This window comes from Protopterus annectens, chromosome 6.part0 (assembly GCF_019279795.1).
Source record: "Protopterus annectens isolate FY-2018-M chromosome 6.part0, PAN1.0, whole genome shotgun sequence".
NCBI lineage: Eukaryota > Metazoa > Chordata > Ceratodontiformes > Protopteridae > Protopterus > Protopterus annectens.
The window spans coordinates 569,025,963-569,098,051 of record NC_056737.1 but is presented as its reverse complement, the minus strand read 5'-3'; positions in this window follow the sequence as shown (position 1 = coordinate 569,098,051).

Here is a 72,089-nt window from a genome sequence, read left to right as displayed (position 1 = left end):
CTCTTACAATATACATGCCCCCCCTGCACTCCAGAGTTGCTGTACTGCAGTACAAAAGCAGCGAATATGTCAGCGGACACTTGTTAGTGTTTGTGGAGCTTACCTCTCAACTATTTTTAAAATGTGTACAGATAGTTGACTCATATATTTTGGTGTGTTCCTCCTAAAATGTGTACCTATCTGACTCCATGGGACCAAAACATTAAGCTAATGTAAGAGCAATACACAGATAATGGTGCAGAAAGCAATGTGCAACCCCCTACAGTAAATAAAAATAAATCATATATGTATTTTTTTCTTTTTCTGTCTGCAATAAAGTTTAAGCGTATGGTGATGGACAGGTTGACAGACAAGATCAGACAGGAGTCCCCGTGGACTATGATGTTTGCAGATGACATTGTGATTTGTAGTGAGAGTAGGGAACAGGTGGAGGAGACCCTGGAGAGATGGAGATATGCTCTAGAGAGAAGAGGAATGAAGGTCAGCAGGACTAAGACAGAATATATGTGTGTGAATGAGAGGGAGGATAGAGGAATGGTTAGGATGCAAAGAGTAGAGGTGGTGAAGGTGGATGAGTTTAAATACTTGGGGTCAATAGTTCAGAGTAACGGTGAGTGTGGAAGAGAGGTGAAGAAGAGAGTACAGGCAGGATGGAGTGAGTGGAGAAGAGTGTCAGGAGTGATTTGTGACAGACGAGTACCTGTAAGAGTGAAATGGATGGTCTACAAGAGGGTAGTGAGACCAGCTATGTTATATGGGTTGGAAACAGTGGCATTGACAAAAAGGCAGGAGTTTGAGCTGGATGCAGCAGAATTAAAGATGTTAAGATTTGCACTGGGTGTGACGAGGGTGGACAGGATTAGGAATAAGTATATTAAAGGGTCAGCCCAGGTTGGAAGGTTTGGAGACAAAAGCCAGAGAGGCACGATTACATTGGTTTGGACATGTGCTGAGGAGGGATGCTGAGTATATTGGGAAAAAGATGCTAAGGATGAAGCTACCAGGTTACAGGAAAAGAGGAAGGCCTAAGATAAGGTTTATGGATGTGGTGAGAGAGGACATGCAGGTGGTTGGTGTGACAGAGCAAGATGCAGAGGACAGGAAGAAATGGAAACAGGTGATCTGCTGTGGTGACCCCTAACGGGAACAGCCGAAAGAAGATGATGATGATGATGATGACGATGAATAAAGTTTAAGCGTAGCTGAGTGGGAGCGCATGTCACGCAGCTATGCTCAGCCTAGCTCACACATCCCAATGAGCTAAATACAAATATACAGCCAAAAACAGTGTAAAGGGAAATAGTGTAGTCATTAGAGCTTTCACTTGGCATGCAGACATTTGTGTTTTGAGTTCCCATTCAATCCATTCCTTTTTATTTGTTAAAAAAGCACGAAAATATATTTTATCAGTAGGTAGTTCATAGGTTCATAGGTAGATACTAGGCTATCTGCCCTAGGGCATTTATAAGCCTAGCCAGAGTGTATTTGGCTTCCGCCTCCCTATTAGATTAACCTACTGTGCCTCTGTAAAGTAGGTCACAGAAAGTACCCTTTTAAGATTAGTTTACTGTGCCTCTGTCTAGCAGGGACACAGGAGAGATCCCAGGGGTGAATTTGCGATTTCCCATCCACGCTTGAAGAGGGTCAGCGAGGGGCGATGTCTAACATGAATTGGGATTCTATTCCAGAGTGAGGGGAGCCTCTGGGAAATTAAGTGAATAATATATATATTTGTTAACCAAGGTAGTGTAGGAGGTACAAATGTGAGGTGTCAGTGTAGTACAGATGTAAAACACCAATATAAACACAAGTGTCCCATACAGATAGCTACAAAAGAATATATTGTAATGAAAGCACATCGGAGGATGTTATGGAAGGTAAAAATACATATCATAATATGTCATTTATGAGGAATCAACTCCACAATGCTGATAGTCTGTAAAAGGAAAGCTGAACAATGCTAACTTGTGGTCAGCTATGCTTAGCCAGTATAAGCATTGCTAAAATGTAAATTCTTAGTAAGAATTAGTGTAGCTAAGTGGATTTGCGCACTGGTCAGCAGTGCTTAGCATCTACCCCTTTAAGCAATGCATATACCAGCTAAGCAGGTTTGCCCGATGCTTAGCTTAGCATATTCAAAACCATCCAAACACAGCAAAGGGTAGGGAATCGGCCATATTTAAACCTCACAGGCAGGAATACAGCTCATAACCAGTTGTAGCTCCCCACTGTAGGCACTATGGCTGGTGTTGGAGAGGGTGTGTGCTTTCGTGCCCAGCGCTAGGGCATACAGGAGTCTAGGGTCATGGTTGGACTCCTTGTAAAAAAACATGATATGGGACTGCTGCAGGACCAGTACCAGGGCTCCCAATGCAAAGCAGAGGCCTGGGAAAGTTTTGCCCCCAATCTCACCAGTGCCACTGGCATCCCTCGGACTGGAGGGCAGGTCCAGCACCACTTTGTCGACTTGAAGCGGAGGAAGAGGGAGCTCTTAGACCAGTGGGTCCAAGATGCATGGCAGAGGGATGTCCCAGGTGTGTCTAAGTATTAATATCAATAACTGTTTACCAAAGTCCAGCCTGTGAATGTGATGGATAGGTATGCATAAATGTTACTCTATCTTCTTTGCAGCTCCAGCTGAGTGGGCTGCGAACCAGGAAGCCCATGCAAGCAGGCTGCTAAGGCTGCGTCGCAAGGCTGGTGAGTAACAATCTAGCTTGTAGTATTCATACCAAATAAATATAAAGGAGTAGAATATCACCTTGCAGTATTAAAAATGGGTATGGTTTGTACTGAATAAACCAGACAATATTACAGTAATAGTCTCATATAGGTTATATATAAATAAAACTGTAATTGCCTGTCAATAAAATTCAAAAGCCTGGACCGGTTGTGTTTACTTTGGTATTGTATGAATTGAAATGTGTGCAGGTTATGCACAGCAAATATAGCTCTAAAAGCATTAAACAATCAAGTCTCGTCTGACAAAGTTAGTGCCTTTGTAAGACAAGAGATTAACTGATATGAAATGTTCCATGCATCAAGATCTGATATCTGAATAGTAATGTGCTTTTCACACAGTGCTATGTCAAAAGGTATGTATAGCAATTTATGTATAAGAAAGTCATAATTACAGGGTCAGATTGTACAACCAAGAGAGCATTAGAAAGAAAACATTTAAGGAAGAGACATCAGCTTCCCAATAGCTTGTTCTGATGAAACCCAAAAACTTTTATTGTATTTTATGCACAAACAGGCACGGTTTGAATCTCGGGAGTGGTAGTAAGCCGTATGCATAATTTCACCTACGATTTTGGGAATATGTGTAGAAAAAGTCAGGTAGTGTTAACAGAAATTTCCTCTACAGGTCTGCCAGGTAAGAAAAGGTATGAAGTAGCTATAAGAAGGCTGTAGTTATACTGTGTCCAACACCCATGGTCCAACCCCAAGGCGGCAAATGACACCAAGATAAGTACATACACCAAGTAGTCTTCCCCAAGAAATGTTCAAGTGCTATGCTGTCACAACTACTGGTCCCTGCTGCCAACAACCAGAGTGACCAATAGAAATCAAGGGAGAGTATGGCAGTATCACACACACACACACACACACACACACACACACACACACACACACACACACACAAAATGAGTGCATATATGTAACCCTGACTATGTGAATATGGGTAGAAACAGTCAGGTAGTGTTAACAGAAATCACATCCACAGGTCTGCCAGGTAAGAAAAGGTATAAAGTAGCTATAAGAAGGCTGTAATTATACACTGTGTACAAACATACTACTGCCCAACCCAAGGCCATAGGTTGTTGTAATAATACGTGTAGAGTAATGACTAGAGCAACGATAATTAAAAATATGATCACTGCAAGAATCTACATTTCTTAATTGACATCTCTTTCTCCCCCACCTTATCTTCACCAATAATCTAAACACATAAATGAATGGGTATGTTTTTCATCAAGCCTACCATTGGGACATGTGTCTTATTGTTCTACAAATATTGAAATATGTTCCAATTAATTTTCCTTGTTCAAATGCTATCATTGGTGGCCTGTTGCTATCATGCCTGTATAATGCCCACTGTGGTTCCATATATGCATGTGTTCTGTTTGCTAAGCAAATTTTCCAAATCTGTTGTTTTGGGTTAATGGGAATACCCATGCATGCTGTTATAACTAATCCTGGAATATGTTTTTCATGACTAACCAACATGTTCTAAAACTGCAACAACATAGCACGTGTGGGAAGGCTGATCCCAGTGGATCCACCTGTCCTGCCTCATCTGGCCATAGCACCAGGTCCCAGCACATCTGGAACCCACCGCAGAACCTCCTCGTCCACTGGTCCTGAACCACCTTTGGGTGGAACCACCTCAGGGGATGGGGTTCATCCCCCTAGGCATGGGCACGGACAGGATCCTGTCACCGAAAACCAGGTCTGGGGTCTGGTGTGTGGGGAGCTCCATAAAGAATTGGAAGATCTGCTACACCAGCTTGAGTGCTGCGTGGTACATTTAGAGGGTCAGCCTGCCCCTTCTGCTCAGCCCCCAGTACAGCCACCTTTGTTACTCTGAAGGTGCAGTGGTGACTGCCCATGGGTCCACTGTATCCATTTGGGGGCTTGTGGGCTTTCGATTACCAAACACCCCTCCCTGTCTAAGGTGTTTACCCCCCACATGTGTCATATAGCACCTCTGTATGCTGTCTTGTCTGTCTTTCTACCCAACCTACTTCCCTAAATATACTTACTATCCTTCCCCAACATCCCACTCTCGCCTTAAGAAAAAAAGGGCAATCTGTTTTCCCCAAAACAATGTTGCCCCATACATAGCTGTCCATTTCACATGTGTCTACTGGACACATGTAATCTGGTCTAATTGGCTTCATAACACGTTATGAATTGTCCTCACCCTTCTCTCAGTGGTTTGAGTGTCCATATTTACCTCCAAATACAGTATATATGCACAGCTCTTGCTGTAGAAAAAATGGACAGCTATGGACCTTCCCTAAACCCATCCAGCACATCCCTAGCTATATTTCATATAGTTTTTCCATCTTTGTGCCCCCTTTTTCACCACTCTCCTATCACCCCTTTTTTCTTTTCTTTTAAAGAAATTAGCATGGAGTAAGCAGGAGTAAGTGGGACTAAGTCTGTTTGCGTAGTGCTAAGTGATACCTACACAGATTAAGCACTTTTAAGACTAACTCTATGTATGCATAGATAATTGGAAATTAGCATTGCTTACTGCCATGCAAACCCATGCAAACCCACTTACACCAGCTTAAAAGTGCCTTAATCACACTGTAGCCAACAACCCTTGTTCTTTCCAGCAAAAAACAATCAGCCCATGCACATCTTGAACCCAGGATCCTGCAACTTGAACCCAGGATCCTGCACACCATAGCCACAGCAATTTATCACTAAACCATTTGAGCTGTAGACACGTCTGATGTTTTTTTCAAACATATCATTCAGTAGAGTCATTCAACAGTAGAGAAAAGGTTTGTTAAAATTAGTCAAGTTTTGTACATATATATATATATAAATGTATATGTGTATGGAGATGCATATATATATATATATATATATATATATATATCTAGATATAGATATGTAAATGCATATATATACATAAATATAGATATATATATAGATATATATATATATATATATAGATATATAGATATATATATTTATGTATATGAATGGGATCACTATGGAATACCGAAATTCCACAATCCCGAGACTCTGATTCCCAAGGACCAGATCTCAAGATTGTGGAATCTCGGAACTGAAAAAAAACAGTAAAGCATACAACAAACTATGCTAAAGTGTATGCACCCCCCACACCCCCTGCAACTTAAATATACCAACTACAAGATTGCACTACAGTGGATTGAATGGCAAAGTTCCCATTCCGCACTGTACAGCAATCCCCATGTACTACTTTTGAGAGTCTGCAATCTCGAGATTCTGGTCCTTGGGATTCAGAATTTTTGGATTGCAGAATTTTGGTATTTCATAGTGATCCCATATAAATATATACATATATATATATATATATATATATATATATATATATATATATATATATATATATATATATATATATATATATATATATATATATATATATATATATATACACACACACACACACACACACACACATATGTAGTGCAGTCGGACATCAGATCCATACTCTCAACCTCTTACTGCAACAAATCTGTCCAAAGGCTGTCAAAACAGGGGTCAATTGGCCCAAACTAGGGAACTCTTTTAAATATTGCCCTTATCCCTCCATTCCCAGCAGCAACTGTTCTGCCTTGCAACAAAATAATAAGTCCTACCAAGTCTTGAAGGATCTATATTATAGTATCAAAGTTTTTAAACTTTGAATGCTATAATATTGACCCGTTTTTGTCAAACTCAAAATAGCAAAGCCAGGGAACTTCAAAATCTTACCTAGGGTAAGATTTCGGTTGCCCGTTCCATGGCTTCGCTATTTACTATACTGTGGTGGGAAGCTTACGGACCGGGGTAAGGTATGTATGTATGCGAACGTTGGTTAAGGTCTGGATTAAGGTAAGTGTGGGAATGGATCGGGGTAAGGTGAGTGTCCGACAGTTAGGGACATTAGGGTTAGGGAGCGGGTAAGGTGAGTGTGTGATAGTTGGGGACTTTAGGGTTAGGTGAGTGTGCGGTAGTTAGGGACTTTAGGGTTAGGGAGCGGGTAAGGTGAGTGTTTGGTAGTTAGGGACTTTATGGTTAGGGTTGGGTTAAGGTGAGTGGATAGGTAGTAGTGTAAGGTTAGAATTATGGTTTTAAGTGTATGGGTATTGTTTATTTATTTTGGTGAGCTTGTGTTGTGTGTTTGTATTTCTGTTGTTAACTCAAGGTTCCCTTAATTTGACTTAATAGCAGCAGCCTGCATTTAAAGTTGAACCTGTGTGTTGAGAGACAGCCTTACAAGACTATCTGCAAATATATAGAGCTGAGTATATTTTTCTGTATTATTCTGTATTATAGAGCTAAATTGTTGCTTAGATATCTGTTGTCTTACTGTTCTGCAAATATACAGAGATTAGTATATAATTTTTTGGTTTTATAATTTGCACTCTGATTCCTCACATCTCTGTTGAACCCCCCCCCCCTTCCCTGTTCTTTGTTGTAGTTTAAATTTGGTGGCTTTTGCAGTGCCCGCCCCACTGTAGATTTGATCTAGGACACTCTCCCAGTCCCATCTCTTTACCGCATTCTACCTAATAAACCCTTTCTGCACTTGCTTTTAGTCCTTTTTTAATTTGATTACATTTTTTCAAACTGTGTGTGGACTAATATTGCCACATACTCAAATGTGCCAGCTTGCACTGCATGTGAATTGTTTTTACTACTGTTTTTGCTACTTTTTTGAAAAAAAAAATTGTAAGCCTGTTTCCGACCTTTCCTGTAATTAGTGTTCCAAATTTGCTGTATCCAGGACTATTTGTAAGCTTCTGAGCCCCCCAAGCCTTTCTGTGTTGGAAGGAAGCCTTCTAGCTAATCAGTGGGAGTGGTAAGCACTAGGCAACCTGTCTACCACATAAGGAGTGGTGCTGGCCCAGAATTTGTAGTTATTGGCCGGTCTTCCATTTCTCTCAACTTTCTGATTTGAAGGCCTGCATTTGCACTTGTTTCTGTCCTGTAACTCCTGGGCCCATCTCATTTGCTCACTCAATTTTTTTTATCTGCTTTTTCTGTATTTGTGTTTCTTCCTACTTTATTTTGCTTCTGCGTTATCTTAAAAGTACTCAGTTGTATTTATTACTGCTTGGTGTAACTCATTCTAAGCCTTTTAGTTTAAGCACTTGGGCTTCAGACCAGTTGTTTTACATTAAGAAGGTTTGTGGTCTGCACTGTAGTGGCAGAACAGGTAGCTTACATCCTTCTAAGTTGGGAACTGCTGATTGAGGGCTCAGTGTCTGTTATTCTAAAAGTGTATTAATTCTGGTTTAATCACTTGGGCTTCAGGCCAGTTATTTTACATTAACAGGGTTCGTGGTCTGCACTCTTGTGGGAGGAGAGGCTGGACTCTGCCCTTCTGAGCTGGGAATTTCTGGTTAAAGGCTTATAGTGCCTGCATATTTGAACTGCTTCTTACTGAAATTGGTACACCTTGTTTGCTGTAGCATAGACTAGATCCAGGCCTGCTGAATCTAGATTTGTTTGTATGCTTGTTTGCTTGTTATTTCCCTGAAACGCTAATTCCACCTAAAACCCGTCTTTTCAGCGCTTCTGTGGATCCCTAGTCATATCTGCATTGCTTACTGTACTTATTTCCTTGATTCACTTGAAAGTTACTGTTTGTCATTTTTGCATTTAAGTGACCTGTAACACATTGCATTTAAGTTACCTGGCACTTGCTCACTAAAGCAATTATATAAGTCAGCACTAAAAAATGAAAAGCACTACACCCTCACAAACTCCCCTTGAGTACCTTGTTCCCCATTGGCCCTTTTTTCAATTATAAAGGAATTCCCAATACTATTCTAGCATGTCCAAAGGTCAGTTGTCAATCTCCTCTCCGGTCCAGCTGGTGAATATGGGAATCTTGAGGCAATGTTACAAAGGCCTCATGTAAACAGACAACCCTCTCCTCCTCCCAAAAAATTCCAACACATGTGAGAGATGCAACCATATAGCCATACTGGAGGCTAAGCTCTCTCAACTCAGGACTGGCAAAACCAGTCAGGAGGAGAAGGAAACCACACTCACTACAATTCCAGTCTCACATAGACCTACCACGACAGCAAACCAAACACATAAACACACAAAAACATACTCGGAGGCTCTAAATAAAAATCTGCCTAAGCAGCAGAGACCTCCAAAGCAGACACCCAAGCAACCGCTACCCCAAAACAAAACACGTGCAACACATAGCTCACAAAGCCAGTGTGCCGAACAGTCACAGCCCTTAAGGCTAAACACCACACCTGATACACTTGTAATAGATGACTCTATCGTCAGGCACACTGACGTCCCGCTCACCAGGCTGAACAAGGAGAAGGTCACGGTGAGCTGCCTGTCGGGTGCTAAGATCCACCACATAACACAAGCACTCAGGTCACTCCAAGGCAAGTACAAATATGACTCGGTCATGGCAAGTACAAATATGACTCGGTCATTGTCCATGCTGGTGTGAATGACCTGAGACATACCTCCCTGGACTACATGAAAAGAGACATAGAGGAGCTCTCTGAGCATGTAGCCCAGGCCGGTATGACCCTGACCTTGAGTAGCATCTTACCCTCACTAAGAATGATGCCACAATATGAAGACAAGATGATCAATTTCAACAATTGGCTTAAGTATTGGTGTCATTCAAAGGGGATCCAATGCCTGTCAGCCTGGGATGACATGCTCGACAAGCCACGATGCTTCACTAGGGATGGCTTACACCCATCACCCCTGGGCTTTCGGATATTGGCAAAGGCACTTGCTACCCCCATAGTGCCTTTTTTAGGCAAGGCTCAAAAGAAAAACCCACCTCCATAGGTATCACAAGGGATAAGAAACTAAGATTAATGCTACTCAACACCAGAAGTCTAAACCTCAAGATGCATGCACTCAAAACTCTCCTTAGCATGGAGAACATCGATATCTGTGCAGTAACAGAAACCTGGTTCAAGGCTCCCGAGAGGACCCCAGCACTACCAGGTTATACCTCATACCATGCTTTTCGGTCTCAAAACTTGGACCGGACCACAAAAGGAGGGGGAGTATCAATATTCATCAAAGATACCCACACTTCCAGGTTGGTGGCACAGCACGAAGCATCAAAGACTATCCATGTGCAACTAACAGTGGGTAAAACTGCCTTCCAGTTTATAGCCTGCTACAGACCACCCTCCCAAACCCAGGAACCCCACTCGGCCTTCCTGAGAACACTGGAAAATATGAAGGTCTCTCCAAACACCATTATATTGGGCGACTTCAACTACCCAAACATAGACTGGGAGCATTACTCTAGCTCCAACATCCTAGCCCAAAGGTTCCTAGAATTTATAAACTCAAATGCTATGGACAAACTTGTTACCACTCCCACAAGAGGGGAAAACATACTGGACCTGATCATCACCAACATGGGGACTCTATGCTCCAGACCAGAAGTGTATCCCTCACTGGTAAGATCAGACCATAAACTAATCTCACTGGATATTCACATCCCGACTCCACCCCCTGCCCTGAAAACCACTGTGAAAAACATCTCTAAATCAAATTTCACACTCCTCAAAACCGAGGTGGAATCCTTCAAAGCCCCCGGGCCTGTGGAAAATATGGCCCTGACCGAAGAATCCTTTATAAATTCATTCAATGAACATCTTCAGGAATGCATGGATCATGCAATCCCAAATAAAACCAAGACCCAATCCTCCAAAGGCAGACATCCTGTCTGGTGGACCCCAGCCATAAACAAACTATACAATAGAAGGAAGAAGCTACTACATGATAGAGCAAAATCCCAAAAAGGGAAGGCATCTCTGATCAGTATTAGCAAAAAACTACGGGCACTCATAAAATCGTCTAAGGCCAGCTTCAAGAGAAAGATTGCACAGGACACTAAGGATAATCACAAGGCTTTCTTTAGTTATGTTAGGAACCTGGGTGGGAATTCCCAGATATGCTCAGAATTAGTCCAAAATGGCAAAAAATACACCAAACCCACAGACATTGCCAACATCCTAGCTGACAGGTTCAGCGCAAACTCCCCCTCCCCACCAAAAGGGCAAATATCTATCCCAGCAGAGTGCTGCCCCCCTGACATCTCAGATGCTCAGGTAAGAGCTGCCCTCTCCAAAGCAAAAAACACAGCATCAATGGAACCAGACGGTGTCCCAGGCTGAGTCCTACATGAACTCCAAGAAGAGCTAAACCCAAACATAAAACTACTGTTCAATCTCAGCCTTACTACAGGATATGTACCCAAAGAGTGGCGTACAGCAACAGTGGTCCCTCTCCACAAAGGTGGTGCCTCAACGGATCCTGGAAACTATCGCCCCATAAGCCTGACTAGCTTGGTCTGCAAAGCTATGGAAAGGATCATCATGGACCTCATAAATAAAGATATTGGGGACCTGCAGACACTGGATCCTACCCAGTTCGGCTTTGTTAAGGGCAGATCCTGCCTCTTAGACCTGGTTGATTTCTTTGAAACAGTCACCAAGGCCATTGACGAGGGGAAGGTGGTCCACACAGCCTACCTGGACCTTGCAAAGCCTTCGATACAATACCCCACTGGCATTATAGATAAGCTCACCAGCTTAAATATAAACCCCTATGTCACTAGATGGGTTGCAAACTGGCTCAAGGACAGAACCCACATGGTTAGAATTGCTGGAGCCATGTCAGACTCCAAACCAGTTACAAGTGGTGTCCCACAAGGCTCAGTCCTGGGACCTCTCTTGTTCGGTATATATTTCTCGGAGGTACAGGCCAACATGGAAGGACTGTGGCTGACCAAGTTCGCAGATGACTGCAAACTGGGTGCCATAATCGACTCTCCAGCCGACACAAGCATCCTCCAAAAGGGCCTCATAGAAACAGACAACTGGTGCCAGAACCATGGCCTCAAGCTAAACGCCAAAAAGTGTATAGTAATCCCTTTTGGCAAAAACAAAGTGCCCACAAATTACCACGTAGGTGGTAATCCATTAAGTACAGAAGAAGTAATCAGGGACCTGGGGACCCAAGTTGATAGCAATCTCTCATTTGACAACCACGTGGCCAAAGTGGTTAGAAAAACATTTTATATAGCCCACCTAATCATGAAGGGATTCACATCTAGATCAGGGGAGGTCAGTGTGCCTCTTTACTCATCCCTCATCAGGCCCATAATTGAGTACAATGCCCCTTTTGGGATGTACCTTACCAGACACCTGCAGCAACTGGAAAGACCCCAAAAGTACCTCACCAAGAGGATCAAAGGGCTCAAACAGATGCCATATGCTGCCCGGTTAAAGAAACTCCAGCTCTACTCAGTGGCATACTGCCTGCTCAGAGGCGATCTGTGCCTGACGTATAAAGCCATGTCCAACCCGGAATTAATGGACATGCTGCACCTCAGAAAATCCAAATCCCATCGAGCTATGCACTCGAGAGACTTGAACCTCAGCACTGAAATAAATAGGACATGTTGGAGGGACAGATTCATAACCCAGAGGCTCCCTTCACTCTGGAATAAAATTGACTCTTTTCAAGAGGAATCTTGATGAGTGGATGGGAGATTGTAGGTTTACCCTGGGTATCACTTCTGTGTCACTGTTAGACAGAGGCACAGTATACTAACCTCAAAAAATGGCATAGCAAAATTAATTTAAAATGGGTGGCGAAAGCCAAACACACTCTGGCTAGGCTTATAAATGCCCTAGGGCAGATAGCCTAGTATGAACCTATGAACAGCAAATTTTTTTCCCTGGGAAAAAAATTAGCTGTTCTGTATGTTCGATATTTTGTGGTTTAGATATTTTAGGTACGATGAAATAGCGTTTGCTATTTAAATCATAAAATAGGGTAATATAAACGCATCTTGAACCAGGGCCCTGTAAACTACAATCAAAACAGTGTACCATTACACCATCTGAGCTCTATAAAATAGTAATGATTTTCCAAACTTATCAGTTAGTACAGTCATTTAACAGTAGGCAAAGGAGACTATAGAATCAGTCAGGTTCTCTATATATACATGCATATATGTATGGAGATGCATATATGTGGACAAATCTATACATAATATATATAAATAGAGATATACATCTAAATTCATATATAAACATATGCATACACACACACACACACACATATATATATATATATATATATATATATATATATATATATATATATAAAGGTGAATAAATATATATATATATATATATATATATATATATATATATATATATATGTATATATATGTATATATATATATATATATATATATATGTATATATATATATATATATATATATATATATATATATATATATATATATATATATATATATATATATATACATATACATATATATATCTATATATATATATATATATATATATATATATAGATATATACACATAAAAATATACCAGCTACAAACACGTGTAATCTGAGGGTCATGCTGCTGCATCCTAAGAGTCTAAATCTGAAAATGCACTCACTGGAAGTATTCCTTAAAATGGGGAACAATGACATCTGTGCTGTAAGACCTGGTTAAAGGCAACAGGAAGCACACCTGTACTTCCAGACTGTAACTCATTCCACACCTTTTGGCTGCAGAACTTGGACTGAATCTCCAAAAGTGGTGATATTTCCATATTCATAAATGATTCACACACCTCCAGAGTGGTAGCCCAACATTATGCAGCACAGATCCTGCAGGTGTAGCTAACATTGGGTAAGACAGTGGTTCAGGTTGTAGCCTACTATAGGTCCCCAAACATGTCCCAAGACTCACACCCCATGTTCCTAAACACCCTGGAGACTATTAATGTCCAACCTAACACTCTCATACTGGTAGACTTCAACTACTCCACCATTAACTGGGAAAGCTACTCATGTACCGATGCACTTGCCCATCACATGGACATGGTCCTTACTAACATGGGCGACTGTTGCTGTACACCAATAGTCGACTCCTCCCTTCTTATATCTGACCACAAAGTCATCACCTTTGGAAATCCACAGCGCTCCCCCCCGCACAGGTAACCACCATGAAAAGCCTTTCCAAACCTAACTTTGGCCTCCTAAAAACAGAGGTGCCCTACCTTCCGATTGCCCGACACCCATTTGCCCAACCCCATTTGACCAAAATTTCATTTGACCGACACTTCATTTGACTGACAAGTATTATTGGCAAGTAAATGGGATATGCCCCCTTCCCCACTGTAGTGCAACCCTGGAGTTAGAATATATAGTTGGGGGTGGGGGGCACAGCCCCCACAATGGGGTTTTTGGGGGGCATATACCCCCACTTTTGTTTTACTAAGCAATATTAAGGCAAAACTAAACAATATAATATGAAATTAAGTGGGAAGCGTTGCCCCCCACACCCCCCATTGTGGGAGGCTGTGCCCCCCCACACCCCCTTAACTATATATTCTAACTCCAGGGTTGCACTACAGTGGGGAAAGGGACATATCCCATTCACTTGCCAATAATACTTGTCGGTCAAATGAAGTGTCATTCAAATGAAATTTAGGTCATTTGGTGTCGGGCAAATGGGTGTCGGGCAATCGGAAGTTAGGACAAATGAATATATATATATATACACACACACACACACATATACATACGTCTCAAAATGCCCATACAAACATATGCTGCTGATAGACCACCCATAACTGGGGCAGCGTGCACAATTGGATACAAAAGGACCCATGACACTTATATCTACCCCCCCACAGTCCAAATACATAAGTGAAGCGCACACTGTTACAAAATCATGATAGGCCATACACAATGGCCAGACATACAACAACCTCTTAGCAAAACAACTAAAATGACCCACATAGCAAAGAGAAATACAACCAGCCAGTAATTCACACATGTTTATTATACTCTGATGTCTTGGCCAAAGTCTTCAAGGAGTAAAACATTACAAGAAATACTTGCCTTAATCACAAGAAGCAATTAACACTTAATTACATAATTAAATACACAGCCTAAAATTACACTCCTCATGTAACCCCTAGGGGATAAAGTATCACACTTAATAATAATACATTGATTCTATACATAACAATTGTTCTTTTATGAATGTTTCATCAGACTGAGGAACAGACTTTTTCCAAAACAGTACCTTGGAACCCACTACTGTCCCCATGGTGAGATTTATTCAAATGTACAGCTAAAGAACTGTCTTCTTTCTTATCAGTAATATGTTCACATGTTCAAACAGCCTAGTTTTAAAACACTTGTTACTCTCACCCACATAAAATATGTTTCCAGGGCATCTAACAGCATTCCCTATACACCAACCTCTTGAGTGTACAGACTTCAACATGTTTTCCAGTCTTTCCCCTCAGCAGGAATGACAGCACTAAATGATGATAGACTATTATACCTATCAGCCTCCTACTGTATGACATCTGGACAAAGATTGACATACTTGATGGACAGAGACCCAAATACATGGCCATACGTGAAATATTGCTGTTATACACTGAGAAAGTTGTTGGTGTTATAGGGTTTGTTGTAACATATATTTTCTGAGTGATATAAAGTCAGAAAAACAAATGGATGTTAGCATTTACTGATTGCAATCACCAGAGTATGCAACTAATTTGCCAAGGACAACACCTGTCTGGGTAACAGACAAAACATAACAGGCTAACCTCTGGCCATTATGTGGATAGCCCTACAGTTGAGAGTTATGCAGAGACAGAACTTTGTCAGACTGAAACCCATGCAGAAGTAGCATGTTCAGACAAACCCTGTTAAACTAGCAGTATTTAAAACATATAACAGCAATACTCACATTCTGCCCCTAAGTCTTGAACCTTCTCCACCATGTATTTGGCTTGTCTTCACAAGTCTTGTTGTAAGAGGTATTAACTCACATACCTCCAGGATGTCTTCCTCACATGTAAGGGAAAGGGCCAACACCCACATGGAGTACTCAATTATAGGAGTGTGTTGCCATGATATTGGCTATTGAAAGAACTACACAGCTGCTCTGTATGCAATTAGCAACTGGGGAACACCAATTGGTACTCAGGCTATCAGCTACTCATGAGCATTACCTACAAAAGGCAAGCTGCTGCCTATGCAACACAGATGTACACCCTACATGTGTGTGGTGAGAGAGAGGGAGAAACTGGGGAAAAGACAACAAATAAGAGCATATAACCATCTATAGCTTGAAAAATACAAAGACAAGTATGTTGAACAATTAAGCATCTCATGGACTGCAGTATAGGGTATGTAAGAATGTGAAAGAGGAGGGATAACATATATGTCTCAACAAAGCTTGGTGTGCTAATATATTGCTCATCAGAAACTATCTGGTATTGTCTGCAGTGAAATAGATCATCAATAAGGCCACAGGAAAGGATGACTCACATATGACTACTACTGGAGTGTGTTCAACAATACTGACTTTAACAATGCTAGGCCAGTTACTGGGATGTTGTACATAGCCATATCTTACTTGTGAATGCAACTAGTATATACTTGTTTGTCTCAGATATGTGAGACACCTATACATGGTATTTGCATAGTAAAGTACTGCTGCAGATGTGTGTTGAACTGCATGTTATATACTGAGCTCATAACATTTAACTGTCCAGTGTTATGCACACTGACCATATGTGTGCCTCATATTTCTAGTCTTTTACCCATAAAGTTGTTTTATGTCTGTCAAATAGTTGGAAAATCTGTGAAGACTGACATTACAACATCCCCCCTTCATTGTCCTCCGGCTTTTCCCATTTGGGATTGCCACAGTGGATCATCTGTCACCATTTCTGCCTGTCCTCTGAATATTTCTGTCTCACACCAACTACCTGCATGCCCTCTCTCACCACATCCATGAACCTTATCTGAGGCCTTCCTCTCTTCCTCTTACCTGGTAGCTACATCATTACCATCCTTTGTCCAATGTACTCAGCAGCCCCCCTCAACACATTTCCAAACTGATGTAATCCTGCCTCTCCAGCTTTGTGTCATATCTCTCCAACATGGCCTGTCCCTCTCATATGCATGTTGCTAAACCTGTACACCCATGTCACACCCAGTGCAAATTGCAACATCTGTATCTTTGCCATGTACAGCGCTGTCTCCTGCGTTTTTTCTCAATGCCACTGTCTCCAACCCATATAACATAGGTGGGCTCACTACCCTCCTGTAGACCTTACATATCACATTTACTGGTACTCATCTGTCACAACTCAATCCTGACACTTTTCTACAACCTCACCATCCTGCCAGTACTCTCTTCTTCACATGTCCGCCACAGTCATCATTACTCTGAAATGTTGATCCCCAACATTTAAGTACATCCACCTTTGCCAAATTTGCCCCATGCATCCTCAACATTCCGCTATCCTCCCTCTCATTCAAACACAGATACTCTGTCGTAGTCCTGCTGACCTGAATTTCTCCACTCTCTACAGCATATTTCCACTTCTGTAGGGTCTCCTAAATCAGTTCCCTACTCTCAATGCAGATCAAACTCAATGTTATTCCTATGTAGTTATCACAGCTTTGCACATCAACCTTATTCTAAAAACCATACCCAAGCACCTTTTCTCCACTCCTCATGCAACCTCACACCACCCAATATATCAGTAAATAGTGTGACTAAACACACCACTCACATTTTCCCTAAACACTTACATGTTTCCACAGGTATGTAATGTGGGCCAACAGCCTTGTCAGTATTCATCCCCTTCATAGCTATCCTTACATCTTCCTTGTTAAGCTGTTGCACTCCTTGATTCACCATACCCACATCATCCAATCTTCTCTGTCTCATTTTCTGCAGTCATCAGCCTCTCAAAGTACTCTGTCCATGTGGTCAACACACTCTCCTAACTTGTAAGTACATTTACCTCATTAACCCTTATCTGCTGCACATCTTTCCTAGCTCAGTACATCTGTCTAGCCAGTTGGTACAACTCCTGTCATCCCTCCTTAGTGTCCAAACTGTCACGCAACTCTTCATATGCCTCATCCTTCACCTTGCCACATATCTCTTTGTCATGCACCTCATCTCTTCACATTCCTGTCTACTGTCCTCATTTCTCTGACATTCTCACTCCTTCTTCCCAATCCACTCTCTCTGTATACTGTCTTGTACCTCCTCAGTCCACCACCAGGTCTCCTTGTACTACTTCTTCCATCCAGATAGCACACCAAGCACCTTTATAGCCATCACCCTTAGAAGCTCTGCTGTACTTAACCAGATATGTGGTAATTGACAATACCACCCAGTGTCTGTCATAACTCTTCCTTGAACTCCACATCACAAGCACCCTTTTCCAATTCATACCATGTGATCCTTGCTGCTTAACTCACATTCCTCCTCTTCTTGATCACTAACATCATCCTGCAGACCAACATTCTATGCTGCCTAAATACACTTTCCCCTTCACCACTTTACAGTCTCCAGTCTCCTTCAAACTGGTCCTCCTACATTGGATATATTCCACCTGTGTGCATCTTACTACAGTCTTGTAACTCACCCTATGCTCCTCCCTTGTGTTATAGTAGTTATTCACCACAGCCATGTCCATCTGTTTTGCAAAATCCACTACCATCTCACCCTCTGCATTCCTTTTAACACCATGCACACCCATCACTTCCGCAGACCCTCTGTTCCCTTCGCCAACATGCCCATTGACATCTGCTGCAATGACCACTCTGTCACCCTTGGGTACAATCATCACCGCATCATACAAATGACTTCACATATCTCTTTGTCATCCATCATACAACCAAGTTGTGTAGCATATGAGCTCCCACCAACCTTGGGGCACACACACCAGTACAACACCAGGGTACAGAGGCCAACATGCTGGAGGTGAGTGGCACCCACACAATGGACAGGGAATGTGCAGGTAAGGGCCCAGTGGGGATTAGTACACTCCTGTATCAGACATATTTGTATCTGTATTGTATCTACAGCCATGTGACAGGTCTGATTGCAGTTGTGGATGGGGTTTTCTAATGCACAGATGTGCACATCTATGGTGAGGACATAAAATTGTGTTTATTGGGGCTTGTAATGCAAATGTGTAGACATGCTGCATTCATCCTGTACCAAGGCCACATATGAGTCTGCTGACAATACCTCTCTGTCACAACTACCTAGGTCCCTCTGGTCTGCATATGGGACAGCAGCCTGAAGCTGGTGAGTATGACATTGTTCTGCTGTGGCCTGGCAATACCCCAGGCATGTGAAGGGCGTGCAATTTGCCATGCACACAACAATCAGTAATAGCTATATTGCTTTATGTGCATGTTCACTTGTGGTGGGGTTAACTGTATTGCATCACAGTGGTCACCACTGGGGCCTATCTGAGATGAATTCAACATTCCTGTAGCATACCTTACAACTTGTCAGTGTAAGACATCTGGATAGAGGCCAGCAAAATAGGCTGGACAAACGGCCTAAGGTAGGGACATGTGTGACATATTACTGGTATACAGTGGATATAAATTGTGTACACACCCCGGTTAAGATGCAGGGTGTTTCTGATATATACAAATTGGGACCACAATATGTCAGTCTACACCTCTTCCAACCTTTAATGTGACCCATAACATGGACAGTTCACTTGTGAAACCAAACATCTGGACTCATGTATTGCACCTACAAGGCTGGCCAAATGAGAGGGTGGCAGACGTCGTATCAGCATGATGTTTCAGTCAGGTGTGATATATATGTGTTAGCACACTCACTGTGGCCTATTTGGCTACAATATCACATACATGGGCATTGTGAAGGCACACAGACCACTTCTGACCACATATAGGTTGCAAACATCTGGATATCCCAGATGCATCTGTACAGAGGACTATACAATGGTTTAACCTGCTGCTTGTGAGGCAGATGCTGTTACCACACTATATAAAGTAATGGCATCAGGAGGTGGTCACCATCCGTGTATGGTACACACAGCAAAATGGTATAAGCCACACAAGATATGATCCTCACACACACACACACACACACACACACACACACACACACACACACAGATGCCAGTAGAATTTCTGCCTATCTACTTATTTCTACTACAGTGCCACAGAGCTTTTATGTTTCCACCTACTCCAAATGTACTTCTAAGGTGGATGACATCAACAGTACTACTAAACTGGAGTGAGGGGGAGTGTAAAGAGTGGTACAGAAGTCAAAAATGGTATAACACACACATTACATGATTCTCACACACACACACACACACACACACACACACATCTGTACAGTTACCAGTAGTGAGATTAGAACTCCTGCCTGTCTAGTTATTTCTGTTATAGTGCTACAGAGTTATCAGACACGCCACAGAGCTTATACATTTCACCTAGTCCAAAGGTACTTCCGAGGTGGATGACATCAACAGGACTACAAAATTGGAGTGAGGGGACGTGTAAAGGGTGGTACAGAAGTCAAAAATGGTATAACCCACACACTACATGAGTTTCACACAAACACACACTCACATCCAAACAGTTGCCAGTAATGAGTTTATAACTCCTGCCTATCTAGTTAGTTCTATTATAGTGTTTTCACCTCCTCCAAAGGTACTTCTAAGGTGGATTACATCAACAGGACTACTAAATTGGAGTAAGGGAAAATAAATTGTATAAAGCCACCAGTATTGGAATTAGAGCTCCTGCTTATCTAGTTATGTCTACTATAGTGTTAAGCAGTTACCACACACACTACAGAGCTCACAGAACTTTCAAATGGCAGTGTTACAGGTGGCAGAAAGTCTGCCTTCAGCATCATGCAAATAGCATTATAGCCTGGCACTGGCACACCTGGGAGGTACTCATTCATCACTGAAGTTAGTTATGTCCATCCCTTCTGGCATGGCTGAAGTGCCACCTAATGTAGACATATGAACTCTCCAGCAAAGACTGAACTAGCAGGTTAAGAGGATAAGATCAGTACCTGCACTACACCATGTGGAACACATAGCTCACCATGACACCCACTTTGACAGCCATGACATACAGTGAAAAGCAACACATCCACCTTCACAGAGGAACTCAATGGACATTTACTGAATTAGCACAGACCAGCAGGACAGGCACCCACTTAGACACCAAGACATGGCACATGCCAAGAGACACATATTTCACCTACACAGTGTGCCCCTCTACCTAAGGCTAACCACCTTGCACAATGCAGTGATCATGAGTAACTCAGTACTGAGGCACACACATATCCCACTCACTAAGTTGAACATGGAACAGATAACAGCCAAATATCTATCACATGCCAGCATCCAACACATGACACAGCCAGTCATGGCACTCCACAACAACTACAAGTATCACTCTGTATCCTTGTGGGTGTGAATGACCTGGGACACACCTCCCTGGGCTACATGACAAGAGACATGGTTGAACTCTCTGATTATGTGGTCCAGGCAGGTGTGACAATAGCCCTGAGCAGTATACTGCCATCGTCCAGAATGATGCTGCAGTACTATCAACAGATGATTGACTGCAACATTGGCTTAAGTGTTTTGTGTCATTCGCAGGGGATCCAGTATCTCTCTGCTTGGAATAACATGATTGACAGACCTCAATGACTTGCCACAGATGTCCTACATCTGTCAGCATTGCGTTTCCAGGTACTGGCTAAGTGTTTTGCCACCCTTATAATGCCTTATTAGGCAGTGTTCCAGATGTAATTACCACCAAAACAGCTAGAAATGTATGCGACCTGAGGTTCATGCTGCTCAACAATAGACATCTAACTGTCAGGATGCAGTCACTCAAAGTACTCCTCGGAGTGGAGGACATTAACATTTCTGCTGTAATGGAAAGGTGGTTCACAATAGCAGACAGCAGCCCTGCAGTAACAGGCTATAATGCATTCCACAGCTGTCAGCCCCCAAACAAGGACCACACCACACCTCCATAGGTGGTGTTGTCTCCATATTCATTATGGATAGGAACACCTCCAGACTAGTATCCCAGCATAATGCATCTGGTACAACTGCCTTGGGTTAACAGTGCAATCCAGACCATAGTCTGTTATGGGTCCACATCTATGTCCCTATACTGTCAATGCACATTCCTCAACACCCTCCCATCTATGAAGGTCCAATGCAACATTGGCGTAGGAGAGACTTCAACTACCCCTCCATCACCTGGGGAAAGTAGCTAAGCACCAATAAAGTGGCTCAACACTTCCTGGAATCTGTTATTTCCAATGACCTGGACTGGCTCATACTGACCCCTGGTAGAGGATGCAACAACCTTGACCTGGGTTGACTACTTACATATGAGACTGTTGCTCATCCACAGTTGCCAATCCCTACCTGGTGAGATTCATACAGGCTGTAATCAACATGGAACTCAACATGTCATCCACACCCCCACAAAGGTAACCACCTTGCAAAACCTCTCCAAAGCTGACTTTGCAGCCATAAAAACATGCATGACTGTTGAATCATACACATATGCACTGTACAAACAGGTACATGAATGCATGGTACTAGCCATAGCCAACAGAACCCAGACACTGTCCTCCAAACACTGGGAGACAATGTGATGGTCCCCTGCCATTACTAAAGTGTACAACAGAAGGAGGACACAGTTGCAGAAAAAGGTTGTGTCCCATGACTGTTGAACCCTTTTATTAGCCTCAAACATAACTTGTGATCCCTCATGGAATCCCCTACAAGCATCTATGAAGGCAGAAATGCATCAGACACTGACAACAATCACAAAAGCCTTAGATAGTTACATCAACAACCTCCACAACATTAAACACAAATGCTGTGAGTTACTGCACAATGCTAACTCCTATCCTTAGACAACAGATATTGGCCACGGTCTTGGCAACACATTCAGTGCCAGCTTTACCAGTCTCTCCCCCCACAAGTGTACAATCACAATGGCAGATGAATGGCAGGCACCCAGCAGTACTGCAGGCCAAGTTATATCTGCATTGTCCACAGGAAAGAATACAGCTTCCATGGGACACCAATATATCCATGGCTGTGTTCTACATGACATACAAAGTACCTTGGACCAAATCTGTGTGCCCTGGTCAGTCCATCCTCACCTCAGGCTTTGTCCCTCAAACATGGCACACTGCAACAGTCATCCCTCACCATAAAGGGGTAGCATCTACAGACTCTGATGATTAATAGCCCCTTAGCCTGACAAGTCTACTATGTAGGGGTATGGACCAACTCACCAGGGACCTGATTGACCAAGATATTAGTGATATCCTAACTCTGGACCCACACAGTTTGGCTTTGTAAATGACAGATTATGCCTGCTCAACGTGGTTGATGTCTTTGACTGAGTCACCAGGGCTGTATATAACAGTAAGGCACTGCATACAGCCTACATCAATTTGTCCAAAGCTTGTGATACCATCCCTCAGTGAGGGATTATTGATAAACCCCACAAACTAGGCATCAACCCATATATCATTGTTTGTTTTGCAAATTGGTGCACAGAACACACAAGTATGACAGTGGCAAACTCCAGGTCAGACTGGCAAGCAGTCAGAAGTGGAGTCCCACAGGGATCCATACTGGGTAGTGCCCTGTCCAGCATCTACTTCTCAGGTGTCCAGCCTAACACAGAGGAACTCTAGCTGACCAGATTCACAGAGGAATGCAAGCTTGGAGCTATCATTGACTCCACAAGTGATGCACACATCCCACAGAATGGCTTCACTGAAACCACTAAGTTATGTGGAAACCATGCCCAGAAGCTTAACACCACAATATTCATCATCATCCCCCTTGGTAAAACACTCAGTTCCCAGCAAGTACCACACCAATGGGAGCCCAATGAACACTGTATGCATTATAATAGATCTGGGGACACAGGTTGGCAGCAACTTCTCTTTCAAGCACCACACTGCCACTGTTGTCAGGAAGTCCTTCTATATGACACATTGCATTACCAAGGGCTTTGCATCCAGGAAGACAGAAGTAATGATCTCTGTTTACTATTCCCTCATTAGAACACTCTTCAAGTATTATGGCCCATTTGCCATGTACCTCACTAGACACCTGCTACAGCTGAGAAAGCCACAGAAGCACCTCACAAATGGGGTTCCAAGGCATTAAACACACATATTACACAGACAGACTCAGCAGGCCCAAGCTATTCTCTGTGTGATATGAACTAATTAGCAGCTATCTGTGCTTGACTTACAAAGCCATGTCTGACCCAACTGGTTTAGAAATGCTACATATAAATCCATCCACACCACACACTGTAGAGACCTCTACCTCAGTACCACAATCAACACAACATGCTGGTGGGATAGGTCCCTCACCAAGAGACTGCACATGCCCTGGAATACACTTCCCATATATGTCATGCAGAGTACCTAGCTGACCCTGTTCCAGAGAAATCTTGATGAGTGGATGGGTAATAGACAGTTCAACCCAAAGATCACTGCAGTGGCTATACATGATACAGACACTGAGATGTAACATCGGGTGGCACAATGGTATGGTCCTTCTATGTGCTAGGCTTGTTAAGGCTCCTGAGCCATTACCTACTACACACTTGTGAACCTATAAAGGGAATGACATCAGCAGGACTGATGAATTAGTTCAGTGGGTGTTTAACCTATCAAAATACTTTTTCCTGCAAACAGATACAGACTTGACAGATGTGAGAGTAGAATGCCTACCTAACTAGTGATTTGCATCATGGTGTTATGCAGTTACCACACGCGCTACAGAGCTAATTGGGTGAAAGTTGGCCAAAGGTGCTGATATGGGGAATGGCATCGGCTGGACTGATAACGTAGGGCAGTGGGTGGGTGGGAAACATATCAGAATACTTTTACTTAGAAACATAAATCCCCACACACACTTTTGCAGGAAGAGTAGAACCCCTGCCAAACTAGTCATTTGTACTATAGTTTTAAACATTTATCACATGCACTACTAAGCTTACAGGGCTGACAATTGGCCAAGGTTGCTGATAAGGGACTAACATCATCTGGACTGATAAGGAGGTGCACTGTGAAGTATTCTGGGTGGGAATGGCATAAAACTGCTTCACCTATAAACAAACACACAACTGTCACACACACACACACACACACACACACACACACACACACACACACACACACACACACACACACACACACACACACTTTTACATTTGCAAGGACTGAGATTAGAACTCCTACCTAACTAGTTATTTGTATTATCTTGTTATGCAGTTATCACACATGCCACAGAGCTTATAGGGCTAAGACCTGATGGAAGGTACTTTTAAGATGACTGATATCTGCAATATTGCTAAAGTGGGGAATGGGGAGGTGTACTGGGTTTGAATGGACCCAAAAGCTTTTAGTTGTGAACACACACACACACACACACACACATACACATACACATACACATACACACACACACACACACACACACACACACACACACACACACACTTTTACATTTGCAAGGACTGAGATTAGAACTCCTAACTAGTTATTTGTATTATCTTGTTATGCAGTTATCACACATGCCACAGAGCTTATGGGGCTAGGCCTAACAAAAGTGACTTCTATTGTGACACATATCTTCAGGACTGCTAAGATAGATCAATTGAAAGTGCAGTGTGTGGGGAAGGCATGTTCATTCCTAGATCCTACTGATGTGCCAGTGTGTCCTTATATAGTACATGTGGGACTCCATTCCAGGGATTGTTGTATTTCAGTCCTGTTTGTTTTCTGCTACAGTCATACCTGTCAACCTGTTGGTGCAGGATATCTGGAGATAGCCTATCAAAATGTGGGGACAATGGGCCATACAATAATTGTGACAATTTATCTCAGTAATGCATGGGTTGCAAGGGTTACAGGGCTGGTTTTAGCAGGCATCTGTCATATATGTAATTTGACACTGTAATGTATTGTTTCACTACCTGGTGACATACCTCTTCAGATCATCATGGTGATTTACCAGAGGAATACAGGATGGATGATGCACACACAAGGTTTATGGGCCAAATGCTACGCATTCTTGCATTATCCAACCTGTTGAGGGGTGTGCCTACAAGCAATTGACTACTGATGCTGTGGAAATGGTCCAGCACATTGGTGATATATTACATTCTGGCCTAGTCTGATTTCCAGTCCACAGTTGGGTAATATAAATCAGACAGGATCAGGGTGACAGGCAGACTCCAGATATACTTGTAGGGGATAAGATATGTGGGGTGTGTGTGTCCTGGGCAGATATGTTTGGTTATAGCTACCAGTGCTTTGCATTGGTCTCTCCTCAATGGTTGACTGCACTTGGAGGGTCTTGTGTGTGTCAGACTGTTTGACCAGCCTAGAGGTGTGTGTTTGTCACACATATATGTATGGCCCACCTCATTTTGCTTGAATGACCACATGTTGAGGTCAGGATGTTGCATAGGATGCGTTATCAGGGAGGGGTGTGTTACTCCCCATGGCTTTGGCCCAGGGTTCTGTGGGTGCAGACATGTCACCATCTTCCAGGGTTAGGCCTGCCTGCGGTGGGTGCATTCCCATGTTTAATCTCCTAGCCCTGCCTGTCGACTATACAGAGTATCACAAAATGTCCACATCCATGACTCATATATCTTGTTGATTACCCAAACAAGTGTGGTTTTCCAGCAAAAGTGTTTTGCAAGTCACTCAGGGTTGAAGTCAGATATTACAGACAGTTAACACTGCAGTTTCAGACTTCGTACCCATCAGACATTCCATGCTACTACAAATCATTCCATCAACTTTATAACATTATTAGAGCAGTATTTCACATGTGTGCTTCTCTTTGGACCTTCCTCACCCCATTATTCATGGCTTTGTCCTGATTTCTGGCTCCCTGAGGCTGGCAGGTTTGCTCCTAGCAGTTGTCAGCATGGCCTTTCTTTGCATTTTGTGGACTGTGTTATGTTGGTGTTGTGGACCCCATGGCACTCCCTAAAGGGCACACTGGGTGAGGCATAGGCATTTTCCAGAGGCCTGTTGGCCAGATGTGACAGATGCAGGCCATTTGTAACAGGGCAGTGCATTCTGATGATCATATATTCCCAGGCTGCCGGCAGGAGACATCCCTGGGATGGCACTAGTAAGTTGACTGTGGGTGTTACTGACAATTGCTTTCTGTTACTATTGTGCCATCAGTCTGAGTGACAGCTAGATGCTGCTTAAGTCTAGAAACATGTTACTGCATTTCTATGGGACTATGGGGGGATGACACGACTGTACACATTACAAATCTGCACAGACTGTGCTGATATTTGCTTAACATGTTGGTCCCAACTAGCATGGTGGTGTGCCCTATCTTCCAGACTACAAGCATAACAATATCAACCACAGGTCAGATTGTTCTGGCATAGGCATTTGTAGTTTCAAACTTCTTACCTTTCAAAGCCATACTGCCACTGCCAAACCTGCTGTGATATCACTGTGTAAAAGTCTGTGGGTGGGGATTTCATGGGTGTCGCCATGTGGGGGCCTTTGCCAGGCATTTCTGTATGGTTGTCTACAGCTGATCTGCTGTGTGGGGTTGGTGGTGGGTATTGGACCCCCACTTTGACATCCATGCATGTGACCTATGACCCCCCCAGTTATTTGGCTATCCACATATACTGCAGATCTATTCGTCAACTAGGGTGGTACTGCATGGTGTGGGTAGGGCAGTACTGGGGATACACATCCTGCTGTCCCACAGAGCTGTCAGTTATCTGCTGCTATCCCATTTAGCTTCTCCATTTCCTTACATGCTTGATCAATACCATAGATATGCTATCAGAAAAGCCTACCCCATTATTTTAATTTGTTACAGAGACTGGCTTACATTGTGCCTGCAGCTGTTGTGACGGTGGTGCTTGAGGGCTTACTATGTCAGATGCACACAATACACTGCCTATACATTGTCAGGTATAGGTGGTGTGATGTTTGGCATCCATTTTACTGTATGTGTAAGTTAGAGAGAGAGAGAGAGATGTGTCAGTGTATGTGCTATGTGTTGCCTCTTTGCCATGGTCAGGGCATACTGGGCATGCCTCTGTCTGCCTACAGGGGTAGGCTCAGGATGTTCCTCCTCCGCATCACTCTGTGCCAATGGAGGCATTAGAAATGGTGGGGGGCTGTGTGGCCCTTCCCCATTTTGTTCCTGCTGCAGCTATTTCTGCAGGATCATATTGTGTAGCATGGCACATACTATGACCATGTGTGCACATGTGGCAGGAGAGTACTGCAAGGCTCCACTGGATATGTCAAGGCAGTGGAACCATGACTTGAGCATCCAAAACACATGCTCTATAATAATCATTGTTTTGTGCTTGTGCCTCATTATGGCTTTCTTGCCTGGGTGTGTGTGCATTTCTAATGGGTGTCATCATCCACGGCTCCAGTGTGTAGCCAGCATCCCCCACTAAATGGCCATATGGGATGTCACCCCCAGCAAACCACTGATACAACTGTCAGGAATGCCAGATGTGGGAGTCGTGATAGCTTTCAAGGCAGCCAGAACACACATTCATGATAATGCCCTGGGCATCACACACAACCTGATAGTTGATGGAGTGTACCCCCTGCGGTTTATGTAGACCATACCCCGGTCACCAGGTGGTGTTTTGATGTGGATGTGCATGCCGTCTGTGGCACCTAGTATGTCCGGGTAGTCTGCTACATGGTGGAAGAGATGCATATTGCCAGTCAACTCCTCACAGGTGCTGGGGAATTTAATGTGCTCCTCGGCATATGGCCACATGGCATCCAGGAACTGGTGGAGTATCCTGGCACAGATGCCTGTGAGACCCCATGACATCCCCAGTTGCTCTTTGGAAAGTACCTGTAGCTAGTATTCTTAGAGCTACACATACCTTGGTATCCACTGGGATGGTTTCCCCTCTGTTTGCTCTGGATGTGAGGCGAGGTCAGCACAGCTCCACAATTCGCTGCTGTATGTCCCTGTCCACCCTGTAGAGCTCTACTATCTCCAGATCATGTAGCCCATGGTAGGTTACTCTGGGCCTGAACAGTCTTCTCCTCCTCCTCATAAGTCTGGGGCAGTTGTCAGCATTGCCCTCCTCACCACCCTCAGCCTCTTGCACATACTGATGTATAGAGCAACAGCAGCCCCTAACAATTTGTTAGTTTTGTCAGGTAAAATTTCCCTGTCTGTGTGCACCAGTGGTGTAGAGTTTGTGGGAAAAACCAGACTAAAAGGTGTTTGCATATTTTATAGTGGTGTGCTGCAGATGGTGCCTGTGTGATTGGCTGAGTATGATACATTCCACCCGCCAGCTCTATTACTTATATTTGTGTGCCTCTAGTCTGCTATTTCCTTTTTGTTCTTGTTCCATTTGCCATTTCCTGTATTTTTTTATTTTTGTGGTTTAAATCCCGGTGCGTGTCACGCACCTCTGTTTAGGCAAGATGAGCAAGGCTATACAGCCTTGGACACACCTCCTTGCTTACATATACACAGTGCTGCCATTTCTTGTATGTTTTTTTTTTTTTTTTTGGTTTGTTTAAGTCCCAGAGCACCACACACACCTGTTTAGCTAAGGTAAACATATTTTAGCAGAAATGTACCTCCCTGTATGCGAACATGCTCTTCATTTCATGGTGCAAGACATTACAGCCTCAGACACACCCGCTTGCTTTGCTGTGCTTAGCTAAGTGCAAACCTGGGCAATACTGCTCCAATGTGCTTACAGCAATCATGACACACCCCCTTTTGATGTAATTTACTTCTCATGCTTATACAGGCTGTATGCGAACATGCTTTTCATTTCATGGTGCAAGACATTACAGCCTCAGACACACCCGCTTGCTTTGCTGTGCTTAGCTAAGTGCAAACCTGGGCAATACTGCTCCAATGTGCTTACAGCAATCATGATACACCCCCTTTTGATGTAATTTACTTCTCATGCTTATACAGCCATATTAGAGCACCTACATGGTTAGGTGCAATCTGACGCTTAGAAGAAATTTGTGAGTCAGTAAGATTACCCTGATTTGCATACCCCACTGCCTTACTCCATAGTTACTGCACTTACATTGAGCCTTTCCCCTTAGCAACCACTGTTCCCTAGTATTGTTTTCATTCTGCATGCCTTGACTGTAATGGCAAAATGCAGATTTCCCTGAAAATTGTTTTTTCACATTTTTTTTGTAGGTTCATAGGTAGGTACTAGGCTATCTGCCTGAAGGCATTTATAAGCCTAGCCAGAATGTGTTGGCTTTCGCCGTCCCCTTAGATTAGTTCCCTGTGCCTCTGTCCAGCAGAGCCACTGAAGTGATCCCTGGGGTAAACTTTCTGTTTCCCATCCACTCGTCAAGGTTTCTCTTGAAGAATGCTAGCGAGAAGCTCTGTCTAATGTAGATTGGAATCTTGTTCCAAAGCATGAAAAGTCTCTGGGACAGGAATCTATCCCTCCAGCGCATCCTATTTATTGTTGTGGTGAGGTTTAGATCCCTAGAGCATGTGGCTCAAGGGGATAAGGTTTTCTTTAGGTGGAGCATGTCCATCAATTCTGGGTTGGACATGGCCTTGTATGACAGGCAGAGATCACCTCTGAGCATGAGTATGCAACTGAGTATAGCTGGAGTTTCTTCAGTCGAGCTGCATAATGTACCTGATTGAGGCCAGTGATCCTCTTGGTGAGGTACTTCTGTGGTCTTTCCAGCTGTTGCAGGTGTCTTGTAAGATACATCCCAAATGGGGCACTGTATTCTATGATGGGTCTGATGAGTGATGCATAGAGGGGCACAATGACCTCTTTTGATCTGGATGCAAACCCTTTTATGATTAGGTGGGCCACATAGAAGGATTTTCTAACCACTATGGCAATGTGATTATCAAAGGAGAGATTACTATCTACTTGGGTCCCCAGATCCCTTATTACATTTTCCGTATTTAGGGGACTACCACCTATGTGGTAGTTTGTAGATACTTTGTTATTTCCAAAGGGAATAACTATGCACTTTTTGGCATTTAGCTTGAGGTCATGATTTTGACACCAGGTATCCATCTCAGTGAGACCCTTTTGGAGGATGTCTGTGTCAGCCGGTGAGTCAATTATAGCCCCTAGTTTGCAGTCGTCTGTGAACTCGGTCAGCCATAGTCCTCCTGTGCTTGTCTGTACCTCTGAGAAGTATATGCTGAACAGGAGGGGTCCTAGGACTGAGTGCTGGGGAATGCCACTTGTAAGAGTCAAACCTAGCTCCTGCAACTCTCACCATATGGGTTCTGTCCATGAGCCAATTGGCAACCCATCTTGTGACATAGGGGTTTATGTTCAGGCTGGTGAGCTTGTCTATAATACCAGAATGGGGAATGGTGTCGAAGGCCTTTGCAAAGTCTAGGTAGGCTGTGTGTACCACCTTTCCCTTGTCTATAGCCTTGGTAACTGTCTCAAAAAAGTCCAGCAGGTTTAGGAGGCATGATCTGCCCTTAACAAAGCTGAACTGGGTAGGGTCCAGTGTTAGGAGGTTCCCAATGTCTCTGTTAATGAGTTCCATGATGATGAGCTCCATAGCCTTGCAGACCAAGCTAGTCAGCCTTATAGGGTGATAGTTCCTGGGGTCTGTTGTGGCTCCACCTTTGTGGAGCAGAACAACCATTGCTGTGCACTACTCTATGGGTATGTAGCCTGTAGACAGGCTGAGTTTGAACAGTGTGTTTAGGTGAGGGGTTAATTTATCTTTGAGCTTGTGTAGGACACAGCCTGGGACACCATCCGGTCCCATTGATGCTGTGTTTTTGGCTTTGGAGAGGGTTATTTTAACCTGAGTGTCTGTGATTTCAGGGGCTCTACATTCTTCTGGTATGGTTATGGTCCTTTTGGGGGTGGGAGGGGGGTGAAATTTGCACTGAACCTGTCTGACAGGATATTGGCAATATCGGTTGGTTCAGTGTATTTTGTGCCATTCTGCACTAATTCCGAGCAGATCTGAGTATTGCCACTTAGATTCTTGACATAGCTAAAGAATGCCTTGTGGTTATCTTTGGAGTCCTTGGCAAGATTTCTTTCAAAGCTCGCCTTGGACGATTTTTTGAGGGATCGTAGTTTCTTGCTGATACTGATCAGGGATGTCTTCCCTTCTTGGGATTTTACTCTTTTCTGAATTAGTTTCCTCCTTCTATTGTATAGCTTGTTTATGGCAGGGGTCCACCAGACTGGTTTCCTTTTCTTGGACGAGTGAGTCTTGGTTTTGCTTGCGACAGCACAATCCATGCATTCTTGTAGGTGCCTGTAGAATGCATTAGTAAAGGATTTTACAGCTTGGATAGCATTACCTTTTAGCATGGGGGTTTTGAACCTTTCCACCTCTGTCATAAGTAATGTGAAGTTTGCTTTTGAAAAGTTTTTCATGGTGGTCTCCTTGCCCAGGGGTGGGGGTGGAATGTGGATATCTAAAGTGATTTGTTTATGGTCAGATCTAACCAGTGAGGGGTTGACCTCCAGTGTGGAACACCGGTTGCCCATGTTGGTGAAGACCAGGTCCAATATGTTGTCACCTCTGGTGGGACTGTTGACCAGTTGGTCCAGGGCATTTGAGTTTATAAATTCTAGGAAATGTTGGGCAGGGGAGTTAGTACTTGAGTAGTTCTTCCAGTTAATGTTTGGGTAGTTGAAATCACTTAATATTAGGGTGTTTAGTAGGACCTTTATGTTACCCAGTGCTTCCAGAAATGCGGAATGGGGGTCCTGGGACATGGTGGGTGATCTGTAGCAAGCTACAATTTGAATTGCAGTTTTGCCCATTGTTAGTTGCACATGGATAATCTCTGAAGCATTGTGCTGTGCCCCTAACCTTGAGGTGTGGGTATCCTTGATGAATATGGATACTCCCCCACCTTTTGTATTTCGGTCTGGGTTCTGTGGCCAAAATGTATGGTATGAGTTGTAGGCTGGTAGTGCTAGGGGCTTTAAACCAGGTTTCTGTTACTGCACATATATAGATTTTCCCCATACTGAGGAGTGCCTCGAGTGAGTGCACATTCCCATTTGCGACCTGCTGCCCTATGCTTAAACAGCCGAGATCGGCCAAAAAAAAAAAATAAAAGTTTTATTTTATAAAAAGTAAATTATTTTTCATGCCAGTGGACATAAAGTTGGCCATTGGCATGCCTACTAACTATAATACTTGCTTTCTTTCCAGCAGTCATGCCTCTGTTTTTTTAATTTGCAGAAATGTATTAAGCTACTAGCCAAATACATTTCTGCTTTGTACACTGTTCCTGGATCGCTAATTCACCTCATTTGCATGGCTTTCACCAGCGAATGCAGTAATTAGCACATAGCAGTGGTGTCTGTGCTGGAATAGTGTAAGAGCACTCTTGCACATCCTTGGAGCTCGATCCTGGATTGCTCGGTGGCCATATTGCATGCAGCAGCTTCTGCACTATTCCAACACTCTGTGTAGGGCTTCTTGAATTTGGCCATATGACTTGTACATATAAACTTACATCCTCTTCAGTTTATGATTGGATAGTCTTTGTTATTGAATTTCTGTATAGGGTATATGGTACTACACATATTCCCTGTAAGAGAAATTGTTTTTGCATTAAATTGCCCAAGTCTCGTTAATAACCATTGATATCTTTTCAGAAACCTTATCTATGTCATATCGGTTTATCAGAAGAGCTAGTGTTTTACAATATGCTTGTAGCTGAAACCTGTTCAGACATAACCACTAATGTGAAAAGCACTCACATGCATATACTCCTGCTAGGTACTAATTTTTAATTTGAGAACATCTTCTCTCACTTTCTGTTGATTTCTAGGAACAAAAGTAAAAGTCATTTTGCATCATCCAGTTGCAATGAATCTACTCCAGCAGTATAACTGCTGTTATCTGCATTAACTGCATGATTTGTAGGTTCATAGGTAAGTACTAGATTATCTGCCTAAGGGCATCTGTAAGCCTAGCCAGAATGTGTTGGCTTTCACCGCCCCCTTATATTAGTTCCCTGTGCCTCTGTCCAGCATAGCCATTAGTTGCCTGTGCCTCTGTCCAGCAGAGCCACTGCAGTGATCCCCATGGTAAATATTCTGTTTCTCATCCACTCGTCAAGGTTTCTCTTGAAGAGTGTTAGTGAGGGGCTCTGCCTAATGTAGATTGGAATCCTGTTCCAAAGCATGGGGAGTCTCTGGGACAGGAATCTATCCCTCCAGCATGTCCTATTTATTGTTGTGGTGAGGTTTAGTTCCCTAGAGCATGTGGCTCTTGGGGATTTGTTTTTTTTAGGTGGAACATGTCCATCAATTCAGGGTTGGACATGGCCTTGTATGTCAGGCAGAGATCACCTCTGAGTAAGCGGTATGCAACAGAGTACAGCTGCAGCTTCTTCAGTCAGGCTGCATAGGGCATCTGTTTGAGGCCGGTAATCCTCTTAGTGAGGTACTTCTGTGGTCTTTCCAGCTGTTGCAGGTGTCTTTTAAGATACATCCCAAATGGGGCATTGTACTTGTTAAATGAAAAATACTGTAATAAAAAGATCAATACACAGGAGGTACAGGTTCAGGTACTTTACTAGTGTATACCAGGAGGCAAAAAACGTACAAGTACAGAATTTTGTCTGAATAAAACAGGAAGTACATAACTTTTATAGTCTTTCTTGTTAGCCATTGCCTACCAGACTGACGTGGTCAGTCACAAGTTATTTTACATCATTTTAGCTTACAATATTCTATTCATCAGAGGTGCTGATACTACATTTTGCTTAAAAAAGAATTTTGGTAAACAACGTGGCCTTGCTAGCCACCTGGTTAGTTATAATGTCCTTTTATGAAAGTTGCCACTCAAGGTTCTAAGTTAATTCGAGCACAATAGCAGATACAATTCTCAATACATTTCTCTAACCAACTCTTTGTTTCATGTATCACTTCTTCCTTGCAGCTGTGCGTTATCTAGGAACATGTACAAGGCCAATTGTTCAAGCAGGATAGAGCAGAAGATTCTCATTATTTTACACTTTCATTTCCTGACCCAGCAGATAATCACTTGTGGAAAGCATCAACATTAACTTTTGCTGTGCTAGCAGCTGCCAGGGTCAGAGGCCAACTTGCAGAAAGCACACTGCAGTTTCATATGAATTCATTTTTCTTGTCATAACATTAATAGAATAAAAATGTATTAATCCCTTCTTTGCTTCTAATAAGCACTAAACATATACATTAATACATATTTTTCTAACATTTTCCCCCCTGTTAATACTTTTTATTCTATTCTCAAAAGCATAAACAGTTTTATTTCTTCTCCTAACCTCTTCCACTTAGGACTTGCAGTTAGGAGAGTCATTCAGTTTAGACTTAGGAAAGAATTTCATTTGGAACCAGTTTTTCAAGTTCAATGTCTTGATACAGGGTTTCAAAGACAGACATATCTATGAAATCTTTACTCTTTCCATGCAGGGAATTCCACAACAAATACATGCTCCCAATAGGAGTAAACCTACACAAATGGCAATCAGAATGTTCATTAGGTTGGTACCCCACTCCCCAAACAAATTCTGGAAAAAGTCCGTCAGTGGCTTTGGGCCTGGTTTGGTCATGGCCGACACTTGCTGAATCACCTCCAGATGGTTATTAATCTCATGCTTATTGTCTGGTATATAAGAACAGCACTCCTCTTTTATCAGCGTGCACGTACCACCTCTCACCGCCAGGGTGAAGTCGAGAGCCATACGATTTTGCAACACAACAGTTCTCATGGCATTTAGTTCGTCAGTCACTAATTAGAGAGCAGAAAAAGTTGCATTACTCATTACTTCAAGAAGTTTTGACAGTTTTCTCAGCTCCCAAATCGATTTTACTGCGCCATATGCTGGGAGTATACCTGCCCAAGATATAACAACATCACTCAAGTCCATATGTGTCAATTTGTCTTTGTCCTTCATGGAGTTATGGTCTTTCCAGCTTGCTTCAATTTGCCCTACTGGATTCGCAGGTTTCTCAACTGGATCTTCAGTTTTCTTGGTAACATCTCTTACATTCCGTATTTTTCCCAGAGGCAATTCTGCAGTGTGTCGTATGGCCGGAACCAGGTAACCCAAAAAACAACTGCTGGACCAATTCTCAGGTAGCCATTTGTATGCCCTTTTCCCACACACAAAATAACAGTTTTCAACTTTAGTGCTAATACGCACTCGCCCTGCATGAAACATTTTCTTATCTATGATTGACAATTGTTTAAACAAAACAGGATTTCTTTGCATTTCATTCAATGTCATTTTCATTGAGTTTAAATATGAATCATAGTTAGTATAGCAAACAGTATTCCCACTACTAGTCTTAATATAACGTTTATAAGATATTGTTATGTTACAGTTACTCCAGCCCACCTGGAGAGTATCGTTTTTATAAAAACACACAGTCCTCTTTTGTGTAATAGGTGAATACAATGCTATTTTATCCTGTGATCTCACAGTTGTAGTGTCAAAAAGCAGACTTTCCCAGGTCTCATTGATCCCTAAAGGAATAGCAGACATTAGCAGTCCCCCATATGCTGTTGGTATAGCTGTACAAATCCAGCAGTTTGAAATGTTTAAAGTCTCAGCATATACACGTTTAATTGCTAGGTACGTGTTAAAGTTTGGATGCCAGTCTATGGGTAATTCATCACGTTTATCCAACTTTACTTGTGTGGTTGAAAAAAGGAAAAACCACAACAAAAAGAAAATTGTCGCTAGTACAGTTAATAAATGTACAATCAATAAGATGATTATGCAACATTTTTGAGGTTGCTCCACATTTCTATTTACTTTATTCTTGGTCATTTTGTTCTTGTTGTGTAACAGTTACAATATTCTTATCAAGTTGAAAGTTCTTTACCGGTTTACAATGTGTCAAATGAATCCAAGAAGTCCTCTCAGCTACTCTGACCGCAGTAGGCATTGCCAATAATACCTGGTACGGTCCTTCCCACTTCAGGCTTGCCCAATTCTTTTTTGTTACCTTCACCCAGACCCCACGTGGATGGGGCTAGAATCGCTTCCAATGGTCTGGTCTGTTCTTTATCTGAAACAGAGTTAAACTGCAAAAGAGATTTATTTGTTAACAGTTTCCTCATCTAACTAGCTAGTGAACTATCAGCCTCCTGTTCTGCAGGCATGAGAGCTTTCCACTGAGGTACATAATATGCCCTCCCAAACACCATTTCAAAAGGAGTTAAACCCTTTGCATTTGGAACTGTTCGCATACTCAGCAGTGCTAGAGGCAGACAGTACACCCAGTTCTTCTGTGTCTCACTAACTAACTTTCTAAGTTTATTTTTAAGGACTCCATTGTGCCTCTCCACCAGTCCTGCAGACTGAGGGTGATAAGCACAATGCTTCTTCAGGGAAATCCCAAAGAAACGTCCCAACTGCTGTATGGTTTGGTTCACAAAATGTGTGCCATTGTCACTATAAATCCTTTCTGGTATGCCGAATATAGGAATAATCTCCTTTATGAGAGCTTTCGCCACTGTTGCTGCATCTGGGTTTCTGGTCGGAAAAGCTTCCACCCATTTAGAAAACATATCTACAATGACAAGGCAGTACTTTTTGTTATCACATTTGTTCAATTCTATAAAATCCATACAAATGGTATGAAACGGATATGGCGGTGTAGGAAAACTCCCTTGTTTAGGTTTTAATGCCCCTTGTGCATGATGTTTATTACAAATATGACATGCCACACAAATTTTTTTGTATAATTTGTAAATCCATGCGTTTGGAATATTCGGTTTACTAACTGTACCATCCCCCCTGTTGAGACATGGCACTGCCCATGGCTCAACAAAGCTGCATATCTAAACAGATTAGACGGCAAAATAGTTTTTTTTTCTTTAGAGATGTACAGTCCGTTTTCAAGGATTGCTCCTCGTCTTTCCCATTTTTGTTTTTCTGCTTTTGTAGTAAGAGTCTGTATTGTTTTTAACATTTCTAGATCTAAAATTTCAGAGAGTTGTAATTCCTCATCTGGAAGAAAAGTTTCTGAGTCTGAAGCTGCTTGCTTTGCAGCTGCATCAGCTCTCGCATTACCTTTTGAAATTCTGTCCTGTTGTTTCGTATGAGCTACACATTTGCAAATAGCTACTTTGGTAGGTAACTGAATGGATTCTAACAAATCTAAAATAAATTGCGTATGATTAATTGGTTTGCCACTAGATGTTATCATCCCTCTATTTTTCCACTGTTGCGCAAAAACATGTACAGTAGAAAAAGCATACTGACTGTCAGTATATATGTTTACACATTTGTCTTTTGCTAAAGTACAAGCTCGTGTCAAGGCAATCAATTCTGCTGCTTGTGCAGATAAGTTGTGTGGTAAGGATTGAGCTTCTAAGGTTTCAGTGTCTGTAACTACTGCATACCCCACTAGATTTTTCCCTGTAGGGCCCCTTCTGCATGAGCCGTCCACGTAATATGTCACCTCGGCATTATCCAAGGGAATATCCAGGAGATCTTGCCTGGGTAATGTTTTCTGCTCAATTTCCTGCAGGCAACTGTGCAGTGTGCCATCCGCAGGGGTTGGGAGCAAAGTTGACGGATTTAATGTCGTGCATCGTTCAATTGTCATATGAGGTTGGCTCAACAGTATAGTCATACAGGAAAGGTGTCTAGCAGGAGAAAGATATGCTGCTTTTTCTTGCAGTAAAATTATCGTGACTGCTTGAGGCACTCTCAATGTGAGAGGGTGGAATAACACTACTGAGGCTGAAGCCTGTACTGCCATTGCAGCTGTGACTACTGCTTGTACACAGTGGGGCAAGGATCGCACCACTGGGTCTAACTGTGATGAATAGTAAGCTATGGGGGGGTTGCTTATCCCCATGTTGTTGTGTTAACACTGATGTCATATATCCCTGCTTACAGTCTACAGTCTGAAAGAAACGTTTATGATAGTTTGGTAGTCCTCAGACTAATGTGTTTCTCCATTTTCCTTGTTTGGTCAGGGGGAAGTTTCTTTACTCACCAGTGAGAGTGGAGAGTACTGAGCTGCCTGTTTGTCCTTAGAGGAGTGGTTTAAGGCAGTAACTTGTAGTCTATTGGCCATTTTGGGTCATTTCCTGTCTTTTCCAGCCCCCTGCTATAAAGCGCATTTTGGCGGGCTTTTCCAGCTATTGAGAACTCAGCACAGCTCCTCGTGGTGGCCAACAGTGTTCCTCTAGCAGCAGAGACCAGAAAAGACTACCTTTCCAGATTTTAAGTATTTTTCTTGGCTTTTTCGACTTTGTGTGCCTTTCGACTACTGTTTCTGCTTGTTTTATCAAAATTTGCACTGTTTTTTCTGTGTTTATAAGCTAAAACTGTTTACTGCACTTGCTAGTTTAAGTTTTGCCTAAAAGTTAAACTACAGGCTAATACACTCAAGTGTACTAGCTTTTGATAGCATTTAGTCGAAAATCATAGCATTTATTGTGTTTTCTGCTTTTCTGTAAAAAAACTTGAAAAAAAAACAAAAAAAATCCTTGTTTTCCATACTTTCCTAACTAGTGTTCCAGAGACCAGATTTTGCTGATCCCTGGACTTTGTCTTGGTTCCTGTGTTTCTCCATTTTCCTTGTTTGGTCAGGGGGAAGTTTCTTTACTCACCAGTGAGAGTGGGGAGTACTGAGCTGCCTGTTTGTCCTTAGAGGAGTGGTTTAAGGCAGTAACTTGTAGTCTATTGGCCATTTTGGGTCATTTCCTGTCTTTTCCAGCCCCCTGCTATAAAGCGCGTTTTGGCGGGCTTTTCCAGCTATTGAGAACTCAACACAGCTCCTCGTGGTGGCCAGCAGTGTTCCTCTAGCAGCAGAGACCAAGAAAGACTACCTTTCCAGATTTTAAGTATTTTTCTTGGCTTTTTCGACTTTGTGTGCCTTTCGACTACTGTTTCTGCTTGTTTTATCAAAGTTTGCACTGTTTTTTCTGTGTTTATAAGCTAAAACTGTTTACTGCACTTGCTAGTTTAAGTTTTGCCTAAAAGTTAAACTACAGGCTAATACACTCAAGTGTACTAGCTTTTGATAGCATTTAGTCGAAAATCATAGCATTTATTGTGTTTTCTGCTTTTCTGTAAAAAAAACTTGAAAAAAACAAAAAAAATATCCTTGTTTTCCATACTTTCCTAACTAGTGTTCCAGAGACCAGATTTTGCTGATCCCTGGACTTTGTCTTAGTTCCTGTGTTTCTCCATTTTCCTTGTTTGGTCAGGGGGAAGTTTCTTTACTCACCAGTGAGAGTGGGGAGTACTGAGCTGCCTGTTTGTCCTTAGAGGAGTGGTTTAAGGCAGTAACTTGTAGTCTATTGGCCATTTTGGGTCATTTCCTGTCTTTTCAGCCCCTGCTATAAAGCGCGTTTTAGCTTTAAGCAATTAGCACGATTTAGCGCGGAGTTGCCACTGTTGCACACTAGGGCAGCGCGGTTAAGCAGGTTTAAACTATTCGACCACCTAAAGTCCACTCTTCAAATTTTCCTTAAAACTACCTTCCTCGAACTATACTACTGATCTAATCTGCGTATCCTATAAATAAAAGATCATCTCTACTTGACTCCAAGTAGACTATTCTCTATCTGTTAAACCTAGCACTTGCTCCTACAGTACTTATTACCTTGATACGGCACTCTTGTCATAGATAGTACCCCAAAAGGCAAACCCCATTTCTCGGTCACCCACATCCCAGTTCTTTTTAAAGTTTTTGTCTATTCCTTCTAGCATGTCGAGGATCAGTTGCTAGTGTCCTCTCCTGCTCAGCTGATGAACCTGGGAATATTGAGGCAATGTTACAATTGCCTCATGTACACTGAACAACCCTCTCCTCCTCCCACAAAACACAAATACATGCGAGAGATGCAACTATACGGCCAAACTGGAGGCTGAGCTCTCTCAACATAGGACTGGCAAGACCAGTCAGGAGGAAAAGGTTACCACACACACTATAGACCCAGTCTCACATAGTACCATCACAACCTCATATCATACACATAAACACACAAAGACATACTCTGAGGCTCTGATCAAAAATCTACCAAAACAGCAGAGGCCACCAAAGCAGACACCCAAACAACCACCACCTCAGAACACAACACCTGCAACACATAGACCTCACAGTCAGAGTGTCAAACAGTCACAGCCCTTAAGGCCAAACACAATGCCAGACACACTAGTCATTGGTGACTCCATAGTCAGACACACTGATGTCCCGCTCACCAGACTGAGTAAGGAGAAGGTCACAGTAAGCTGCCTGTCGGGCGCTAGAATCCGCCACATAACGCAAGCACTCAGGTCTCTCAACAGCAGGTACAAATAAGACTCAGTCATTGTCCACGCTGGTGTAAACGACCTGAGATGTACCTCCTTGGACTACATGAAAAGAGACATTGAGGAGCTCTCTGATTATGTAGCCCAGGCAGGTATGACCCTGACCTTGAGCAGTATCCTACCTTCACCAAGAATGATGCCACAATACAGAGATAAGATGATCAGCTTTAACAATTGGCTTAAACACTGGTGTCATTCAAAGGGGATCCAGTGTCTGTCTGCCTGGGATGACATGCTGGACAAGCCACGCTGCCCATGAGGACGGCTTGCACCTGTCACCCTGGGATTCTGGATATTGGCAAAGGCTCTTGCCACCCCATAGTGCCTTTTTAGGCAAGGCTCAAATTCTAAACCTACCACCCTAGAACACAAAAAGGAAAAAACTAAGGGTAATGCTGCTCAATGCCAGAAGTCTAAATCTCAAAATGCACACTCGAGGCCCTTCTCAGTATGGAGAACATCGATGTCTGTGCTGTGACAGAAACCTGGTTCAAGGCTCCTGAGAGCACCCCAGCACTATCAGGTTTTACCTCATATCATGCGTTCGGCCCCAAAATCCGGACAATACCAAGAAAGGAGGGGTATCCATATTCATCAAGGACACCCACACCTCAAGACTGGTGGCAACGCCGATGCATCGGAGACCATCCAGGTGCAATTAACCATAGGCAAGACTGCTCTGCAAATTGTAGCATGTTACAGGCCACCCTCACAAACTCAGGAACCTCACATGGCCTTCCTGAAAACACTAGAGGGATAAATGTATCACCAAACACCATCATACTAGGTGACTTCAATTACCCTAATATAGACTGGGAACACTACTCAAGCCCAAACACCCTAGCCCAAAAGTTCCTGGAATTCATAAACTCAAATGCCATGGAACAACTAGTCACCATCCCACAAGAGGAGATAACATACTTGATCTCATCATCACGAACATGGGAGCACAATATTCAACACCGAAGTATACCCCTCACTGGTGAGATCAGATCACAAACTAATCTCACTGGAGGTCCTCATCCCACCCCACCTGAAATAAAAAGACCACAGTAAAGAATTTCTCGAAAGCCGACTTCACACTTCTAAAGACTAGTGTGGTCTCCTTTAAGGCCCAGAGCAGCGGAAAACAGTACTCAAGCCGCAGAATCACTTACAAATGCCTTCTACCAGCACCTGCAGGGCTGCATGGATAAGGCAATCCCAAGCAAAACAAAGACTCTTTGTACCAAAGGCAAGCGTCACTCTGGTGGACCCCAGCCATAAACAAACTCTACAACAAAAGGAGGAAGCTACTACAAGATAGAGCAAAATCCTTAAAAGGTAAGACACCCTTGTTCACTATAAGTAAAAAACTAAGAGCTCTCATAAAATCATCCAAAGCAAATTTTGAGAAAAAATAGCTAAAGACTCAAAAGACAATCATAAGGCCTTCTTTAGCTATGTTAGAAACCTGGGAGGAAACTCCCAGATATGCTCAGAACTAGTTCAAAATGATGTGAAGATTACTGATCCTACAGACATTGCCAACATACTGGCTGACAGGTTCAGTGCAAACTTCTCCCCCCCTGCCGGCCAAAAGGAGAGATATCTATACCAAATCATTGCAGCCCCCCAAACATTTCCAACGCCCAAGTGAGAACTGCTCTCTCCAAAGCAAAAAACACAGCATCCATGGGACCCGATGGTGTCCCCGGCTGTGTGCTCCACGAACTCAATGAGGAATTAAACCCACAGCTAGGACAGCTGTTTAATCAAAGTCTTTCCTCTGGATACGTACCCAGGGAGTGGCGCACTGCAACTGTGGTCGCACTTCACAAAGGCGGTGCCTCCACCGACCCTGGAAATTACCGGCCCATTAGCTTGACAAGCCTTATCTGCAAAGCCATGGAGAGGATCATAATGGACCTCATAAATAAAGACATAGGGAATTTGCAGACTTTGGATCCAACCCAGTTTGGCTTTGTCAAAGGCAGATCATGCCTTTTAAACTTGGTTGACTTTTTCAAAACAGTCACCAAAGCCATTGATGAGGGAAAGGCAGTCCATACAGCCTACCTCGATCTGGCGAAGGCCTTGATACAATACCCACTCGGGTATCATTGAAAAACTCATCAGCTTAAATGTTAACCCATACATCACAAGATGGGTTGCAAACTGGCTGAGTGACAGAACCCACAGGGTCAGAGTTGCTGGCGCCATGTCAGACTCAAAGCCTGTCACAAGTGGTGTCCCACAGGGCTCAGTCCTGGGCCCACTGTTGTTTGGCATATACTTTTCAAGTACAAGCAAACACAGGAGGGTTATGGCTGACAAAGTTTGCAGATGACTGCAAACTGGGCCATAGTAGAAAACACATCTGACACAGATATCCTTCAGAAGGGTCTCACAGAAATGGATAACTGGTGCCAGAGCCATGGCCTAAAGTTAAATGCCAAAAATGCATAGTCATACCCTTCGGAAAAACAAAGTTACCCCTAGCTACCAAATAGGTGGCAATCCACTGAGCACAGAAGAAGTTATCAGGGACCTGGGGACCCAGGTTGATAGTAGTCTGTCATTCGACACCCATGTAGCTAAAGTAGTTAGGAAGACCTTCTACATTGCCCACCTTATCATGAAGGGATTCTCATCTAGATCAAGGAGGTCATGGTCTCCCTTTACTCATCACTCATCAGACCAATGATTGAGTACAATGCCCCATTCGGAATGTATCTGACCCGACACTTGCAGCAGCTGGAGAGGCCACAAAAGTTCCTCACCAAAAGGATAAAGGGTCTCAAAAATCTGTCCTATGCTGCCCGACTGAAAGAACTCCAGCTCTATTCAGTCGCCACCGCTTGCTCAGAGGTGACCTTTGCCTAACATACAAGGCCATGTCAAACCCAGATTTGATGAATATGCTTCACCTCAAAAATCTAGATCCATCAGAGCCACAAGGGCGGAGACTTAAACCTCGACACGGCTATTAATAGGACGTGCTGGAGGGATAGATTCATCACCCAAAGACTCCCTATGCTGTGGAACAAAATCCCGGTATATGTGAGGCAGAGCACCTCGCTGGCCTTGTTCAAGAGAAATCTTGACCAATGGATGGGAGATCGCAAATATACCCCAGGGATTACCTCAGTGTCACTGCTCGACAGAGGCACAACAAAATAATGGGTATAGTTCCCCATACTAAAGGGGTGGCGTAAGCCACAAAACGATGGGCTAGGCTTGTAAATGCCCTCGGGCAGATAGCCTAGTATGAACCTATGAAGAAGCTATCAATTGCTTCAACCTGCAGAAAGCTATTTCTGCTTCAGGTGTCCATTGTAACAAATCTTGTGCTGCCATCGGCTTTTTGTATATCAAATCAGTCAGCGGAGCAGATTCCAAAGCATAGTTTGGAATCCAACTCCTGCAAAAGTTGGTTGTTCCCAGGAAGGACAACATTTCCTTCTTGGTTGTTGGTTTGGGTGCTTGTAAAATCGCTGTTTTTCTATCCTCATCTAGTATTCTACCTTCTTTGGATATTACATATCCTAGGTATTTAACCTGCTTTTTCCAAAGCTGTAATTTGTTTTTGTTTACTTTGTGTCCCTGTGTTGCTAAGAATTGTAATAGTGCTATGGTATCCTCCCTGCATTGTTGCTGGGTGGGGGCTGCTAGCAAGATGTCATCTACATAAAGTAGAATCTGACTACCCCCCCTGTGGGGTGAATCCCACCAAATTACTAGCCATTTCTTGTGCGAATATTGTTGGACTCTCACAATATCCCTGTGGTAGTCGAGTATAAGTATGCCTTTTCCCCTGAAATGTAAATACAAACCAATATTGGCTATCAGGATGTATAGGTATTGAAAGGAATGCATTACTGATATCTACCACAGAGAAGTACTTCTGGTGAGGTTTCAAATCATTTAACAAAGTGTGTGGATCTGGCACCGTAGGTGCTCTAGGTATTATCGCATCATTTACAGCTTGTAAATCTTGGACCATACGCCATTCCCCGTTTGCTTTTTTAACAGGAAATAAGGGTGTATTACATGGTGAATCAGGAGATTCCACCAGTACTCCTTCCTTAAGTAATGCTGCTATTATAGGTTTGATTCCTATCTCCGCATCTTTTCTCAAAGGATATTGTCTCTTTTGCGGTCTAAATGCTGACTTTGGCGTAATAATAACTGGTCCTGCTGTTTGAATAAGTCCTACATCTGATTTGCCTGCTGACCAAAGAATCTTTGGTATGCCAAATAAGGCTTTTTCCTCTTCTTCTAATAAGAGTGCTAATCAGCTGTCCTCGCTAGACTGCAAGTGTACAGCTGGGAGTGTCTGTGTTAACCAATTCAGTTTTTGTTTCTGTATTCCCTGTTCTGATAATTCTAAGTCAGTTTGTTTCTCCCATCTTGTGACTTTTTCTCCTAGGTCTGCCCATTTTGTACTTCTGTTTTTAGTTAAACTAACATGTGGTAATCGATTAGATTTGTAAAGTGCAAGGAACTCTTGAGGTAATGAACAGCTAACAACACTGTTCCCCTCATTATCCCAGTACAGATTACGTAATATTAATCTGTTTGCACGATTTTTTAACAATTCTTGCTTATATTCCTTATCAGGTCCTGGTGTGCTACAGTAATACAGAGTGCAATGCAACAAATGTTGTCTGTCAGTGTCAAGGGAGGGGGATTTACTGATGGCTACATTCATCAGTTCCTCAGTCACTGCCCCTGGACCAGTCGTAACAAAGTCCTGGCTGTACCAGTAAAAAGTTTCACCCTCCGGTCGCACCACAAAAGTATCCATTTGTCGCTGTGCCTCCATACCCTGCATAGTTGGAACTACTGCTATGACAAATATCTGCATAAGGTCCCTACCTAATAGGTTCACTGGACATTTTGCAGAAACAACAATTTTACTCTTTTGAGTCATCCCTGAAACAGGGTCAGTTATTGCTATATCATGGGAAAGTGGTTCCCGGTATAGCTGTCCATTTGCAGCTTTCACTAATATATAATCAGGTGATTCTGAATGTTCTGGTAACTTGGAAACTAGGAGGGGTGTATCAGAGTCTGCAATGCTCCTGAGTCACACAGGAATTTAACTTCCTTCCCCTCCACCAGAAGTGTAACTTCCAGTTTTGTGTCTGCTAGGTAAAGCTCAAGGCTCAGTAATGCTAAGTAAAATCTCATTTTCTTCATCTTCTGTGTCTACTTACACTTCCTCTACTCCTATCACATTTACATTTGTTTTTTCTTTATTGTATCTTTTTGATGACTCCTGACCCTCATATGGTGTACCATCATATAGTCAGTCCTCATCTCCCTTATCTTCTGTAGCTTCCTTATTTTGTTTACGATCCCTTGCTAGATGTCCATTTTTCCCACATTTAAAGCATTCACCCTTTTTCTTCCTCTCTTCAAAATCTTCTGACCGTTTGTCAGATTGTTTGTTTCCCTGGGCATTTCTCTTACCCTTCTTACCAGACTGTAATACATAAACCTCAGCTCCATCTTCAGCAGTGAAGACTTGCGCTTTCTTTTTATTTTTGCTATTAAAGTGTCTTTCAGCATGTCTAGCATATTCAAGTAAGGCTTGTAACCTACTTGTTCGATGATCTATCATATGCTTCGTAATGAAGCTACTAATAGGTGCAATGCAACCTTTTAAAAATGCATTTTTCAATTGTTGTTCATATGGGGAGTCATTCGTCTGATTTTCGGGAATTGTCATACCGCTGTGGTTATTGAAACATTCTAATAATCTGGCATAGTACCCATCTACCATTTCATTTTCTTGCTGTATACATTGATTAATACAAGTCCAGTCTGCTCTAGGTTTCCATTTTTCAGAGATTCGGTCTGTAAGGCCCTTCACTCTGTTGTCTAGTTCTGCGTCACTATGTGGGAGTGGCTTAAATTCTGCATTACGAGGATTCCAGGTGCCACAAATCATGTGCCAATCTGGACCTACAATTTGTCTAACTACTTTTTCTACTTCTTCCCCATTTAAGTGGTAACTTAACCTCATGCCTTGTAAATCTTCTAAGAATTTTGCAAAATTAACTTTTGGATGGGGGATTCCCTCAGTAGCCTTCCGGATATCCTCTGGTGTCCATGGTCTATATACCAAGAGAGTCAGGTCCTGTTCGACCTGTCCTGCCTGTGGATTTGGTACTTCTATGAGTGGACATATTTCTTCCTCACTCTCAGCTTGTAAATTTTTCTCTATTTGATATGATTCTATGTCCCCCTGTGTTTTACATGTTCGGGACCTAGTCTCAATGGGATCTCTAAGACATACTCGGAGGCTCTGAGTAAAAATTTACCTAAACAGCAGAGGCCTCCAAAGCAGACACCCAAACAACTGCTACCTGAAGACACCCCACAAGCAACACATAAACCACAAAAGCAGTGTGCAAAGCAGTCACAGCCCTTAAGGCCAAATACAACACCAAACATACTTGTCATAGGTGACTCCATAGTCAGACACACTGACGTCCCACTCACCAGGCTGAACAAGGAGAGGGTCACAGTAAGCTGCCTATCGGGCATTAGAATCCGCCACATAACACAAGCACTCGGGTCACTCCACGGCAAGTACAAATATGACACAGTCATTGTCCATGCTGGTGTGAACGACCTGAGACGCACCTCCCTGGACTACATGAAAAGAGACATAGAGGAGCTCTCTGATTATGTAGCCCAGGCAGGTATGACCCTAACCCTGAGCAGTATCCTTCCTTCACCAAGAATGATGCCACAATATAGAGACAAGATGATCAGCTTTAACAATTGGCTTAATGTCTGGTGTCATTCAAAGGGGATCCAGTGTCTGTCTGCCTGGGATGACATGCTTGACAAGCCACGCTGCTTCATGAGGGACGGCTTGCACCTGTCACCCTGGGATTCCGGATATTGGCTAAGGCTCTTGCCACCCCATAGTGCCTTTTTAGGCAAGGCTCAAATTCTAAACCTACCACCCTAGAAAACAAAAATGGGAAGAAATTGAGGGTAATGCTGCTCAATGCCAGAAGTCTAAATCTCAAAATGCACGACTCGAGGCCCTTCTCAGTATGGAGAACATCGATGTCTGTGCTGTAACTGAAACCTGGTTCAAGGCTCCTGAGAGCACCCGGCACTATTAGGTTTTACCTCATATCATGCGTTCGGCCCCAAAACCCGGACCACTCCACAAAAGGAGGGGTGTATCCATATTCATAAAGGATACTCACACCTCCAGGTTGGTGGCAACGCATGAAGCTCGAAACCATCCAGGTGCAACTAACCATAGGCAAAACTGCTCTACAAATTGTAGCATGCTACAGGCCACCCTCTCAAACTCAGGAACCCCACACAGCCTTCCTGAAGACACTGGAGGGTATAAATGTATCTCCAAACACCATCATATTGGGTGACTTCAACTACCCGAATATAGACTGGGAACATTACTCAAGCCCTAACTTTCTAGCCCAACGGTTCCTGGAGTTCATAAATTCAAATGCCATGGAACAGCTAGTTACTGTTCCACGAGAGGAGAAAATATACTAGATCTCATTGTCACAAACATGGGGACAAAATGCTCCACACGAAGTATATCCCTCATTGGTGAGATCTGATCATAAACTAATCTCACTGGAAATCCACATCCCCCACCCCAAACAAAAGACCATAGTGAAGAACTTCTCTAAAGCAAACTTCACACTACTCAAGACTGGTGTGGTATCCTTCAAGGCCCCTGAGTCAGAGGAAACCACAACCCAAGCTGTGGAAGCCCTTACAAATGCCTTCTATGAACACCTCCAGGACTGCATGGATCAGGCAATCCCAAATAAAACCAAGACTCTTTCCACAAAGGGCAAACGTCCAGTCTGGTGGACCCCAGCCATTAACAAACTTTACAATAAGAGGAGAAAGCTATTACATGATAGAACAAAATCCATAAAAGGGAAGTCACCCTGATCATTATTAGTAAAAAATACGAGCACTCATAAAATCAACTAAGGCCAATTTTGAGAGAAAAATTGCCATGGATTCAAAGGACAATCATAAGGCCTTTTTCAGCTATGTTAGGAACCTGGGTGGAAACTCACAGATATGCTCAGAATTAGTCCAAATTGATACAAAAATCACTGAACCCACAGACATTGCCAACATACTGGCAGACAGGTTCAGTGCAAACTTCACCCCTCTCCCCTAAAGGAGAGATAACTATCCCAGCCGAGTGTAGCCTCCCGGACATCTCAAATGCGCAGGTGAAAGCTGCTCTCTAAAGCTAAAACACAGCATCAATGGGACCGGATGGTGTCCCCGGCTGTGTGCTACGAGCTAAATGAGGAATTAAACCCGCACATAAGGCAGCTGTTTAATCTCAGCCTTACCACAGGATACGTGCCCAAGGAGTGGCGACGGCAACTGTGGTCCCACTCCACAAAGGTGGCCTCACGGACCCTGGTAATTACCACCCCATAAGCTTAACAAGTCTAGTCTGCAAAGCTATGGAGAGGATCATAATGGAGCTCATAAACAAAGATATAGGGGACTTGCAGACATTGGACCCGACCCAGTTTGGCTTTGTCAAGGGAAGATCATGCCTTTTGAACTTGGTCGACTTCTTCGAAATAGTCACCAAGGCCATTGATGAGGGAAAGGCAGTCCATACAGCCTACCTTGACCTTGCAAAGGCTTTCGACACAATACCCCACTCGGGTATTGTAGAAAAACCAGCTTAAATATAAACCCATATGTCACAAGATGGGTTGCAAACTGGCTTAAGGACAGAACCCACAGGGTTAGAGATGCTGGCGCTGTGTCAGACTCCAAGCCGGTCACAAGTGGTGTCCCACAGGGCTCGGTCCTTGGCCCCCTATTGTTTGGCATCTACTTCTCAGAAGTACAGGCCAACATGGGAGGACTTTGGCTGACAAAGTTTGCAGATGACTGCAAACTGGCGCCATAGTGGAAAGTGCATCGGACACGGATATCCTTCAGAAGGGACTCACGGAAACAGATAGCTGGTGCCAGAGCCATGGCCTGAAGTTAAACGCCAAAAATGTATAGTCATACCCTTCGGGAAAAACAAGGTAACCCCAAGCTACCATATAGGTGGAAATCCACTAAGCACAGAAGAGGTTATCAGGGACCTGGGGACCCAGGTTGACAGTGGCCTTTCTTTTGACACTCACATTGCTAAAGTGGTTAGAAAGACCTTCTACATTGCCCACCTGATCATGAAGGGATTCACATCCAGATCTAGTGAGGTCATTGTTCCCCTGTACTCTTCACTTATCAGACCAATGATCGAGTACAATGCCCCATTCGGGATGTATCTCACCCGACATCTGCAGCAATTGGAGAGACCCCAAAGTTCCTCACCAAAAGGATAAAGGGACTCCAAAATCTGTCATATGCTGCCAGATTGAAGAAACTCCAGCTCTATTCAGTCGCATACCGTCTGCTCAGAGGTGACATGTGCCTGACATACAAGGCCATGTCCAACCCGAATTAATGGACATGCTCCACCTCAAAAATCCAAATCCACCAAAACCACTAGAGCAAGCGACTTAAACCTTAGCACGGATATAAATAGGACGTGCTGGAGGGATAGATTTATCACTCAGAGACTCCCTATGCTGTGGAATAAAATCCCGGTCCATGTGAGGCAGAGCACCTCGCTGACTCTGTTCAAGAGAAATCTAGACCTGTGGATGGGAGATCGAGGTTTACCCGAATCATCTCTGGGTCACTGCTGGACAGAGGCACAACAAACTAATGGGCACAGTATTTTTTCATATAAGGGGTGGCGTAAGCCACAATAATTTGGTCTAGGCTTATAAATGCCTTAGGGCAGATAGCCTAGTATAAACCTATGAACCTATGAACCTATAAACGGCTTCGGTTTTGCTGGGATATCAGGATACAGCGGAGGTGGACCAGCTTGTCCACTCGCTTCATATCCTGCTAAGGGAGGTGGAGGGGGTGGAGGAGCCATCACTATTACTATATTATTATCTTCTTTGTCTAAGAACAATGCTTTTGAATTGTTACTCTTTTGTTCCCTACGGTTTGCTTCCTCAATCCACCTGTGTGCCTGAGAAATTCCTAATTGTCGTTGTTTTTTTACCTGACCTTTTGCATCAGTTTTAAGCTGTTTAATAAGTTTAACAAGTGAAGATTTGTCTAATTTACCATCAAATTCATATTTGTTAACCCATTTTGCATAATATCTAACATTATCAACACGTTGTAGTTGCATGTATTTTCCTTCAGTTAGGGGTGGATCTCGCGATGTTTTAGTGCACTGATTTCCCATGTTATTCTGACTGAAAAAATGTTATGTAACCCTTCCTATCATGTGGAACCACAACTTTAGTTTTTCTTCACAGTTTATCTAGAATAACTGCTTATCTTATTCTGTTACCCTGATCTATGACCAAAAAAAACAGTAACTTTTCTGTCCCTGATCTGTATAACAAATCTGACAAAAAACAACATTTACTGTAACCTAGTCCCTGATCTAAAACAGAAAAAAGGCAACATTTCTCCCTACCTGAGCCTCCGTTATTGACCAGCAAGGTTCGAAGTGGAAGTCCGCTCTTCAGTCACAGATCAGAAAGTGGCCAGCCTCTTTGAACGACAATTCAGTCAGAGGTCTTTTCTCTCAAGAAGAACCATTTCGGTGTCTTCTCCTGTATACGGTTTTCGACCACCGCTACGCTCTGATCCATAGCCGATTTGAGGGATTCCAATACTCAAGGACCAATCTGTTAAATTAAAAATACTGTAATAAAAAGATCAATACACAGGAGGTTCAGGTTCAGGTACTTTACTAGTGTACACCAGGAGGCAAAAAACGTACAAGTACAGAATTTTGTCTGAATAAAACAGGAAGTACACAACTTTTATAGTCTTTCTTGTTAGCCATTGCCTACCAGACTGACGTGGTCAGTCACACGTTATTTTACATCATTTTAGCTTACAATATTCTATTCATCAGAGGTGCTGATACTACATTTTGCTTAAAAAAGTATTTTGATAAACAACGTGGCCTTGCTAGCCACCTGGTTAGTTATAATGTTCTTTTATGAAAGTTGCCACTGAAGGTTCTAAGCTAGATGTGTCCAACCTGCGGCCCGCGGGCCGCTTCCAGCCCTCAGAGCTCTGCCATGTGGCCCTCTACCTCTAACTCCAACATCGATGTACACATGCCCCAAAACACTTCTTTGTTGTGTTTTTCACGCCCATGATCTGTAACTCTAACATCAGTGTGCGCATGCACCAAAGCATCCTTCTAGTTTTGATTTTTTTGCGCCAAAGAAGGGTCTGTGTGTTCACGCCAAATAATCAATGTGTGTGTTCTTACTGAAGAGGGACTCGTCTATGGATTTGATGCCATTGCCTTTTAAAGAGACAGCACTTAACCTGTGTCAATAGGTAAGTATGGTGTGAGTGAGTGCATGCATGAAAGCAGAATGTGTGCGTGAAAGTAGAAGTGTATGTGTGTGTGTGTGTGTGTGTGTGTGTGTGTGTGTGTGTGTGTGTGTGTGTGTGTGTGTGTGTGTGTGTGTGTGTGTTTATGTGTTTATGTGTGCATGACAGAGAGACAGAGAGAGATACATGCACAAAAAGACTAACGTACAAACAAGTTATCTCACAAATGCATCCTACATTAAAAGTACACTTTCATTAAATTGCAGCTTTTCTGACAGGGATAGTGTTGTATTGAATATGAAATCATACCTCTCAACTGTATGGATTTTCGAAGAATGTCTGGATTTTTGCCTCATCTTCCAATCTGTGACTTTTGCTTAGGAAATAAAAGTAGTCATCCAAGGTAACGCATTCCCAGGGAGTAAGAATGAGACAGCACCCTTGGGTTAATGGGTCAGTAGTGGATTGACTAATGTGGGACTGTAGCATATAAAGTTTATTGTATTTTTTTTTGACAAACAAAAAAAATCACCCAGTACTGACTTGTCATTGGTGGGTTCTAAGCAGTGGTAAATTGGACAACAGTAACCATATCTTTGGTGGATCATCAATACTGGCAAATCAGGTGGGCACAATGTCATTTTTTAAATGTTGGGGGTTTTAGTGTGTATGTGTGTGTGTGTGTTGGGAGTGCTGCAATAGTAGATGATTATTAAATACAGAGACTTACAAACTGTGGAGAATATGTTTCTTTGTTTCAAAACCTGATACTTGGGTACTAGGAATGCCAAAAATAGATTTTTTAAGACACAGCTTCTTGCCATTTACAGTGGATGGATATTTACATTTAATGGACAATGTTGGCAGTATAAGTGTGGTCCTGTAGGGATCTGGAGGATGCTAAGTCTACCACTGCCAGTGTCTTGTAAAGTGACCAGGAAATGGATATTGGGATGTTACTGAAAAAATACAGCAAGTGAGCTTTGAAATGTAGTTTAATTAAACAAAGTGCACTTGCAATTTACAGGCCATAATTTAATTTATTTCAGGTAGTCTATATCCTGGTAGATTGTATACCATTAGACTTAATTAGGGAGAGGTGTAATTCTGTGTAAATAAGCAGACCTAGTTTCAGTGAAAGCTCTGTGGTTGTTTGCAGGTAGGAAGTTGCAGTATGTAGAGCCATTGTGTTTTATTATTTCTAATGGATTTGTCATTTCAAAGTATGGTTTTCTTTGTTGCAAAAGAAGGCAAGATTGAATGAGCCATATAATGCTTAACTGACAATAATGAGATAGAAACATTATATGTGATGTATAATGTATGCAGCTACACTTGTTTCAATGGTGTCTGTGATGCATAACTATTTTTGGGCTTGTGTCCCAATTTTATTTTTTGCTTTGTCCAGAATTCTTGCTCTAAGGTTGAAAGGTATGGTTCTATGCTAAATCAGAAGGTTGTATTTACCTTGGAAGACTTTTCAGCATAATTATGAGAAACAGAGCATTTTTAATATCTCCACTTATTTCCAGTATAAACTGCCATGTAACCTTGCAAATAACTTTCTTATTACGCTACTTTAATTCTTTTGGAATTGACAGGTATGCTTCATTGGTTCGGACGTAAGCATAGTGTGCTGTGACTGATTTCTTGCAGCAGTCTGTGGTTTACTTATCACAATAACTTTTCTGTGTTTCTGGGTGTGTGATTAATTTAACAGTTTTAAAGATGTTTCCAAAATTAAATAAATACATAATAAATAAAAAAAGTAATCCTTTCTTCACTTTGAGCTATTGACAAAGTGTGGGAATTTGTTTTTTCAAAAGCGATGGTCAGCATTACAGTTTAGTAAACGGTCAGTCTGTGAATAACTTCTGTACAAATTAAAATGTCTGAATGTCAAATGGCTTTAGATTGGAGGGAAGTTATATGTTTACTCCAGTATGTAGTATGATCTTAGAGAGTTTATAGATTTCTTATTGATTTAATTTTTGCTGAGCAGTTGCTTGTTGATTTATTGATGGTCCTTTTGGTGGTGGGAAATTGCATGGATGAATCCATCTCTATTATGATGTTTTTTTCAGTTATTTTGACTTCCAGACAATTTCAATCAGTGAGACTGTGTCATGCGATTACTGAGGTTGCCTATTTTACAAGTAGGGGTTCCTTTCTGTATGTGTGTGTGTGTGTGTGTGTGTGTGTGTGTGTGTGTGTGTGTGTGTGTGTGTGTGTGTATAAGAGAGAGAGATTTAATATGTATACTGAATATATTTTTGCAAATGGAATTCTTAGTTAAATAGGCCCCTCTTCTTAGACAAGTAGACTTGAGTAACCAATATTAGATCTTAGCCATCCAGCTGGGAAAGTTTAGTATGTGTATTTTCCTTCTGGTTTGATGAAGGCTATGCTACTTAAAGGAGTACATTCATGGCTATCCATCCAGTTGTAGTGTTGTTGAACTACATTGTTTGATAATGAGAGGAGCTTTTTACAGAAGTTGAAAGGTTTTGTATCAAGAGCCTGTCCATACAAAGTGGCTTGTTTATGTTGCAGTGAAGGCCGACGTCTTTGTAGTGAGCGTTTTAGATATAACCAGTATTTCTGAGGTGGAAGAGGTCTCTTAAGGCAGGATCTTTCTTGACCTGGAAAGCAAGCCAGTGATGAAATTTATAGGGGCCAGTGAGAGACAGAGGAAAGCAAGAAGCTTTTCTGTCTGTTTGGATAACTAAGTGAACTCAGTCCTTTGACCTTTTTTTGTCAGAAATGGTTGTAGTCTTTCTTTTGGCATGGTGTTTTGCTGAGGCACATGCCAAAAGGGGTGTTGCGCTCAATAATTGCTCTTATAAAGGAAGAATACAGGGATATTATGACCTCCTTGTCCCTGGATGAGATACCCTTACTAATGAGGTGGGCCATGTAAAAAGCTTTCCATACAACAGAGACAACGTGGTGGTCAAAAGTCAGGTTTCTATCAACCTGGGTGCCCAAGCACCTCATGACTGATTGCATGCTTACAACATTGTTATTAATGTGATAATTTGTGGGGATATCACTCTACTCAAAGGGGATGACTGTGCATTTTTTGGCATTTAGCTTGAGGCCATGTTTTTGGCACCAGTTATTTGTTTGGGTGAGACCCTCTTGTAGCTTATTCAGAATTGTTTTATTAAGTCAGTAATGTGAATTCTTTACTTTATTGCAAATTTGTTGGCTTATTTTTGTGGATTATGGTATTGTAGGACTGCTAATGTTGACATTGTATGTAGATGGACTGCTGGAGTGGTTTTCCCAGTGAGAAATGCTAGTGCTGTAGTGAATATCTGTTTATTTGTAAAAAAAAAAATTATATATTAACTAAGATGTTAGAGTTAACTGTTAGATTAGAGAATTAAAATCAGAATGAGAATTAGAATTTTAAGGCAAATATTAGGCATTTATTAATTGTTTGAATGCACCTACAGTACAGCCAGGAGGTCAACTTTGGTCTCTCATGGCAGCGAAAGAGTTAACTATATGATATATTTTATATGCGGCCCCAAGACAATTTCTGTTCACTCAATGCGGCCCCGGCAAACCAAAAGGTTGGACACCCCTGTTCTAAGTTAATTCGAGCACAATAGCAGATACAATTCTCAATACGTTTCTCTAACCAACTCTTTGTTTCATGTATCACTTCTTCCTTGCAGCTGTGCGTTATCTAGGAACATGTACAAGGCCAATTGTTCAAGCAGGATAGAGCAGAAGATTCTCATTATTTTACACTTTCATTTCCTGACCCAGCAGATAATCACTTGTGGAAAGCATAAACATTAACTTTTGCTGTGCTAGCAGCTGCCAGGGTCAAAGGCCAACTTGCAGAAAGCACACTGCAGTTTCATATGAATTAATTTTTCTTGTCATATCATTAATAGAATAACAATGTATTAATCCCTTCTTTGCTTCTAATAAGCACTAAACATATACATTAATACATATTTTTCTAACAGTACTCTATGATGGGTCTGATGAGTGATGAATAGAAGGGCACAATAACCTCTTTTGTTCTAGATGCGAACCCTTTTGTGATTAGGTGGGCCACATAGAAGGATTTTCTAACCACGTTGGCAATATGGTTATCAAAGGAGAGATTACTATCTACTTGGGTCCCCAGATCCCTTATTACATTTTCTGTATTTACAGGACTACCATGTATGTGGTAGTTCACAGGTACTTTGTTTTTTTCCAAAGGGAATGACTATGCACTTTTTGGGATTTAGCTTGAGGCCATGATTTTGACACCAGGTATCTGTCTCAGTGAGACCCTTCTGGAGGATGTCTGTATCAGCTATAGAGTCAATTATAGCCCCCAGTTTGCAGTCGTCTGTGAACTTGGTCAGCAATAGTCCTCCTGTACTTGCCTGTACCTCTGAGAAGTATGTACCAAACAGGAGGGGTCCCAGGGGGACGCCACTTGTAACTGGTTTAGAGTCCTACCTAGAGCCTGCAACTCTCACCATGCGGGTTCTATCCATGAGCCAATTGGCAACCCATCTCATGACGGTAGGGGTTTATGTTCAGGCTGGTGAGTTTACCTATAATACCAGAATGGAGAATGGTGTTGAAAGCCTTTTCAAGGTCTAGGTAGGCTGTGTGGACCTTCTTTCTCTCATCTAAAGCCTTGGTAACTATCTCAAAGAAGTCCACCAGATTTAGAGGCACGATCTGCCCTTAACAATGCCAAACTGGGTAGGGTCCAATGTTTGGAGGTTCCCAATGTCTCTTTTAATGAGTTCCATGATGATGCACTCCATAGCCTTGCAGACCAGGCTAGTCAGGCTTATAGGGAGATAGTTCCTGGGGTCCATTGTGGCTCCACCTTTGTGCAGCGGGATAACTGTTGCTGTGCGCCACTCTATGGGTTCGTAGCCTGTGGAGAGGCTGAGTTTGAACAGTGTGTTTAGGTGAGGGGTTAGTTCATTTTGGAGTTCATGTAAGACACAGCCTGGGACACCATCCAGTCCCATTGAAGCTGTGTTTTTGGCTTTGGATAGGGCTGTTTTAACCTGTGTGGCAGTGATTGCCAGGGCTCTACATTCTTCTGATATGGTTATGGGCCCTTTAGGGGATGAGAGGGAGTGAAGTTTGCATTAAACCTGTCAGCCAGAATGTTGGCAATATCAATCGGTTCAGTGTATTTTGTGCCATTCTGCACTAACTCAGAGCAGATCTGAGAGTTTCCACTTAGGTTCTTGACATAGCTAAAGAACACTTTGTGGTTATCTTTGGAGTCCTTGGAAATTTTTCTTTTGAAGCTAGCCTTGGATGATTTTATGAGGGATCATAGTTTCTTGCTGATACTGATCAGGAATGTCTTTCCTTCTTGGGATTTGTCTCTTTTCTGTACTAGTTTCCTCCTTCTATTGTATAGCTTGTTTATGGCAGGGGTACACCAGACTGGTTTTCTTTTCTTGGAGGAGTGAGTCTTGGTTTTGCTTGGGATAGGACAATCCATGCATTATTGCAGGTGCTCATAGAGTGCCTTTGTAAGGGGTTCAGCAGCTTGGACAGCATTGTCCTTTAGCATGGGGGCTGTGAACTTTTCCACCTTGGTCTTAAGTAATGTGAAGTTTGCTTTTGAAAAGTTTTTCATGGTGGTTTTCTTGATTGGGGGTGGGGGTGGAATGTGGATATCGAGAGTGATTAGTCTATGGTCTGATCTAAACAGTGAGAGGTTGACCTCCAGGGTTGAACACCGGTCGCCCATGTTGGTGATGACCAGGTCCAATATGCTGTCTCCTCTGGTGGGGGTGTTGACCAGTTGATCCAGGGTGTTCGAGTTTATAAATTATAGGAAGCGTTGGGCTATGGAGTTAGTACTTGAGTAGTTCTCCCAGTTAATGTTTGGATAATTTAAATCACCCAATATTAGGGCATCTGGTAGGACCTTCATATTTTCCAGTGTCTCCAGAAACACAGAATGGGGATTCTGGGTCATGGAGGGTGATCTGTAGCAAGCTACAATTTGAATTGCAGTTTTGCCCGTTGTTAGTAGCACATGGATGATCTCTGAGGCATTGTGCTGTGCCACTAACCTGGAGGTGTGGGTATCCTTGATGAATATTGATACACCCCTGCCTTTTCTGTTTCATCCGGGTTTTGTGGCCGAAAAGTATGGTATGAGTTATAGCCTGGTAGTGCTGGGGTGCTCTCTGGAGCCTTAAATCAGGTTTCTGTTACTGCACAGATATCGATGTTCTCCATATTGGGGAGTGCCTCCAGTGCATGCATTTTGAGGTTTAGACTTCTGGCGTTGAGTAGCATTACCCTTAGTTTTTGGTTACTTGTGCTATTTACAGTGGTGGGTTTGTCTTTTGAGCCTTGCCTAAAAAAGGCACTACGTGGGCAGCAAAAGCCTTGGCTAGTATTTGAAAGCCTAAGGGTGACAGGTGCAAGCCATCTCTTGTGAAGCAACGTGGCTTGTCGAGCACGTCATCCCAGGCAGACAAATATTGGATCCCCTTTAAATGACGCCAAAAACTTAGCCAATTGTTGAAACTGATCATTTTTTTCTTTATACTGTGGCATCATTCTTGGTGAGGGCAGGATGCTACTCAGGGTCAGGGTCATACTGGCCTGGGCTACATGATTAGAGAGCTCTTCCATGTCTCTTTTCATGTAGTCCAGGGAGGTACATCTCAGGTCATTCACACCAACATGGACAATGACAGAGTTGTATTTGTACTTGTTCTGGAGCGACCTGAGTGCTTGTGTTATGTGGTGGATCCTGGTGCCCAACAGGCAGCTAACTGTAAACTTCTCCTTGTTCTGCCTAGTTAGTGGGACATCAGTGCGCCTGACTATAGAGTCACTTATTACTAGTGTGTTGGATATGTTATTTTGCCTTAAGGGCTGTGATTGCATGGCACACTATGTGAAGTATGTGTTTCATGATTTGTGATGGGGTGTGGAGGTGGCTTGGGTGTCTGCTTTGGATGTCTCTGTTGCTTTTGCAGATTTTTATTTAGAGCCTCCGAGTATGTTTTCATGTATTTATGTGTGTTATTTGCCGGTGTTGGTTTAGTAGGTCTATTAATAATATTGTAATAGGCAACTAATGACCCAGGCACTAATGCGGACTTAACCATTTGGTAAACCTGTTCTTGGGCATTACCCCTTTTTCATGCTACTGATTTAGCAGTTCTGTTTGAGAATGAAGCATTATTGACAGTCCTAGAAATAACTGGCCCAGACAGTTTACAAGGACAGAAATTTGTCAACAGTTCCACAACTCTTTAATAATTTGTAGCTCTGTCTTCAGCCTCTTATCTTGTGACATTTTACCAGGCCCAAATACTGAAATGCCATGCTTCATGACCATTATTCACTGGAATCTATTGATTTCATAGTGAAGAATTTCAGGAGCTAAAACAATTCCAAAATGTAACTACAGAAAAAGTAAAATTCTTTTTGCCACTTTAATTGCAAAAAAAAAAAAGAATGTTTCTAAAATCCTTCTACCAGTTTATTTTATTTATTTGCTTTTGTTACTGGGAAAGTCTGACTGGGCAAAGTCACTTTTCAGCAGAGGCCCAACACATAATCTAACTTTATCACTTTTCTTTATTACTGATACCATTGGAGCACATCAGTCTGTAGGTTCTGTAACCCTCTCAGTGACCCCTGGGGATTGAATTTGATTAAATTTAACCTCAGTGTTCAAGATAATGGGAAACTCTGCTCTTCATGACATCATGAAGACATAAGGAACTTTGCATGTTTTTAGTCAAATCTTCATGACTTTCATTTGAGGAATCCAATATTAGTAAACACGAGCATTTATTTCTTCACTTTTGGCAAACAAACCCAATTTATATGCAGTGGCTGTGCTCAGCAGATTATTTAATAAGGGCTCAACAAAACACGCACATCCAAAATTCTTGATTGTACCCTTTCTACTCAGTCATAGCTAGGAACTTCCTCCTGTTATATGAACTTTCCACTTGGCGTCTGCAGAGATATTGAGATGCTTATTTATGTATCTTGTAACATTAAATCATGTGCCTAGCTTAAATCTTACTGAAGTACCTTGAATTAGAAGTACACATATTATTCTTTATTTGGGGCTAAGTACTCACAAAGTTTCCTTTTCATTTTTCCTCTGCTTTAGCCTCCTTTGCTAAAAGCTCCATTTTATTACAGTTTTGACCCTTTAGCTTTGCACTAAACAGAGCTCTGACTCCTTCACTAGAAATATTTGTTGATCCCTCACCTACAGAGAGCTGTCTCCTCATTTTTCTGAGAGAACCATGACTTCTAACTTAAACATGTTGATTCTCATCCCAGCTACTTTCCACTTGGCTGCAAACTGCTCTAAAACACTCGAGTCCAGGAGGGAACCCCATCTGCCTATAAAGAACAAGGCTATAATATTTATTAATCCAGATGTGGTATTCTTTGAATCATGACTGCACCTTAATATGTTTTCCATGAAAATCATAACCTGAAACAAAACAAAGGGACACCCCTGACAAAGTGCCATGCCTTCTTAAACTTGACACTAAGAATATGAACACAGCTCATACTTTACAAACACAGGAACTGAATGGAACACGTGCTTATACTATTGCAACACGTCCCACAGGGCTTTTCATACTGCTTGGTCATATGCCTCCACAAAACATATGTAGGCAAGATCATCACATTCCTAGAACCTTCAAATATCCATCAGACGTAAGGGGTAGACCTACCATTTTATGATCAGGACAGGTACTTCATTGCTCCTCCTGAATAAGAGATGCAAACTTTAGGTGTAATTGCCGTTCTAGCACCTTGTTCTAGGCTTCCCTATGGAAGCTAAGGAGTGCGATCCTCTGTAATTGGGATACCATCCTGTTTCCCATTGAGAAAATATGGACCACCACCCCATTTAACAGTCCAGAAGTATTGTACCCATTTCCCAATCACTATGGAAAAGGCACATTAGCCATCAATAGCCAGCCTTACAAATAAGCAAACTAAACAGCTGCATAGGGGACTATTCAGACAGGGGATGATTTCTGCCATTTGATTTTACAGTAAAGAAACATAGCAGCAGTGTTTTTACTTAAACAAACAAATAAACTCAAATAAAGCTCCTGTGTTCACAGCTGTGGCAGATCCCTATGAGTGAGGGACTGCGTATCTTGTCTGTCATTTGGAGCCTTCTTCTCTTTACCATCACATGATCTCCTTGATATGTGGAATGGTAAGAAGTAGAAGGAAAGTAAATATGAAAAGTGGATAGTCACTGCTGTCAGCAACAGTCAGTGAGAGCATGAGATTTTTTGTAATACTGCCAGGCAGAAAAGTATTGGCAATAGACTGACACACAAAGTACCTGTCAATTGTCTCTAGTTTTATAGAATACTACTAAGTCTGTCTCATATTTTTGGCTTGTTCCTCCTAAAAGTTGGATTTCTAGTCAATTGTTGAGGGTTTTAGATGTGTCAGTAAATAATAAAAGACCTTTGAGTTTCAGACTTCATATGTGCAATGCAAAACCTATGTCTATCAGCTCTATCTACATATGAGTAGTATTTAAAATTAGTCCCTGATTTTGTGACTTTGTTCTCAATAAAATGTTGAGAGAGTGATCTTGTTTTTATATATAAGAATAGACATCTGAGATGTACACAGACAAGTTAACTATATTTCCTTGGGCCATCTTAACAGGAAAATTAACAACTGTTGTTGTTTGCTCATTATTCTGGTTTTACATGATTAATTTGATTTGCATAAGCAACTTGGAATACTTTAATGACTGACTATTGTTTATGTGAAATGATGTTAACATGACATGTACATCATTTTTATTATAATCAAACATCTGAAGTGCATGCATAAATGGCTATAATGGCTGGATGGAGTTAGGAGCTTTCTCTGAATGAAAGTAACCAACATTTTGTCTACCCCTGTAAAAAATTTTAAAGAAGAGTGATGTTCAAGATTCACTCTTCTCCTGGAGTTTCTGTCTTCTTTTAGGCTTGTCAGCACTCAGAATTTCAAGTGCTGGCATTTCAGTAGGGAGCTGAATTAAAACAAGAAAAGAAGCAAGGGAAGTAATTTAAATGGCAGTTTTTGTCTGCATTGAAGTTGCCAAACTGATATAGCCATTTAAAGCTGCTCTGTGTATTATCTGGTTCTGTTTATGCATTTTATTTTCTGCTTTAAGTAATCTGCTTGGTCTGCTTTAAGTAATTTACTTGGAAAAGTTGTTCTACAAGAGAAGTAGACAATGTACTATAGGTCAATGCTAACTTTTAGCATATAGGTTTCAGATTTCTCTTGTTATTCTTTGGTTACTTGATTTCCTAGTGTGATACTTAATTACACACTTGGCCTTGTCGTCTGATAAGACCAGAGGCCTGCAACAAATGCAAGGAGTGTTTGACTCTTTGCTGATGATTAAAACTGAGGAGCATTGCTCCAACAGTCTCCTCTTAAACATTGTTGTTGAAAGCTCCTCCCAATCTCATTTATATTCATTCTATTGGATAATGGAAGATCAAAATGAGGAAGGCCCTCCTCATAGACTCTTAAAGCTTGAGTTATCCTTTTTTGAATATCTTTTTACTCACTTCATGCACACTGCAATTTTTAGAGTATTAGTCCATCTTAGTTTAAACTCTGCATTAATTTCAAAGTGTTTGCTGTTATTTTACTGTTGTTATTGTTGAATTCCTGTACTTGGTTTCCTTTTTGTGAGTTTACAGTTAGGAAAATTAGGTTTGCACTCTAGTGGGAGGGAGGAGAGAGTGGCCTTGTCTCTTTTGAGGTTGAAAATCACTCACTAAATCTTAGAGTGTGCTGTTGTGATTGACCAGTAGGCTGTTTTGCTTGTGCATGTATACAGCTTCTGTTGATCTATAAAGCTTTGATCATTTACACAGAGCTTATTAACACTTGGCAACCACATCATTGAGATTTGATGGTACCTGTTGCAATCTAGCTCCATTCAAGCCAAACAAGTACTCCACATTGCTAATTGCCCCTTTTCTTTTTTTCACCAAAATGCTGCTGCTGTTATATTTCTGTATTATTTATAGATTTTCTGCATTTTTCCATACTTTAAATTGTTGTCATTTCATTGTATTAATTGCTGGGTTTCTGCACTTTTGCATTTATTTCAAATTGTTGTTGGTATTTTGCTATTGTAATTGCTTAATTCCTCTACTTTGGGCTCTTTTTTGGTATTTTTACAGTTAGAAAATTTAGGTCTGCACTTTTTTGGGAGTAGAGAATAGCCTAGTCTATTCTGAACTTGAAAATCACTGAGGATACCATAAAGTATGTTACTCTGACTGACCATTGAGCTATTTTGCTTTTTTTTTATTCTATGTTCCTGTATAAAGTTATGCCACAGAGGTTGCCAGTACCCTGTATAGATTCAGGCACTTAGAATCCAACTTTCTCTATTAAAAAAAAAACTCAGATATTTCTTGAGTATGTGGCTACATGGTTGCATGATGGGCACCTGGTTTGTACATAGAGTAGCATTGCTGTGTGAGATTACCCTAAGATTGCACTTTTTAACTAAGTTACACCCAAGAAAACCTGCAGCAAGCCTATATATTACCCCCCTTACCATGGTTTGCCCACAGTGGTCCATTGCTCCAACAGTCTTGCTTTAAATATTGTTGTTTCAATTAAATATGACCCAGGCAGACCTATTCTAGGCCCTACTGGTACAACTCCCATTGTATTCCATAGATTAAACATATGAAACTATGTATAAGCACCTTCCTCCCATCTTCGCAGCCAACCTGGTGGAAAGGGGCATCCTGTGACAAGGTAGCAACTGTCTCGTGTTTGTTAATTCTTAAACAATCAGATACAGTGTATGAGAGATGTAATTATATATTATCACTTGAAGTAAGGCTCTCAAATGCAGCCACTACTATTACCAGCATGCCACAAAAATAGACCACCAGATTCTACTTACCATTTGCACTAAACACCAAACAAACAGACTCATGTCTATGAGGGTCTTAAACGTAATCTACCCAAACCTAAAAGGCTTCCTAGATGCATCTACAACACTAGGGATCCTCAATGATCCCACAAACATTCTGCCAAAGCAACCTCCACCACAACACATATAGTTTCAACTCATGGTGTCTCAACTCATAGGTCCTTAAGCCAACCCATCACACAAACAAATGTTTTAGTCATAGCTGATTCTATCGTGAGAGACACAAATATTCCACTCACGAAGCTGAGCAAATAGAAAGTCATGGTCAGCTGCCTACAGTGGACAGGAACTGCCAGATCATGTGCACACTCAGGTCATTGAACCACATATAACAGTACAATTCTCTCATTGTACTTGTTTGTGTGAATGACCCTCAACTTACCTCTCTGGGGTATATGAAGAGAGGCATGCTGAACCTCTTGGACTGTGTGCCCCAAGTTAGTATAAGCTTAGCGTTGGGCAGAATTTTAGCTTCTCTGAAGATGATGCTAAAATATGAGCAGAGGATAATTGACTTTAACGATTTTGGTGTCAGAATGGCTGCACCATGGCTAGCCACCCTGCAGTAGGAACACTGGGTGTAGACGATTGTCACTGTTGAAGAGACACTCTGACCCTGTGTGCCAAAATGGTAAAAAAGGGTGTGCATAAATAGACGGATGGATGAATTAGTTTCTGATAACATTTAAAGGAGGGTACAGTATGTGTCAATATGACAAGATATGGTTGATAGATCATGCTGTTTCACCAGGGATGGTCTAGACTGTGCCTGTCCCTTTTAGGCTTTGATTATTTGATAAAACTTTATCCACCACCATAGTGGATTTTTAGACAATGCCAATCCTGATATACCTTGCAACATATCAAAACCAACCCAAGATAATCTAAATGGATTAGTGCCCAATGTCAGTAGTCTAAACAAAAAACTCCCCTCCCTGCAAAAAAGTCATCCTGGAGAATGTAGACATTTGTGTGGTTAAGGAGACAATTGGTTAATGTTGTGGAGAGCACCCCAGCAGGAAAAGGCTATAATGCCTTCCACATATTTAGACCCAGTATTGCACTGGAAGGGACACAAGGTGGAGGTGTCTAAATATTGATCAAAAACAGTCACACCTTAAGACTGATTCAGCAGTATAACACACTTGAGCTTCTCCTTGTTCAACTCACCATAGGCAAAGTCCCATACCATATCATTGCAAGCTATAGGAGGTCCCCTTATATGACCCAGGGCACCCATACTGCATACCTAAATGAAATGTCACTCTGCAGTGAACCCAACTCTATACTCCTGGGTGACTTCAACTACCCCACTGCAAACTGGGAAAATGCACAACTTAAAATACACAGGCCCAGAGATTCCTGAACTTTGGCAGCACAAATACTCTGGACCAGCTAGATTGTAGATGCACAAAGGGTGAAAACATCCTCAACTTGATTCTTATGGACATGGAGGAACTTTGCACCCACCTGGGTGTGACATCCTCACTTGTCAGGTCAGACAATAAAGCTGTATCATTTGAAATTAAAGTAAACTCTAACCTTTGAACATTTAGGAATTAGTCCAAAACACATGAACTCTGCTACATATGTGGAATAGTGGAATAATCCTTAGAGACTTTATACCATCATATGAATAGTTACAATGAGGCCACTGTACCCACCCAAATAAGCACAGGACTAACTCATAGGGGAAGAATACCCTGGTGGAACACAACATCAACAAGCTGTAACACAAAAAGAAGAAAACCATGGCCAAAACTAGGAAGTGTGAAGCCCTTCAAGTAAAGAAACCCCTCAACAAGCTAAATAAGCAAGTCCACCAAAGCCAAATTTGAGGTAAAGATAGCCTCACAGGCAAAAGACAACCACAAGATCTTCTTCACCTATGTTCAAAACCTCAAAGGTAATACACAACAGTGTGCTGAACTAACTGTAAATGCAGCCACCCACACAGAGTTGGAGGATTTAGCAAACCTACTAGCTGATAAATTTAGCTCCACTTTTACCCTGCATTTTCCTTGGACAACTCTCATGAAATGCCTCAACCATAATCCTCCCTGCTGGATATTACTAGCAAACATGTTCTCAATTCACTCTCCAAGGCAAAAAATACTGCATCTATGGGACTAGAAAATATCCTAGGATGCATTCTGTAGTTTAAAACATGTCTTTTGAAATGAATGCTCAACCTCAAGCCTCTTAATTTTATTTTTTGCCTACTGAATGGAGAAGTGCAACAGTTATCCCTCTGCTCAAGGGCAGGCAATCTACTGAACCAGCTAACTACAGTCATAAGTCTGGTTCATCTCATATGTAAAACCATGGAAATAACTATTATGGATATTATAAATAAAGACATACAAAACCTTCAGACACTGGATCCAGCATAGTTTGGTTTAATTAAGGGCAGATTGTGTCTACTCAGCTTGGTGGACTTTTTTAAGAAATGCAGCACGATGCCCATCTGACTTGACCAAAGCATCCAACAACATTTCACATTCAGGCATTGTTTGTGAATGGACAAAATTAGAAATAAATCCCTGTGCCATCCATTGGATAACAAACTGACACAGTTAGAACACAAGAAGTCAGAATAGGGGACTCAACCTCCATAAAAAGGTCAGTCACTAATATAGACCCTCAGGGCTTGATGCTGGGGGCTGCTCCTTTTTAGCATCTACTTTTTGGAAGTCAAAGTTAACTTCAAAGGCATCTACTTGCCTAAGTTTGAAGGTAACTACAAGCTCAACACAATCATAGAATCCCCCAAGGACACTAATATCTCCATGAGGGTATGTCACAGACTAAGAATTAGAAAGTCGTCCATCCTGGAGAATTGCCACATATAGAATACACCCATAAGAGCAGATGCAGATGAAGTTTAGTGACTTGGGAACATATGTGGACAGTAGCTTGCCCTTTGACCATCATGTGTCTGCTGTTTTAAGGAAATCATTCTATGTTGTGCAACTTATACAGAAGGTCAGGGCATCTGTGTCCAAGGATTTCATTGTTCTACTGTATTCAGCATTCATTAGTCCAATCATTGAGTACTATGCCCCATTTGGTATACACCTGACCAGGTTTATGCAACAACTGGAATGCCCACAGAGAGGTTCATCACAAAAAAAAAAAAACAAGGCATGGACCACATGGAACACAAAGACTGCCTCAAAGCCAGATCTTTATAATTAGTCTGCTACAGACTACTGAGAGATGATAAGAGCCTGGTTTGCAAAATATCATCTAATCCAGTACTGATGGACTTGCTGCATATGTGCAAGTCTTACAGTATTAGAAATGCCTGACCAAATAGACCATGCTGAAGGGACAGGTATGTGTCTCAGAAACCATCTCTACTCTGGAACAGGTGAAGCAGAGTTTGTTACTGACCCTATTCAAATGCAATCTGGACCAAGGGATGGGGAAATGGAAGTTTGCCCCTTCACTACCACCTATGTCCTCGTTAAGTTAATCAAGATGGGAGAAGCCTAAATTAGTGAAGGGATGAGAAGGGACTGAGCAGAGTAGTACTTTTTCTGGCATTATCTGTAAGGTATGGTTTGAGTGCAAGTAGCTTTTGATGGATATTTTTTATTGCTTGTTTTATGTGATGAACAAATTTTACCCTTTCGTCAATAGTGACTCCTAGAAGCTTAGTTTGACTGATTAGTTCTGTATTGGTGGTGTTAGATGGAGTGATTTTGAAATTAGTTTTAGAGTCAGTTGAATGTTTGGAGGTAACAGGATCAAGCTTTTTATTTTTAGAGTTGAGGAGCAGCTGTGTTTCAGACAGTTAGGTCTCTATGGTGGAAAAAGCCTCTTGGGTAAGTTGTTTTAATTTATCTATGTTTTCAGCAGAATAGATTATTGCTGAGTCATCTGTGTACTGTATAATAGTAGCTTGTGTAGAAGCTAGGTGGAGATCATTAGTGAGTATACTGAATAACAGGGGATCTAAAATGGATTTTTGAGGTGCACCCACTATAATGGGAAGTGAAGGAGAGATGTATTTTTGCTATTTTACTACCTGTTGCTTATTTGAGAGATTGATAGAAAACCAAAATAGTGACGTTTTGTGTATTCCTAGGCAAGCTAGTTTTTGAAGCAATTTCTTGTGAGATACAATGTTGAAAGCTTTGAGTAAATCTAGTAAAAGTTCTGAGACTAAGTTTTGATATTGGTTAACAGATGTCATAAAACTAAGGAGACCTGCACATCTACTATGAAAAGAATGGAATCAATGCTGTGTAGGGGAAAAGAGCAGTTGTTAGTGAGAAAGTTGAGACTGGATATACTTTTCCAGAATTTTTGAAAGTGGAGACAGTGTGGCTATAGGCCTGAAGTTTGAGAGCTCATTTAAGTTTCCTTGTTTATGGAGAGGAGGAATGTACCACCTTTTCCATGGGACTGGGACACAGCTTTCATTGATGGAGCAGTTGATTAGGATAGAGATATGCCAGGCAAGTGCATCAGCAGCAATTTTTAAGTACTTAGATGGTACTTTATCAGGGTCAAGGGGTGATAGGTTTTAAGGTTTGAAATGGTGATTTGATTGTAGAAAATGATACTGGTTTGATTGCAAGCGTCTTGGGGAGTAACAGTGGAGGACAGGAACCTGTGTCTGCCTGAGCTGAGGATTTAGTATAAAAGGTTACTGTCCGGATGAAGTGGGAATTTAATTCACTGGCTATGCTGTCAGTTTGGTTAGATGACATAGGTATAGTTGCTTAGGTGTACCGGGTTTTAACAGCTGGTTGACTGTAGTCTAAAAAGCTTTGGGGATGATATAATTTTCTGCCTCTATATTAATAAAGTAGTTTTTAATCTGTTTTGATTTGATTTTAAATGGAATTTATAAGACATTTATATTATTGATGGGCAGGTATGATTTTAACTTGCTTCCATTTTTTTCAGGCTCTCTCCTTCTCTTTCAATGAACGTTTTAGTTCTTTTTGAGAGCCAGCATGCTGGATTAGATTTAATTCTTTTGCTTCTTGTTGGGGCTAGTTCATTTGGTATGTTAAAGAAAATTGAGTTGAACAGAACTACAGCTTCATCAACTGTAAGAGTTTGAAGAGGGCCCCAGTTGACTGATTTTAGTGCTGTGATGAATTAGTCATTACTAAAGGAGAGGCAATGAGCAAGGTTGTATCTGTGCTAAAATGATTGTCCCAAGTGATTGAAAGCGACATGTCCTATATGCAGTGTTTCAGGAAAACTGGACAATGTTTTTGTATGCTTCTCGTGTTTTGTCCAGTGTATTAACAGTGGCTTTGATGAGGCAGATGAAGTCACACATTTAAGTATAATAGGAATCAGAATAGAGTGTGAATTCAACCTTTTTTATTGATCTTGTCTTTCTAGTATCTTTACTCTGTATAGTTCATAAAGCAAATATTTTTTCCCATTCTGCAGTGTTTGCAAAAATTAATAAAATCACCAAGCTGTTTGTGATCTATGTACATTTTCATTAAGAATACTGTTTGATATATTGGGGATGATACTAGAGACAGCAGCCAACAACTCCTTTCCCATGTTTGCAGCTGCATTTTGTATAACACTTGAGTATAGCAGCTTATGCTCAAGACCTTTTTTTTTTCAAATAGCAATTTTTATTTTTAAGTGCACCAAGTACAAGCTAGAATAACAAACATATGAAAGAAATAATACAGTAAGGGTAACACATAGAGCTCAATTAAAAACTATTAACACAGCTACACTACATTAAACAACCAATTACACTATCTACATAAGTGCTTCTAAGGCAAAAAGAAGGAAATTGAGAGATCAAAACATATGAATTTAGTCCTGCTTTATGTATCTTGGATGTAATGTTGGTAGTTCAGGTATTAACTATTAATAATGGTTTTCTATAATTCTAATTGTTTCCAAGTTATCACAGTTAAAAGACCAAAGCATATCTTTGTTAGGTATCTAAAATATGTTCAAAAAGTAATTTCCAGTATTTCCGGTAATACATTTGTTTCTTTACATTCGTCACTATAAGTTTTTGAGAGGATATGTAAGTTGCTGCCATATCTCTAAAGCACCTCCATGAAGTTTTGTACAATCTAACCAATTTTTGGTTATATATAATTTAATTAGTAAACACAAAGTGATCAAGATATGAAGTTCCATTTTGAAAATTTTAAGTCAGTAATGCAAAGGATAGCTAATTCCCAGGAAAGAGTTGATTTATGGCATCCCATTTTTTCTAATTGTACCCTAAGAGAGTGTCAAAGAAAAATACTTCAAAAGACCAAAAGCATAAGGTTCAGTTCAGGTATCTTTATTCTTGCGCAAGGAGACAAAAAATGCAGTTACAGAGTTTGTCTGACTAAATCAGGAAGTGCCACAGTTATTATACCTTTCTTTCAAGACATTGCCCACTACGACTGACGTAGCAGATCACCAGTTCACAATTCTGTTATTTTACAGATATTTCTCATACTTCTAGCTGACTCTTCAAAGTTTAAAAAAATTTTTTTCAGTAAACAGGATGGCCTTGACGACCACCGGTCAGTTATAACTTTCTTGCTATGTGATGTTACAAGTCTAGGTACTATGGCTAATTCAAGCACAATGCAAGTACAGATTTCTGAAGCAGATCATTGTTTATAATATCTAACTTTCTTGCAGCTTGTGCACTTTTTCATTAGCACGAACAGAGCTCATTGTCCATAATTAATGGATCTACAGAAATTATTATTATTCTTCATTTAATTTCCTGACCTAGCAGAAAATCACCTGCTTTCCAGTACATTTCCAAAGCATAAACATGTATTTTGCTGTGCTAGCAAACTAGGTCAGAGTGCATCTTGCAGTGTCAGAAAGCACAATTTCAGAAAAGCATGTTTTCAGTTTCAAATAGAACTAATGCTGCATATAGAATAAAAATGTTAATCTTCCCTTATTTAAAATAAACATTGCACACATATGTTAATACATATTTTTCTAACAGAGAGCACCACAGGTTTTGTGCATATTTGTAGAAGCTTAGCACATGTAAGAGATCTGCTTTTGGAAATGAGCAGAAAGAGCATGCTGGAGAGACTTTAGAATCAAATGTATTCAAAACCGTGGGGGTGTAATAAGTATTATTGTTAATCATTAGCTGCGTATATAACATTTTTTGAATGGGGCAAAATTTGTTGTGTGGTTTAATGCTTTGAGTTTCTGTTCCTCTGTAAGTGTGCTTCCTCTGTCGTCCCAGTAGATGGAGTATAGCAGTGAGTTTTCATATTTAATGGAACTAATAAGTTTATAGGTATTGGAAAGTGTCTTCTTCCTATTATATAAGTTTTCCATAATGTCTATTAGTGTATTTAATTCGGACCCATTAATAATTATGTCGTTAATCATAGGCAAAATGGTCTCCCTAATCTGGCGTAGAATGATAGTGTATTTTTTATTGACCCCCAAGGCATCCCACAGTTCTTGCAGTGTTCCTTCTTTATGTTTAAAGATATCCCAGACAGTACACTCCTTGATAAGTGGATAGTCTGTTAAGTCTATCATTTTATTAGTTATTCTGATGTTAAGATTTAAGTGAATAGGCTGGAGTAAAAATAGACCCCTATCCAGTTTTAGGGTTTTCATCAAATCATGAAAACTCTTAGTTTTTTGCTTTATGGTGACGTTTAATTTGAAATTCCTGATATTAGCCGGGGCTATGAAT